General features: G+C 36.6%; 6 protein-coding genes, 1 long non-coding RNA gene and 1 other non-coding gene across 11 annotated transcripts in view; 4 read left to right on the forward strand and 4 right to left on the reverse strand.

Annotated features, from left to right (window-relative positions):
• Window positions 1-2848: 2848 nt before the first annotated feature.
• Window positions 2849-8571, reverse strand: LOC110692147 (pentatricopeptide repeat-containing protein At4g13650-like). The gene is made up of 3 exons (XM_021869148.1): window positions 5919-8571; window positions 3367-5699; window positions 2849-3262 (listed from the first exon to the last, which is right to left on the reverse strand). Exon 1 carries the CDS (start codon window positions 8244-8246, stop codon window positions 6168-6170), a length of 2079 nt encoding a protein of 692 aa, XP_021724840.1. The 5' UTR covers window positions 8247-8571; the 3' UTR covers window positions 2849-3262; window positions 3367-5699; window positions 5919-6167.
• Window positions 8383-8455, forward strand: TRNAE-CUC. The gene has a single exon. It is a non-coding gene; the product is annotated as a tRNA-Glu (tRNA).
• Window positions 8572-13743: 5172 nt separating the features above from the next.
• LOC110692148 (tubby-like protein 8) lies at window positions 13744-17706 on the reverse strand. Its single transcript, XM_021869149.1, has 9 exons — window positions 16434-17706; window positions 16174-16288; window positions 15226-15402; window positions 15038-15093; window positions 14832-14940; window positions 14635-14733; window positions 14446-14538; window positions 14120-14187; window positions 13744-14021 (listed from the first exon to the last, which is right to left on the reverse strand). Exons 1-9 carry the CDS (start codon window positions 16931-16933, stop codon window positions 13946-13948), a joined length of 1293 nt encoding a protein of 430 aa, XP_021724841.1. The 5' UTR covers window positions 16934-17706; the 3' UTR covers window positions 13744-13945.
• A 3354-nt stretch (window positions 17707-21060) lies between these two features.
• On the reverse strand, window positions 21061-23060 carry LOC110692224. The gene is made up of 2 exons (XM_021869221.1): window positions 22515-23060; window positions 21061-22021 (listed from the first exon to the last, which is right to left on the reverse strand). Exons 1-2 carry the CDS (start codon window positions 22728-22730, stop codon window positions 21875-21877), a joined length of 363 nt encoding a protein of 120 aa, XP_021724913.1. The 5' UTR covers window positions 22731-23060; the 3' UTR covers window positions 21061-21874.
• Window positions 23061-26778: 3718 nt separating this feature from the next.
• On the reverse strand, window positions 26779-28833 carry LOC110692149. The gene is made up of 3 exons (XM_021869150.1): window positions 28557-28833; window positions 28332-28475; window positions 26779-28057 (listed from the first exon to the last, which is right to left on the reverse strand). The coding sequence occupies exons 1-3, from the start codon at window positions 28818-28820 to the stop codon at window positions 27647-27649; spliced, it is 819 nt and encodes a 272-aa protein (XP_021724842.1). The 5' UTR covers window positions 28821-28833; the 3' UTR covers window positions 26779-27646.
• A 5578-nt stretch (window positions 28834-34411) lies between these two features.
• LOC110692150 lies at window positions 34412-42505 on the forward strand. Of its 4 annotated transcripts, none has more exons than XR_002505403.1 (4): window positions 34412-34983; window positions 35138-35216; window positions 35312-35479; window positions 41229-42505. It is a non-coding gene; the product is annotated as an uncharacterized LOC110692150 (long non-coding RNA). The 4 variants fall into 4 exon arrangements; XR_002505404.1 differs by having other exon boundaries at window positions 34412-34940; XR_002505401.1 differs by having other exon boundaries at window positions 34434-34983; window positions 35138-35213; window positions 41229-42504.
• A 21144-nt stretch (window positions 42506-63649) lies between these two features.
• Window positions 63650-71670, forward strand: part of LOC110692151 (probable folate-biopterin transporter 3) — a 10722-nt gene continuing 2701 nt past the window's right edge. Inside the window, exons 1-4 of the mRNA XM_021869151.1 lie at window positions 63650-65253; window positions 67094-67353; window positions 68743-68838; window positions 68942-69112. Coding sequence (XP_021724843.1) covers window positions 64878-65253; window positions 67094-67353; window positions 68743-68838; window positions 68942-69112 — 903 coding nt within the window. The 5' untranslated portion in view covers window positions 63650-64877. The remainder of the gene's footprint in view (window positions 65254-67093; window positions 67354-68742; window positions 68839-68941; window positions 69113-71670) is intronic.
• Window positions 63802-64424, forward strand: LOC110692089. The gene is made up of 2 exons (XM_021869073.1): window positions 63802-64013; window positions 64070-64424. The coding sequence occupies exons 1-2, from the start codon at window positions 63802-63804 to the stop codon at window positions 64422-64424; spliced, it is 567 nt and encodes a 188-aa protein (XP_021724765.1).

Genomic DNA, 71670 nt, shown 5'->3' on the forward strand with positions numbered 1-71670 from the left:
CGGTGGGTGTCCACGTGGTCGGAAGCAGCTCTCCACATGGCCGACTTTGAAGACCGATATCGGTAATGTGCCGGTATAAAAGATGATCCAAAAGACAAGATCTGTCCCGGTTTTAACTATTCATATCGGTGTCGGTACCATCCCGTCATCCCATACAACTAGGCCCTAAGTGAGTGCATATGTGCAACTAATGTACTCACTTGAAAATTGTAATTTTGTTTGAACAAAATTATCAATCATTTCAACTTTAGTAGACTATGTTCTCAAAAGTATGCATTAGTATAGTAGTAGGTTTCTCAAAAAACCTTGAAAATCTCTTATTTGCCCTCCAAGTGAGCGTATATGGGAAGCAGATATGCTCAATTGGAAATGTTATGCAGGCCTAAAAATCTCCGATTTGTCCCAAGTGAGCGTATATGGGAAGTTGATATGCTGAATTGGAAAAGTTATGTCGGCTTAAAAATCTCTGATTTGCCTCCCAAGTGAAGCAGATATGCTCAATTAAAAAAATATGCCGACCTAAAAATCTTCGATTTGCCCCCACGTGAGCGTATCTAAAAGTAGATATGCTCAATTGAAAAAGTTATGCCAGCTTAAAAATCTCCGATTAAGTGAGCGTATCAGGGAAGCAGATTTTCTTAATTGGAACAGTTATGTCGGCTTAAAAATCTCCGAATACTTTAACTCAAAAGATCAAGAAAATTTTAGCATATTGTATTTACTTAAATAAATAAACCCCTCCCTTCAAAAAAACAAAATGAATAAATAAACCCCACCAATGAAAATTATAAACCGGATATGATAGAAAGTGAAATAAAAAAATACTCCAAAAATTTTTACAATACTAAGCTACTCCTACGTATGAGGTTACTCTTTGATGGAGGTAGATTGGTAGTGAATTTGTAAAATAGCTATTGTGTTTTTGTGGAAGAAAATCATATAAACAAAAAAAAAAAAAAAAAAAATTGTGGAAGAAAATATTTATTTAAAAAAAAACAAACAAATTACATAAGAGATAAAAATAAACACTAATACTCCTGCGTATGAGATTTCAGAGATTACAAAGGAGAGAGAAGCAAAAAAAAAAAATTGTATGCTGAAGTTGTTTCTAGAATTTATTAAGTCATCAATTAAAAAAATTAAATAAAAGGATACTATATAAAGTAAAGGGGTACAACTGGCAAAAGACATTTATTTCCAAAAAAATTTTCCTTAACAAGAATTGAAACCCTAACTTCCGTCGTGAAACCCATGTATCCTCACCACTGAACCAGGAAAAGGCTTGCAATACTACTTATTCACAATGACCTTTTATTATATTTTGGGGCCCCATTAGTTGGGGGGCCTTGCGCGGTTGCCCAAGTTGTGCCGCACCAGTGCCGCCCATGAGTACTATTGCTATCAATCATTAATTATGTCGATTACTGTTAATGATATTCGATTTAATTACCTAGGATTGTCCGTGAATTTTTTTTTTTTTTTAGATAAATTACTGGATGATAGATAAATTAATGGATGATTGTATAATCATGTCCTAGACACAAATTAAGAGCATAGTATGCAAATGATTAATATGGAAAATGCTTGGACTTAGACGTTAGAATGATACTTCCTCTGTTCTTTTTTACTGACCAGTTTCTTTTATCACACTTGCCAATGCAAAACTTTAACGATCAATAACCTCCATAAGTAAAAATTATAAAAGTTATATATTATGATAATACTTATTGAGACGAATTCAAAAAGATCCCACATAAATATGTATTTCCATAATACTATTCACAAAAGACGGTCAAAGAAAGGGGTGGTGTATAGTGTAAAAGTCAAAGTGGGTCAAGTAAAAAAGAACTGAGGAAGTATTAGATAAAGGATTGTTGAGAAGATTTTATAGTTTTTTAGTTATAAGGTGGAGTTATTCAAAATAGCACGAAGTATAAACCAATTCAACATCTCGTAGTTACTCCCAACTACCTTCACCACAATTACTAACTCAACGTTAATAACAAAGCAAGTGCCAAAGTTATCACATAACAAACGTCCAATTATCACATGCTATAAATCTATGTGGCAACATTTAACACGTTATTTCGCAACTATTACATTAATAACCTAGGTTCAATGATTAGAAAGACGATATTACCCTATAATTGACAAATTTCGTTGATCTAATAGATCAACTTGTATTTGCTCCAAATCATCATTGACTCGTTATTGGATTCGGTATCTTGATAACCAATCGCACTAACAGAAATTTAGGTGCCAAACTAACAAAGCACTGTTCTATTCATCTTATTTTTGCTGAAATGAAATTATTTATACTGAATTTAAACTAACAAGCACTCGTTGTTATTGGTTTCGACGCTCTAAGCTCGGAATCCGACGTGATTGACGTATTAAAGCCTCCGGCTTAATCCGTCGCCTTAGTTTGGTTGCACGCTTGGGTGTGATCCGTTGGGTTCAGTCACAGGAAAGCTGTATTAATCTCACTGATCGGAAATGACCTCTAGCCCGACTTTCCGATCACTTGACTTCACTGAATAATTAACTCCGTAAATAATTCTGAACCCTGTATCGGAATAATACACTTATTCGAAGGACACCATTCCTTTCAAATATAATCAAAGTAGAAAATTATTCTCTTTTTTTGAAGAAAAAAGTAGAAATAATTCTTGTGGATTCATGTTAGAATTGTCTAAATGAATAACTTCATACTTCATACATCAATTTTTCATAGACTAGACTAGTGGAAAATCAAATTAATGATTAAAAACAGGTGTATACAATTAGAAAGGAAGTGTACTGTTATTGACTTAAAACATAGGAAGCAAAAGACATTAAGATTATCATTAAAGAGTTCAGATTTAAAAATAAATGTATAGAATTTCAGTTTAGATTTTGATTTCCATTATAAACACCATAAGGGAAACTATTTTCCACTAAGCTTAGACGCTTAGTACAGTAATTTAAGGCAATAGGATACAGATAATACACGGACTTAAGGCAATATGATAGAGTTGATGAAAGGCAAGGATTTAGCTTTAGATGAACATGGTTAACAGAATAACAGCAAAAACAAGCTTCTGCAAGGGATTTGAACAGATAATACACTAACTTCTCAAAATTACATATTTGCAGGCAAGCCCCAAAATGTAGGAAACAACAGATGAAGAAGCCTTTCATACTATGCAAGTGTGCAGCAAAGTTTTGAATCGATCAAAGCCAAACAGATGCAGAATGCTCGGTATCCAGGGTCAGAAGATGCCTGTTGCATTGAAAATTTCGGCTTCAGTTAACATCTCCTAATATTATAAAAAGGCTAGGTTTCTCAGAATCAACAGACTTTTGAAAGATCAATGAATCCATTACCTATAATCAAGCACAAACTTTTGACTTGCCCAATCTTCCAAGCTGCAGGATAGTTTGTCCTCCATTTCCCGACAAAACAAGTCATAATTTTTAAAAGCAGTGTTAGCATAGCCTTAAGTGATATGTATAAGAAGCTATTATTAAAAATACTAAGCATTTGTTTTCACTAAATTACACATAATTTTGTCATAAACTCTGAAATTAACATTTCAGATTAGAAAATATGTTTGAAGGTTACACATAGCCTCTAAGGGATACGCAGATGCATATTGCAAAACCCATTCTATGACTCGCCTTTAACAAAGGAAAATTGCACATAAACACAACATAAATTTACCTCCATAGTAAGCTGAATGTTCTAATCGAGTTCTGAATTCTAACTAAAGTCCATGACACTCTTCCTGAATTCACCTCCCATCTACTCAGGAAAATCTGTTGAATAATTCATGAATTTTTAACACACAACCTTTAAACCCCTATTCAGGTACACAGTACACTTCAAGCACTATCCTTTCTGCTAAACTTGGCCAAATTCTCTTCAATCACAATTTTATAACCCCAAAATGGCTAAATAGAAAAACTTCATAATTTGTAAACATAATAAAGGACCCAAAAAGGCATACTAAATGATAACACAAACCAACATTTTATCCTACTACGTTATAAGAGCTGGCAAAAAACTACATGACACGATAACCCAACCCGAAGCCGAATACTGAAATACCTCTACAACTCACACTAGGATATAGCATAACAATCACAATTCACAATTTCATTTTATCAAGAAATTAAAATTATTCTGGAAAGTACCATCTTAAATACTTCATCTTGGTTGGCTGAAGTTAAGGAATTCTTGGTTTGGTGTAAAGATTTAGGTGGGTTTTTGGTGGGTTTAGCTATATCAAGAAGAAACCTGAAAATGAAACCAATAACGGCACCTGGGATAAAGTTTTCTGGCCTGAAACTCACTCCTATCCCTTCTCACTCCTCTCTATCATGTTGCTGCTACCATATATTGGAGTTTGTAACTTCTCAATTTACCTCATTGCTGGGAGAACAAAGGAGTTTGATTGTTGGTTATCACTCTTGCATTAGCCAAATGCCAAACAGCCAGCTACAGATGAACTTGCATAACCAGTGACCTGCAGAGATGACAGTATGGTGCTAGGCCCATCCTCGTAGCCTTCATGAGGTATATGTAAACATGTAGTACAGAACAATTCAATGAAAAGGCTAAATTGAGGACGCAACTATCTGTAGCTGAGACTTCAATAGATATGAAGGTTAGATTATAGTATATACATTCTTCAGTTGCCTGAAAAAGACTATTCTCAGCAATGGAATATAGTATACTAAAAGCTACATGTATAGTGATGTTTAGATGTTTACATTTATCCAGAAATTCTAGAATGGGTTCAGGAAAAAAATTTATGTCTTGCAAATTGTACTCTCTTTGGGCATATTACATATGCAATGCATTATGCTCTAGACCATAATCTATTTACGAAACAAATTGGCATTAAACATTAAGAAATCAATTGAAGATGTAGAGAAGAAACCCGTATTAATCCATTTTACTAGGTAAGTTTCCCAATAATACTATCCTAAGTAATTCATCTTTACAACTTGAAAAGATAACAGATATATAAGCATCTAATGATTGTTATTTACTCCAAAATTCATTTTTTTTCTCCAATCAAATCACTATTTATACAATCTAGCAAAATTCAAGCAAACCTATCTGCCAGTATGTTGCTTAGACCATCCATAGTTATAGAAACATCAGATGGAGAGTTGATAGTTGTGCTAATATTCAATAAATTATAACTCAAAGGATGTTGCGAGCTGAGAGAAAGGTCATGAAAGGCTGATCCCAAATGAGCGGGAGAAGACTGGAGAAAATTACCAATCATAATAACTGAGTGCTGGTAGCCTGGCAATCTGGCATCATGCTCCATAGTCCAGAAATGATCAATGGCTTCAGATGTCCAGATAGAAGCCCTTAATAAGCAAGTCAAGTCTAATAATGGCAGATGGTCATGTGTTTTTGTGATGTCCAGAAATGATCAATGGCTTCTTGTTTTAGTATGAAGTACATTTCCCACAAGCAGTAGTCCAAATCCAAACAATTAACAGATGGTCATGTGTTTTTGTGGAAGTCTTCTCATGCATCTTTCACAAACAATAGCACAACTACAATACCTGAAGGAACGGACCAGTTTTGCAGTGAGTATCCTGTCTATACTCTCCAATTGTTGTTGAATTTCATAGTCTTCCTCCCATGAATGCCTCATGAATTACATCCTAGGAGACATGTTCTACTTTTCAACTTTCTGCAACAAATATGTCCTATTCGGATTTAGAGTGACGGAGCAAATGTAAGTCTTTTTTCTGTATATATGATTAAAAAGCTAAATATCTGAAAGGAAGAGCCAGCTATAAAATTGGGGTTCATTCAAAGATATAGTATAGTATAGTTTTGTTTTGTTTGTTATCTCAGGTTAAAAGCAAATGTAAGATCCACTTTCAAAAACTGAAGAATTCATCTTTACCTCTCAGACTACATGGCTTCAGAAATTAATTGCATATTCAGATGTAGCGAAATGCGAATGGGTCATTAAACTCACTGTCGTTTGCTGCACCCTGAAAATGAAGTAAATCATTTGAACCACAATTCCTGCAGAAGCAAAGGAAGTTGATTGCCTCGATCCTTAAACGTCTTGGAAAGCTCAGTGGGACTCCAGGAGACAAAGGAGAATGCATTTAGTCGCCCAATCACAATAAACCACAGCACCTGTCACTTAAATCCAACTATACCCAGGTTCCTTCACAACATCTGCCACCTTCATGGAATCTCTTGTTCTTTCAACTTCTGACCACAACTGCTTAGTGGCATATATGTTGGAGAGAATAGTATAAGTTGAGGAGTCATTGGATTTTAAGTGCAAACAATACTCTGCAACTCGAGCAGCAACATCAAAATCTCTGTGCGCTTCACAAGAAGAGAGGAGAGACTTCCACATTTCATAGTCCCCTTTAAAGGGTGAACTAAGAAGAAACTCTTCCGCCTCCTTAACATAACCAGTATGACCTAGGAGATTCACCATACAGGAGTAGTGTTCTACAGAAGGTGAAACACCATAGTGGCTTTCCATTAGTTGGAGATAGCGTCTACCTTCTTGAACTAATCCTGCATGAAAACAAGCAAGGAGAACTCCAACAAAAGTTCCTGAAGTAGGCAAGACCCTACACCTCACCATTTCATGGAACAGGTGTAATGCTTTATCAGAGTAACCATTATGAGCAAAACCTGCTATCATTGAGTTCCAAGAGACAGCATTTTTCTCAGGCATCTCGGAGAACAGTTTATGAGCATCCTCCACCATTCCACATTTGGAGTACATGTCAATCAGTGCACTTCCAACAAATATATGGTGGCTCAGGCCCACTTTCTGCACATACCCATGGAGGTACCTTCCTTGTGCAACAGCTGCCAGATTAGCTACTGCCTTGATAGCACTAGAGGAAGAAAATTCATCTGCCATTTCCGACAGCCTGTGCATTTCACAGAACACCTCAAGAGCTTTGGTGTGTTCATTGTTTTGGACAAGTCCTGACATAATGGCTGTCCAAGAAACAATTTCACTCCCCTGTGCAGAATCAAATGCTTTTATTGCAGAATTAATAAGCCCACACTTCGAATAAAAGTTTACAATTGAATTCCTAACTAAAACATCTCGGTCCAAGCCAAGCTTTATTGAATCTGAGTGCACTCGTTCCCCCACAACAAAGGCACAAGATGTAGAACAAGATGTGAGAAGACCAATAAAGGTGCACGCATCAGGTTTCATTCCCTGAAGTCTCAGCAGTGTATAACTTTTAACAGCATTTTCATGATCACCAATCAAACCATAGCCAGTAATAAGCGCATTATATGATATTACATTCTTTTTCTCCATCTCAGAGAAAGCTTTTTTAGCATCAGTCATGATCAAAAACTTGGAGTACATATCAACAATTGCAGTACCCAAGTAAACATCAGATAATATACCAAATTTCAATGATTTAGCATGAAGTTTTCTACCAAGTGTCTCATCAGGCATAACAGATGAAGCATCTACAACAGCCGAAAATGTAGTACAATTCGGAGTAAGCCCCCGAATTTCTATCTCAAGGAATAATTCAATCGCTTCTTCTTCATAACCATTTTGAGCATAGCCAGTAATCATAGTATTCCACACTACAACATCCATAGTTCGCAATCGATCAAAAACAGCACGCGCACTACCCAACTCTTCATAACTTGAATACATACCAACAAGAGAACTAACAACAAAAACATTCGAATCGAAACCAATCTTAATCACATAACAATGAACAGACTCACCAAAGCTACAGCTACCCAAATTAGCACAAGCATTAAGAACACTAGCAAGACTAAAATCACTCACAAAACCCCTCCAATGAACACCCCCATTAACCATCCCACAAAACAACCTACAAGCTTCATTACTAAACCCATTTTGCGCATACTTAGAAATCATCAAATTACACACCACTTCATCTCGGTCAGGCATTTCATCAAACACATGGCGGGCATCGACTATTCGACGAAAACTAGTGTACATAGAGATTAACCCACCACAAACAAAGAGCTGATTCTGATACCCTTTCTTGAGAATTAAACTATGCAAGCTTAAACCGAAAGATCTGTGGACTGATTGAGCGCAAGCAGTTAAGGTGGTTGAGAATGTAACTTCATTTGGTTTAACCCCAGCTCTTCGCATATTAAGGAACAAAGAAAGTGCTCTGTTAAACAAACCTTTTTGCGAGTATGATTGGATTTTTGATGTCCATTGCACCACATTTTCGCCAAACATTATAAGTTCTGAGAAATTCTGGGTGTGAGTGAGGAAGATTAAGTGAAGAAAAAACTAAAATTTAGCAAAAACAAAAAAGGAGGGAAAGTAATTTTAAATAGAAATATTTATTAGTTAGGATTGTGGTAACAACGAATCCGTTGTAGTCTAGTTGGTCAGGATACTCGGCTCTCACCCGAGAGACCCGGGTTCAAGTCCCGGCAACGGAAGGGTTTTTTTTATTAGACTTTTTTTTAAAAAAAAAAATTACCGTCTTTTGGGGACAAAATGAAATGAGACGTTGTGAGGATTTGATGTCTCTTCCATCCTTGCACTACTGAGGAATCGGAAATCTCATTACCTGTTAAACGGGTTCGTTTTATGTTCATATAGACTCTAGTTGGGTTGGTTGTGTTCCCTCATGCGATGATGACTAAAAATCTTTTTAGTCTATACGATGTACAAGAGATCTCATGGAACATGTAGCTATCTATACCCGTTAAAGGATGATGAATGGACAAATGTTTTCGATGAAGATTATGAATGTGAAGTTGACTCTATTTTCTTGGATGAAGCATTGCATTGCCTTGTATGCCCCTAATGGATTATTATATTGGATTTGGTTTTAGAAATCTTTAAGAAGGTGCTCTTCTCAATTAAGGCTGATCAAATACCAAAAGATGATCAGCTATCGCTTGGTATCATTGGAGAACATTCCTGAACATGACTGTCTATGTGCTATGTTTGAGTTGTGGACACTAAAAGAGTATGATAATTGGGATTCTTGGGAAAAGCTGTATCGAATTGACTTGCGAGAAAATATTGTCATAAGTTGCATCCAATTTTTAGGGTTTACATGCAGCAGTAATCTTTGCATTCAACAAAAAAATGTTTGTACTTGTGCTAGTTGATACAAATAAAGATCCAACTTCACATATCATAGCTCGGAATCCCTCTTTTGAAAAGGTCTACAAGGTGATGGATTATGTGGAGTCGTGTGTCTCCTAATTCTATTCAGTTAATTAATTTTGGTGGCATTCAAACCATAGGAGCATGATAAAGGACCATGTCAAGGACGCGGACAAGATGGTTAAAAGGATAAGGTTTGGGGATGAAGAATTGAAATTGTGATGCTAATATGCTATTACTACTAGTACGTAGTAAACTAGTAATCATTTTGTTGACAATCGAATGTGTTGAGATATATGTGAATATAGTTTGTTATTGTATTTTAGTTAAGCATATATTTAGAGCAGTGGCGGAGCCACATTAGAACAAGGGGGGACAGTTGTCCCCCCATTTTCGGAAAAAAAGTTTTTTTAAAAAAAAAAAAATCAAGAAAATACAGTAAAAGGCTATAAATAACATATACTTACAGTAGATATCACAATATTGAATATGGTTTGGTGGTTGAGTCCTTAGTAAGGCTGTGTTTTGGTCCTAGGTTCGATTCCCTACTCTACTGTTTTTCAGCTTTTTTGTTTTTTTTTTCCCCTACTTCTTGTTTTTTTTATTACATACTCTAATTTTCAACAACCTTTTTAATTTGATTTTTTATTTCCTATTTCTTGTTTTAGGATTTTTAATGTTATTTCTTATTTCCTACTTCTTGTTTTTAATTATCGCTTAACTAAGTGTGCTCTCAATTTTTTTTTTACATTTCTAATAAATAGATTACTATTAATTAATTGTTTGTAACTGTGTTTTAACGAAATACATATTAATAATATGATTGATTTGAAAAAGTTGAGTTTATTTTTTCGAATGTAACTCAAACCCTGGCCCTTCATATCTACCATCAATTTGTTTTAACGATAATTATTTGACTTTATGATAAGGTAATTAATTCGTATTTATCAATTATGTGATTACATAACAGGATTTACAAATATAAATTTATTCATTTTTGTTGGATAATTTTCTTAATATACAATAAAACTTTTTTACCCCTCTTTTTCCATATAGAAATAATTGGCATATGTGATTTCAAATAAATATTAAACAATTTAGGTTATCAATTTTTTTCTTGAGATTTTTGCCGAAACTTTAACCTCCAAAATTTGTCCCCCCGAATTATAAATCCTGGCTCCGCCACTGATTTAGAGTGATATGCATATAATTAGTTTCCTAAATATATGCCTTGTATTTAGAGCTGTCAATTCGGGTAAACAGGTCGGGTTTGGGTCGGGTCAACTCGGGTCGGGTTATGTCGGGTTAATGTCGTAACCTATACGGGTCGGGTTCGGGTTGGGTCATGCTTGAGTCGGGTAACGTCGGGTCATACATCTTATCGGGTTTGGGTCGGGTTTAGGTCGGGTTAATAACAGGTCGGGTTACATTCGGGTCGGGTAAATAATAGGTCGGGTTTAATTCGGGTTTTCACGGGTTAAAACGGGTTAGGGTCATTCTCGGATACGAGTCGGGTTCGGTTCAAGTCAATAATTTGCGGGTTATAATCAGGTCAGGTCATTCTCGGGTTTGAGTCGGGTTCGATTCAAGTCAATAATTTGCAGGTTATAATCAGGTCGGGTCATTTCCAAGTCGGGTCATTCTCAGGTTCAAGTCGAGTTCGGTTCAAGTCAATTATCTGCGGGTTACAATTAGGTCGGGTCATTTACAAGTCAGGTCATGTTCGGGTTCAAGTCGGGTTTGGTTCAAGTAAAAAAATTGCAGGTTATAATTAGGTCGGATCATTTCCAAGTCAGGTTATGTTCGGGTTCGGGTCTCAAATATTGGGTTAATCTGGATATCGGGTTGATTTCAGGTTGGGTCATATCAGGTTCGGGTACATTTTTTGGGTCGGTTTTTTAACAGTTCACGTAATGACATTCACGTTTAATCATTATCAATTACTTCATTTATTGTAAGAGAAATAATTTCAGATAAGTTTAAATTCGAGGTCATAAGTTCTAATAAGTTTAGATAAGATCTACATAATAAGTTCATATTAATTCCAATAAGATAGGTTTAGTTTAGATTTTTAGAAGATAAGTTCAAACGCTATTCTAATTTATTCACATTGATTCCACTCATTTTAGGGATAACAATTTCAGATAAGTTCATATTCGAGATGACATGTTTAGATAAAATATAATAAGTTCATATAAATTCGGATAAAATAGGTTTAGTTTAGATAAGTTAAAATACAATAATTTTTTTTTCTAAACTTATTTTACTTGAAATTATCTAAACTTGTTTATTTTTTACTAGTTCATATCCTAGTTCACGTTTTTTTTAATGACGTTTTTTTGTAAGCATTTAAATGGCATTATTCAAAACATTTAAATAAGATTAAATAGGCAAATGAATAATAAAATTAGAAAAATAAAAGACCAATAAAAGCCTTTCAACAGCTCTAGTTCGGGTCACCACTTTCTCGAGTCCAGACAAGTCAAGTCATGATCGGGTACAGGTAAATTATTTGGGTCAGATTATCATCGGGTCATTGTCATATACTCATGCTCGCATTCAATCATTATCACGTTCAATTCAATCATTATCCGAAATTATTATTTATTTTAACTTTTTTTTATTTATTTTTTAAAATTTTTTTTTAATAAAATATAAGATAAAACAAACAAGCCTAAGGTCAAATAGTAATTGTAAGCCGTAATTGACTACATTAATGCACATGCACCTACAAAGTAGTAGTATTCGTAAACCATAATTGCTTAATTGAAATATAGAATGAACTTGCACCTAAAAAGTAATAGTATTCTTAAATCGTAATTACTAAATTTAAATAAAGGATGCACATGCATCCAAAAAGTAGTGGTATTCATAATTTTTTATAGGTTTTTTTTAGACATATAAATTGTAATACATTTGATATAGAGAATTTTATTGAAAACATTTGAATAAGCTTAAATAGGAGAATAACTCATAGAATTAGGGGGGGGGGGGGGGAATGACGTAATCCTAGATTGCTAGTTAATTTCGGGTCAATAAGAAGTCAGGTTGATTTCGGGTCGGGTTAGTGACAGGTCGGGTTGAATTTTGGGTCGGGTTAGTAATAGGTCGGGTTAAATTCGGGTCGGGTTAAATTCGGGTTTTTTCGAGTTAAAACGGGTTTGGGTCAATTTCGGTTTGGGTCGGGTTCTGTTCAAGTCAATATTTTACGGGTTATATTCGGGTCGGGTCATCTCCAGATCGGTTCATGTTCGGGTTCGAGTCTCAAATATTCGGGTTAACTCAGGTCTAGGGTTGGTTTCATGTTGGGTCATATCGGGTTCGGGTCATCATTTTTCGAGTTTAGACGGGTCGGTTAATAATCAGGTTCGGGTCGGTATTTCGAGTCGGGTCAGCTTTTGACAGCTCTACTTGTATTATGCCTTGTAAGATATATACAGGAAACTAATTATATGCATATCAATCTAAATATATACTTAACTAAAATACAATAACAAACTATATTCACATATATAATGTTCATTTTGGTTGGATTTTTTTAAAAATAAATTACATAGATTTTTGGTTGGATTGTGGTCAATCTGGTCATGTATTTTGTAGTGGCTTGGATAATTCCTACCATTATGTATTTAGATTTAGTTATGTAGTTTCTGTTATGTTCTATAACTAATGTATTAATCTTCAATGAGTGGCAGTGTGCATTGTGGATTAACAATGGCTTGTGCGGGATCTTTAATATGAAGCTTAGTATTTTAAAGAAGTTCAAAGCCAATATATGTTGCAGAAGCCTTTTCAAATTTTGGTGCTTTGTGAAACCAATAGTTTATTAAATTGTTCATTTTGGACAACACTCTAGGTTTATACTTGATCGAAATACAATTGATAGAAGCATTGAACAAGAGAAAGCATTAACAACTTGTCACTTTAAAAGTTGGGGAAAAAACTGTGCAATTAAAAAATAGATTTATTTATACTGCAATGACCAAGAGTCCACATGGTTATTGTTAATTGTTATACGAAGTATACATACTTGTACGTTGCCAATATACTACAGTATGTCTGTTTATGAAAGATTTTGACACTTTGAAATATTTGTTCAAACTTCAAATTTAGAATACGTTGACAATTAATTCTCACTATTACATATTTTAAAATAAAGTTACGAATCGCGATAGATTCTTGTTTGATCATTTCTTTATCTATATTTCAAAATTAAATTTTTTTAATCCCTACCTTTTAAAATTCTTTCAAAAAAAAAAATCTCTACCTTTCAAAAGGTAGGAGTAAACACTTATAAATCCCTACATTTTAAAAAGTATGAGTGAACACTTATGAATAGGTTGAGGAAAATTATATCCTCAAATGTTTGTTTCCTATATGCCCTTATTGATATGATGTTAATTATCTCTAAGGTTTTATTTGTGTGACTTAATAATTTAACTTATATAAATAGTGTTTTTTTGACAATTATACCCTCTAAAAGTTTATTTACTTATTTGCCCTTAATAATGTGTTTTTTATGACTATTTGCCTCTAGAAGTAATCAATGTTAACGATATGTGAACATTCTGTTACAACAGCAGCATATTTTTCCTGGTAAAGCAGCATGTCTATCATACACTAACTTCTTAAGTATTCGATTTCACGATATGTGAATGTTCTGTTACAGCAGCAACAGATTTTTCCCAGTAAAGCATATCATCTCCCTGATTTTTGAATAATACACATATCATATCCCACTAAAAACTTCTCAAAATTACATATTTGTAGGCAACCCCAAAAATGTAGCAACCAAAAGATGAAGAAGCCTTTCATACTGTACAGCAAAGTTTTGGATCGATCGAAGCCAAACAGATGCAGAATGCTTGGTATCCAGTCAGTGGATGCCTGTTGCATTGAAGATTTCGGCTTCAGTTAACATCTCCTAATAAAAAGGCTATGTTTCTCAGAATCAGCAGACTTAAAAAATTCAATGAATCCATTACCTATAATCAAGCACAAACTTTGACTTGCCCAATCTTCCAAGCTGCAGGATAGTTTGTCCTCCACTCCCCTACAAATTAGTCATTTTTTTTACAAGTGTTAGCATAGCCTTAACTCCTTAAGTGACATTTATAAGAAGCGATAAACAGAAAGACTAAGCATTTGCTTTCACTAATTTACGCGTGATTTTGTCATAGACTCTAAAACTTACATTCCAGATTAGAGAATATATTTAAAGCTTACACATTACTCCTTATGGATACGTAGATAAGTATAGCAAAGCCCATTCTGAAACTCGTAAAAAATTGCACATAAACCATACCCTTACCTCCATAGTAAGTTGGATGTTCTTAACAGAGCTCTGAATTCTAAGGCCAGCTCTGACTTTCTCTCTGAAATCCAACTCGTATTTCTTTGAAATCTAAAGATGCAAACCAGTCAGAAATTTATAGTAAATTACTACACCAAGATGGAGAAAAAAAGTGATACTTAAAATTATAGGAAAAAGCATTCTGACCTTGTTATAATGCGGCACTCTTGATGAAAGGCAATGAACTTGGTCTTGGTCCATCTTCCCCTCCCACCACTGTGAAGGAAGACCCTTCACATTTTGTACCTGTAGATGTCAAAATTTCACTGATTCAGTCACAAGGTCGTTGGAATAAATTTGATGCATTAACCAAAATATCGCGTCTTCATCAATCAAAGATTGACCTGATTATTAGTTGTATTCTTCGACTGCGTGGACTGAGGCTGCTGCTTCGAAATCCATGCTCTAAGACTTCTGTGCCTCCCAGTCCAGGTAGCAATGGTGGGAGCAAACCTGCACCAAAATCGATTTTAATTAGAGATAGTTTTGGTGCCTACATTATGAACTATTGCTCCAGCATTAAGAGAAGGATCATAGGTGCAGCACTTACTCAACAATAGCCTCAAGCAATCTTGATCTTTCAACCCGTGTCCTAGGGGACCGGCCCTGGGATACAAGAATTCACATTTTAATCGCCGAGTTTGGCAAGAAATGAATTATTAGTACTAATCTCATGTCCCATGATTTTAATGATTAGAATTGGAGGTCCTTTGTATCATGATATCAGTATAGTTGTACCTTATTCCAGACATAGTATCTTGAACCCATGAGGTTTGCTGTTACTAGACCAACAAAGCTGTCGTCTGAGGTAGACAATACGCCCTTTGTGTTCTGCGCGATGATGAATACAGACCGTCCACTACGTCGTTTGTGGTAAGCAACAGCCAGTTTTCGGTTTTGTCGGCCTTGACCCTCCTGAAATTAAAAGCTGAGAAAATCACTATTCATGAAAATAACTTATGCTGTTCAAACTATAGCCAGTATCATTCAATCTGTCTACTTGTACTATAGAAATTAACCAACCAAATTTATAACATTGTCTTTTGTTGTCATACAAAAAGACCATTTAATGACCTTTAGCTATGTTTAGAGAAAGCTTACACTGCAGTAATATTACACAACACAACAGCCAGCTAAACTTCATAATTTGAACTAGTATTTTATTTATATATTTTTTTTTCTTATAAATCATAACTTGAACTAATATAAATACTTGTACAACAGAAAGATCACTCTAACGGTCTAACCGGTACAAAAAAAATTGGAAATTAAATAAGCATAAGAAATTATATAGGAGTAGAACAAGTACAAAGATATAATTGAGTCACTGAACTTCTGACATAAGAATACTAAAACGCGCAAGGCAATACATTAGAAACTAATTTTTTCGAACCCAAGTACTCGTGTTAGACATAGGTATGTATCCATGAGCTATAGAAGTATATAATTCCTAATATTTGGTCCGAATTGAAGTGTCAAGAATACATATACTTATGTGGAGCATCATGTGCCAAGTATCCAACACAGGAAATCAAGGTGAAACACAAGTGCCAACAAACATATCCTCAAGAATGAAAAACTGAACTGTTTTCATCTTATCAAGCATCTCAGTATATGTTGCTAATTCAATAATCATAATGAACAGAAAAGTTAAAAGCTAACAAGAAAAGCAAACAAGGAGCATACATTGGTATACAAAGAGTACAACGAACCGCCACGAAATCCTTGAGGTGCAGCTTCCTTGATTATAATACAAGTGCACCTTCCAACATCCATTGGCAGTGGTCTACACAACAAAGCCCTGCATAAAATTTAGTCTAAAAATCATCAGCTGCAAATTTTCACAATTACATTCATCTATGGTCATAAAATACCCTTAAATCATATCATTATTTAGTTACTAATTAACTCTTTAATTATCAAAATTGTACACAGATCAAACCAACCTATTAGGCAATGTAGACCAAGAAGAAGCAGGAGCAGCCTCAGAATCAGAGTAATCCCACATATTCACCGATTTCGCGCTCTCGGTCTCCTCAGCAGCATCCCACACCTTAAAACCAAAACCGAACCCGAAACTCGAGTCGGGTTCATTCATTTGTATACACAATCGAAGAGAAGAAGGCTTCAAAGCTCGTTCTTTACAATTCTGCAATGATTTCCCATCTGGGTATTGTTTCTTGGTACAAAATTCAGTCATTTTAGGCACTAAATTCTCCTTATCATCAGTAAAGTTCGAAACTTTCTTTGATTTTAATATGGGAATATCATTTTCCTTACAATTCATAATGTTTTTGCTGCTGTTTTTGAGAGAAAGGTGGTTTTCAAGAGGAATGACTGCAACTTCTGCTACATTTTCATTGGTTTTTCGGTCAATGAGAGGATTTGTGTAGAGTGAATTATAAGAAGTTTGCCGTAAAATTGACGTTTTCTTCAATCCAGCCATTTTGTTTCTTGTTGGTTTTTTTTGGGGAAAGATTAATAGTTGTTCATGAAGGAAAATTGGTGGAATTTGGGAAAGAACAAAAGATGTGAGGAAAATTGGATTGGTTATAGGATTAGAAAAAAGGGGCCCACAAAAGTGAGTATTGTCTGATTTATCTGGAGAAAATCTTTGAGTTTGTCTTGGGTTTTGTTGTCATTAAGAAGGTGTTGGTGTTTCAAGGAGTTTGAATTTTGAAAGTGGAGAATGATAGTGAAAGGGGAGTTTGAATTTGTAATGGTTACTTCTTTTAGTAACGGTAAAATTTTTTGGAGTGTTTTTTGTTTGTTGAGTATATAGGGCGGTGACTCGGTTTTTTTTTTTTTTTTAATACAAAATCCTGTGTATAACGGGTGTAGATTAATTTATTGTAAAACGGATTAAAGTTATGTTAAAAATACTTAAAGTTATCCTTTATACCGTAAAAGTTATTATTTTTCTATTGATAAATTTTATCTTACAAAAAACTTATAATGTATCACAAAGTCTTATATGTGACAAGCCACATGGTGTGACCACTTCAAAATAAAGCAATTAATTAAGTAATAGGGGGTTACGATGATGAGCAAAGGGGATTACCTTGACACCTTGACGTATGTGAGTTATTTAAATGAAAAAAAGGTTATTCTCTTACAGAAGTGGAATAATTTTTTCATTAATTAAAACAAAAAAATAGGGTTTACTCGAATGAACAAATGGGTTTACTTATTTCTAAATAGTTGATATTACTCATATAATGAATAAGAGTTATTTGACAAAATGAGGTTACTCTTATGAATAAATAGAGTTACTCATATACATAAATAAGGATTATTCTTATTAATCAATGTAGCCACACCGTGTGGCTAGCCACATACAAGACTTACTCATAATGTATTAGATTAATCATATTAGTTTTAATAGTATGTAATCACGTATCTATAAGAAATTACACTTTAAAATAAAATCCAAACCAACGACAAATTAAAAGTTACCCTTTAAGTGGTTAAGATTACCATAAAAGTTAAAGTTACGCTCAAACTGACCGTTTTATAATAAAATTAATATACACCCATTATACACAAGACTTTGTCTTTTTTTTTTTTTTTTGAATTTATTAATAGTGTTTGGACATTTATTCTCCTAAATATATTTTTTTACATATTTTTCCTAATTAATGCTACTAGCAATGCCAAACCGAAAGAACTTCCAAACATGACTAGCTATGACGCGCGTTAGCATCCCTAGCTTAAATAAAAAAGAATAACGACATTCGTTGCAATGTAACCTTTTTGTGATTCTTGCTTGTAAATAAAATCAACTAACATAGCTCTAGGTATCGTGTTGCATATATTATTTGGTAATGAAATTGAGAAAAAGGAAGAGCTAGTTGAGGCCGCACTAGGGCTAAGATTGCGATTCTCAAAAGAACGTTTTCCTAGTACCCTTACTCCCGAACTCATTGCTGGTTTAGTAGACCAATTTGGGCATGGGTAAACTTATAATTCATGCTAATTATCCTTTGAACTCTACTTGGGAGAAAGGTGTGAACAAGGTTTATGAGTTTTTCCAAAACTCATTAGCTACTCTCTATTGGTTTCTTATAAAAACAAGTAATGATTGGCTTATTTCTAATTCAAGGTCTCTCAAACAGTCAAGAATTCAAATCCTAATACAGCCTACAAAGCGTAAAGTCCTAAGCTTTTCAAGGGTCAAGGACAGAGAGGAAATAAGATCTCTAACGACGGGATACATACCTCACACCAGCTACCTACCCCTACTTTCTTCCTCTTTCTTATGGCTACTCTTCCTCACTGACGACTAAAATCACATATGACATTTCATATTAGTTATTTTGTTAGAATTATTCTAATTATATTTTTACAAATATTTAAATATAAACCAAAAGAAAATAACAACAACAACCAAAATGACTTTCCACAGCTCACAAATGAAACCCAAGTTAAACCCTACTGCCCTTTTAATCTTCAACATCAAATATTCACCTTCAACCTTCCTTAAGTTGTGGTTAGCTTGCTTTAGGTCATGCATAAGCCTCATAAGCTCACTTTTCAGCTCCTGCTTCTCCTCCATCAACCCCGGCCCAAAATCACATCAGTCTGCCAAATGGTGGGATCTTCAGCATCAACCCATCTAAAATACTTGCAGCCTGTCCTTTCAGTTTTAGCATTTTAGTCGAGGCATGCGTAAAACCTTTATCTAGGATTATCTTTTGTCCAAGCCCTACGCTTTGACAATAACAAGCCACAGTGACACATCTTACCCCCTATACTCATTCCGGAAGTGCTCCTTGACATTTTTCAGATATACTTCACTATTATTTTGCAAAAAAATTTGTTCTAAAAAATTATTAAGCAATTTTTTTTCCTTGGTTTTTTGTTGCAGATTTGATCTTCAAATGAATTGGAAGCGATGGAGTATATATAGAGTTGTTGCTTGCCTTTTATTTTTGATCAAGTACTGTTTTGTAATGGCTAGTTTTTTTGAAACAAACGAAACAGATTTCTAAATAAGTTTAGGGAGTTCCTGCAATTAATTCAGAAAGTTTAGGGAGTTCTGTTCTCCATGTCAGAAAGTTTAGGGAGCTCAAGCATTTTACCTATTATTGTAGGTCAAAACTCAGTTCAGTAAGTGTTTCGGGTGAAAACAATGGGACCTTGTCGAAGGTCTGATGAAGTGGAGAAGACTAGATTCGATCCAAGTAATGTTGGGCCGAAGGTTTCCTGCACAGTAAACACACGTAAACTAGCCTCGGGGTGTTGCCGAGGAAGGCCCCTCCGATGCTAAAGTCAGTACAGTGCGTAGAAAGAGAACACTATGCAAGAGAATTAGTTGCTTGAGGCTTTGCTTGAATGAATGTACAAATGTAATATTGATGGCTTTTATACCTCTTCATACATGGAGAAGTTGGGCCTTAGCCCAATTGGCTTGCCTTGAGGACTGATCTTTGACTTTAGCACAATTGGAGAGATGAACCTTGACCTTGGGCTTTTAATTGGATCATTTAATGCCTAAGCCCAATTGGACTAAATTGGACCCAAACAGTAAGTAATTTGCAAGTTTTGGAAGTTCAGTGAGTGATCTGCAACTTTGTCTTAAGTTTAGGGAGTAGTTGTGTAGTTTACTCGTTTTTTAAGGGCTTGTAATTCCCAATTTTCCGACGCATTGCATTTCTTCTCATCTTGATATACGTAATGTCATCTTCAAATGGCCGGTTTTATTTCTTTACATGTAGTCTTAATGGAAGGGTAAGGTTGTGGTTGACGGTAGGGTTGGTAATGACAAGCATCCATGTAGGCGGTTTGAGACTCATGACAAAACCTAGGAGATCGAGAGAATGAAAGTTCTAGAAGAGATAGAATATAAAATGAGAAAGAGTGAAACTGGGTACTATTAGAGAAAATTAAATAAAAAGAAAATAGGTCATATTTCACCTTTGTTTTTTAAATATAACATTTATTTTAACAAATAATTTGAGTCGCTCGCGAGCTTTCAAGCCAAGCTAAGCATGACTCGTGTATCGTCTCCTTTAATCTCGAGCCGAATTCGAACTCGAGCCGAGCCCTGCTGAATTGAGCTTTGACCGAGCCGAGCTTGAACAGTTCTCTAAACTTGATAAAAGTAATGTGTTAACTAAAAAATGGAAGAAATGTGACTAACTTTCTGAAAAAACTCCCTCGAAAGAAAGGGCGAACTCTCTAGCGTGCCTAGGGTTTTCCTGCCGGTTTTTAACCAGATTTACTGCTTTGTTTTCCTGTCGACGGAAGGATGGGGGTACCCGCGCCCACTACAACAAAATTAAGATAGGTAACAGTGAAAAACTATTGCCTAATATAAAAAAAAGTGTTGTCTTATAGCTAAGGCAACACATATGAGGCGTAGTTTATGCCCCCGTTGTCTATTCATAAGGCAACACTCTTTTATTCAAAGGCAATAATTTTAAAAGCCAAGGTAAAATGATACCTAAGGTAACACTTTTCCAAAGGCAACAAATGAAAAATGTTGCCACCTAAACAACCTTTTCTATTGTTGTATTTGCTAGTAACGATACAAAAGTGTTGTCAAACATATTAAAGACAACACTCTAAAAACTGGTATATATAGATTGAAAAAACTAAAATGAATCGACTATTTTTTCTATTGTAGTATCATTTATTGTTATACTACGTTAAACATCAAAATGTCGAACATCAAAATATGTTGTAAACATTTAACTAAATGATTCCAAAGTAGTAAAATTTGTAATATATATAAAAAAAAAAAATATATCAACATGTTTTTAATACCATTACATCTCAACAACCTGTTTTGGAGTACATTGCAGGCATACTTTTAGTCTAGCTAATTAATTGAAGAAAAAAAATGTGTTTGAACGATAAGTAACAATGTACAACTTAAAGCAAATTCAGATTGATTGATGACGTCACATTCTTCTTCTCACTTGTTGTCTTCTTCATCTTCTTATTACTCACTTTCCATACTATTCAATCCCTATAAAATAAAAAATAAAAAATAAAAAAGCCTAGAATAAATATATTTCAATGTACCAACATAAATGCATAACTAATGACATAATGAAAAGTACAAAAAAAAAAAAAATAATTTATAAAATAAAAGTTAAAATGGCTTGGATGATTTCATTTGTTACACAAACAATTAAACTTCATATTATCTCTCAAATGCACCAAAAAAAAAAAAAAAAAAAAAAAAAAAAAACCTTTGTCAATATCTACCTCTACTACTTTGCCTAGCATAGAAATCAAGGGGTTTGTACCTTACTTAGATGTAGTAACTAAAGAATGAAGTTAAAGCATGTTTGTCAAATTACCATCCTTCTCGGATTTACTATAAAAAAAATAAAGAGCCGAACATGTCTAGATTAAAAGACATTTGAGGATTTTGTTGCTAAAGTTGAGAAAAGAAGGAGCGAAGACCATTTGTCATATCCCTTCTATCTTGTTGTCTTTTATCCTCGTAATTCCTTTGCATAGCTTCAACCTCCTTATCATGCTTCTTTTCAACTTCCTTCATTAATGCAACAATATAATGTTTCTGCAACAATAAAAAAAAGTATGGTATACAAAAATTTCAACATGATAATGGACCAAACATTCATCAAGTAAGAAAGGTTACATTATTAAGTATTATTTATATAAAACTTTAGAGATGATTTAAGGTTATCACAATGTTCTGACTTCTGAGAAACTTAATTCAATTGAAATTAATGTACTAGGACAATTAGACTACACTACAGTTGATAAATTCCCCTAACACTTATAAAACTATTGAGTGGTTAAATCATTAAATAATATCATAGACATTATTCATTCTAAAAACAAGCACAGATAGGCAAACACAAATAAAAACATGTGGTATGATCTTCTTGCCTGACTTAATCCGGTAACAATAACAAAATAGGAAAAATTAATGATATGGTAACAGAAGGGTCATGCAAAATATGGTAACCATAACAAAATAGGAAAAATTAAGCAATTGTAAAACTTTTTTATCTTATTTATTTGATTGAATAAGCCAAGTAACTCACCAAGACATAATCCCAGAGTTCTTTCTTCTTATTCCTTAGTATGGGCCAATTATTGACAGTCAATGGTAGAATATTTGGTTTTCGAGCTATTGTTCCTGAAAAGCTAGTGAACTCGTTGCATGTTTTGTCATCATGATGACCAACAGGTTGTCCATGCTCATTCAAAGTAATTCCCAAGTGTTTTTCTTTGCTAAGTCCATGGACATTGTAGCACATAGTGAGTCCTCTTCTAGGCTTATCCTTTTCACCTAAACCGAATTCAGAAAAGAAATTCAAAAGTTTTTAAAAAATAATGACCGGTCATGCATGCATATAAATATTTTAAAATACTAAAATAAAAGAGAGCTTGCCATTTTCTTTATCATTTCTTGTTCTGATTTAAGTGTTCGACTTTTATCCTAGCGTTTCAACAAGTTGCTGCGATGTAGATGAGCCACCATGTGAAGAAGTCAAATCAACATTCTGCCGATGTTTTTGAAAAGCCAAAGTTGCTGTCACCACTTTTCGGGTCAGAACCTTCATTTTGCGACTCTGCAAATGTAAGCAACATTAACAAGTGTAAACAGCAAACATGCTTATTGATAAATTTTATATCATAGGAACAACCACCTTCCATGGAATAGTCCTCAACTTGAGATTACTTTTAGAATGTGGAATAAATAACTCTTTGTCAGAGGAGTCAAGCTCATGCTCCATATCAGTATCTTGGTTAGGCCTATAGAGCCCATCTTCAGCAGAAGCGTTATTCATTTTATGCTTACTACAATTGCCTCTACTATTTTGTACTATCGCCAACAATGACATGGCCTTATCCTTCAAACCTAATTCTTGCATTTTTGACATATTTTCTTTAATTATTTCCAATCTAAGCCTCTCATATTCTGTAATTCTTGGTTCATGAGTTTCAAGATGCTGATCACCAGAACCTCCTATAGCTCCAAGCTTACTGGTTTTTTTCTGTGTCATATTTGGAGCTATAAAATGTGAAAATAAATCAATGAAACAAAAGGAAAATAGCCATATATAAGCTATCATAAAAGCAAGCGTGTACAAAATGAAGAGCAATAACAAAGTGGTAATTATATATATTCTGGTTAATAATAAACATCAATTAAATTAAAACTATTATGTGTTGCATATTAGGAACAGTTGCTGGTCCAAACAACTAAAAAGGTCATAACACGGAAGGTTGGCCAAGGTAATTAAGCCAAGTAAAACACATGGTCTATGGTTAGCAAAAATTGTATGTACTGGTATGCTGCAAAAATTACTGAAAATGTAGTAGGAAAAAAAAGGGGCTATGAAATTCACTCGGACTAGGTTTAGTTTAGTTTAATTCAGTTGGCATCATAATCGTACATTAAATTAAAATTTAGTTAATTTTGGTTTGGTTTAAAAGGAGGTTAGGTCACATCCATAATCATATCTTTTGTCAACCAATTTGTTTAATTATAAAAATCAATACAAATCATTCAATTTTAGGTTAGTGACAAACAGATCAAACTAAGGTATCTATAAGACAAAGTAAATAAGCAAATAACTTTTTCCACAAGCTCGGAAGCTGAACTATCAAATACTCCCCAACTTATAGCAAGAACATAATTTACTTTGTAATGCACTCATGATAATTACATAGAAAAGCTACTACTTTGATTTTGGAGCAATGCAAGTTTGATAATAATGAAGATCATGGTGTGAACAAGACTAAAAGAAAGGAATCTTGTACTATGTGCATTTTGTGCCAAATCTAACAACCTCATAATTTTTTTTTATCCTGTCATTCTATTGCTCATTCGTCATGCAAAAATTTTTTGGCCATTTTTTTAGTTTATAGGTTCTTCACTCTTTAGCAGATTCTTTGTTTTGGATTATTCCCGTGGATAAGGGATTATATTATATTCTTTCTTATCCTAGCAATCAATTTAAAATTTTGATGTTTTTGGTTTTTCTTAGATTATCTAATGTTCAAGCACACGTTTTCTTAGCAAGTATATCTAATTTTTAAGCTGGACGCTAAATAAAGAAAACCTAATGATCAGGCTACTACTCATAGTTGACAATTTTGGACTTCTAAAATGAACTTCCCTTCTTTGTACATTTGCGACAAAGCACGTAAGTATTACCACCCTAGTACTAGTCGAAAAACAGCACATTGGATATCAACAACTGTGTGAAGACCAGTCATAAAATGCATATCTTCCTTAGGCCCAACCTCAATATTAATAGCATGCGAAAACAAAAGGCACTACCGTTTCTTCCCCAACAACATTATCACACAAGTTGGACACACTCTCACCACAAACTCTATGAAATCCTCAAACTTTTCACACAACAATTATTGGTAATTTATATCTCAAAATCAAGCATATTTAAAGCATAAACACATTACAAAATCTCTAGAATCAAGCATATATAATCGAGATTTTGAATTACCTTATGTCAGATATTAGTAGGATAAATGTGATCTGTAACGTTTACATTGATACATGTATAGACAAAATCACTTGAATCAAGTAATACTAAGGAAAGACACGCAAGATCTAAAGAGTAAAGATTGGAATATAGCAAGATTATCTATAGAGACTAAAACAACACAAGCAAAGTATCATGTTTAATCAAACCACCACACTCAAAAAACTAAGATGCAATGGGGATTAGAAAGTAGCAAAAATCTCTAAATGCTGCTTAAAACACACCAGAAACAGCAAAAATAGTCCTGAATCATTTGGCATTTTTTGAAATTTTCTGATTCTTATGGGTAACAAGATGGTTTTGAATCTATAGAAGCAAGACAATAATAGAGTATAGACGGTATTGGGAGTAACTATTATAGATTACTTACTTGATGCCTTATTTAAATTATTCAATTTACCATGTTAACAAGTAGAGGAGTTGTTTGAAACGTGTACAAACTTTTTACAATGTTAACAATAGATGAGTTATTTATAGGAAAATTTCACTTTTGCTACCACCAAAACACACGTATTTCACTTTTGCTACCGGTTTAAATTTTTATTTTATTGTACTATCACACAAAAACACCTTTGTTAAAATTTGCTACATATAGGGATCGTCTGTTACTGTAGCCGTTTGGGGGCCCCACTTCAACGGCTCTTTTGTCATTCTCCTCTCTTTAAATAACTGCTTCTAACCTATTTTCTCCAACGTTATACTCTTACAAAAAACATAAACAAAAATCAATCAATTCCCTTTTGACAAAAAACGAATTTTGTTGGAAAATTTGACAAATTCAATCAATTGCGAAGCGATTTAGCTCAGATGGTGGCATTTCGTTCGAAATTTAGGGCTATTAAGGTGAGCACCTTTAATTAAGCCAATTAATTCCTTTATGTGAAACCAATTAGAAGAGTAAATTGCACTTTACCTTCAAATTATTGCTGGCTAATTGTATTTGTGAGTGTTTAGGAATGATACAGAATCTGAATTTAATTTTCAATTGGTTTAATTGGTAGTTAATTTCATTCAATCGAATTAGGGTTCATATCCCAATTGAAATTAGGGGTTTTCAATTGGGATATGCATAGACGAAATTGATGGTGATGTTTGGTAAATAATGAATGTATGAATGTAATTGTTGATAAATTTGGTTGAATTGCAGGCTATAATGTCATTGATTAGGTGTTCTCCCTCCAAACAGAGGAAGTGTGACCGTGGGATTCCTATGGCTAGGCTGACATCATGGACAAGAGAGAAACCTGGAAGGAAGTTCAAAGCTTGCAAATTCTATAATCCCAAAACAGAAAGTAGGGGTTGCAGTGCTTTGAGTGGGTGGATGAGGAAGAAGGCACTGACTGGCAAAGGGATGTAATCAATAAACTTCTAATGGACAAAAAATTGATGAAGGGAGAAATCAACTCACTGCAGAGAGAAGTTGAAGATTTAAGTGGGAAAAGAAGGTGTTTGCTAACTGAGAATGATAACCTGCTAGTGTAGTGCAAAGCTCTAAGTTTTGAGAGGAAGAAATACAACAAGTAAGGGCAACAAATCTATGTTGGTGGATGCACAGCTATCCTAGCAATTACCATTTGTTTTGTATTTCTAATTGTACCTCTTTTAGTTGTATTCAAATGAGATTAGGGTAGTGCAAGTGGGTCAGAGGTAATGATTGTGTATTTAGATGATGTTGGTTTAAGACAACAACAACTTCCATATGTAAGACTTTGAATTATTATGAACGAAAGTTGCAATGTTATTTTGTAGCAATAAAATAGTCTTCCTTTTCATAGCAGTTTAAGCACTAAAGTGATGGAAACCATCAAAGTTTAATTCTGATACTTAGTTGTTACAGACAATTTTTAGTGCCAAATCAAAGTTCACCTAAAAAAGCTAGTAGCATAGTTGCAGAGTACATTAAACACATGGAAAAAAGTCTAGGTACTTAAAAAAACTAGTGCATCCTAATTTTTCTTCTTTTTCCCTTTCCCTTGCTTGGTTGGTGAGTATGTTGCTACTGTTGTTGTTGTTGATGCCTGGGATGCTTGGGTGCAGGCTGTAGGTTCTTGGGATGGTCTCTCTTGAGGGAATTTGTTGTTAGCTATGCTCCATGGACCAGGAGTTCCACCAGTATGTATTAAAAAAAAAGGAAGAAGAAAAACCATCAAAATCTAACAGTTCATGCAAGTTAGTAATACTTGGGCAGGATAATTTATACACCTTCCTAGTAGCCCCTTCCTCCTTCCTCCTTCTTTGTTCCTTCATCCAATCATTTTGCAAAATTGGTTTGCATGCTTTGTTGGCCTCAAGTGGTGCTACAGGAACTTGCATTGGTGCATTCCCACAAGTCTTGGCATAATGACCAAGCTGTCCACAATTGCCACACCTTTTCTGTCTTTTCTGTGCTTTTGGTTGTCTGCCATTGCACTCAGGTGCTCCCTTTCCTCTCTCCAGCTTTCTTTTCTTTAACTTTGGCCTCCCAGGTATAACTCTTACTGCTGGAGGCAGGGGCTATCTGAGATGATGCTTCTCCCAATGCTTGGATCCAGGCATAAGCTTCACAGCTTCCTCATATGCATACATATATGTCTTCCTTGTGTAATACACATCCACAAAGTCTTCTGGGTCCACCCTCTTGTCCAATATTCATGCAAAACCATGTACACATGGAATACCAGTTAACTGCCATGGTAACATGTACAAGTCCTCTTACCATTGAGCTCAACCTCATAGGAATCTCCTCTTGAAACCTGCACTATGCAGTGCCTTACATCCCTCTCAATCCTCTCAAAAAACTTAGTCACATAAGACATCAGCTTCCCATCCATTTTCTTGATAGCCTCCCATTTCTCATTATGCCTCTTCATCATATACCTTCTAATCCACTCCATCTGAGTGAGTATTGGCTTGTCCCTTGCATCTCTTATAACAGCATTGAATGTCTCACAGACATTGTTCAATAGCATATTTGATTTGCAATCAGAAGAAAATGCATGCCTAGACCAGTGCTTAGCAGGAATGTTATCTAGATACACATATGCATCTTCAGACAGGAACTTTATTGATTCCATTGCCACCTCAAAGTCAACCTACCACATCAAACAAAAAACAACAGAACAAAATTAATGTTTCATGTACCAAAACTGACCAATGTGTCCAAATTCAGCCAAATGTAGCAAAATGAATCAAAGCGCATTGAACTCAAGAGACAAGATTGACATTCAAATCAGTCCACAAGGTTGACATCAAAGATTAAGCAAGCAAACATTCAACTCAGTTTTAGCATATTGACATTCAACTCAGTTTAAGCAATCAATTAAAGTTTAAGCATTTCACACATTCAACTCAAGTTTAGTGACTCACCAATGTTGTAGCCCTAGTAGCATTCCAGAAGAGCTCTTTGAAGGTTGATCCACTGAATTGAAGCTTGAGGCTGGCCCAGATATGCCTGACACAGTACCTCTTCTCAACAGTTGGGACTTGCAATTCAAAGGCTTCAAGGAGATCCTGTATTAACAATCACCACATTAGTGCATAACTAGTCATATTAGTTACTATAAATAGTCTAATTAGGGCATATAAGCTCACCTTTTGTCTGTCAGACATGAATGTCCAACCACCACCTTCACACACATCACCAAGGTCCTTTTTCAAACACTCCAAGAACCAACACCATGTGTCCTTATTCTCCACTTCAACTATAGCTCGGGCAATTGGATATATGTTATTGTTTCCATCTTTTCCAAGTCCTGGGTAGGCTCTCTTTAGATGACAACCATCAATACCTATCAGAGGTCTGTATCCTTTTATGAAACCACTTCTCAATGGTTGAAGACAGATGTACATCCTCATAAAAAGTGGTGGTTTAAGGCTGCTTTGTTCCCCTTCTACCACTATGCACACCCCAGAGCCAGGACTGTACTTAATTACAGCTTTGCTATAATCCTAACCCTGGCATATTGCTCTGCAGCTGACCCATAAATCATCAGCTTCGCCTTAGCTCTAGCAAGCCAAGCTTTGGAATACCTTACTGTTATGACCAAGTCACTCAACACCCTAGCCCTATTACTTTTTATTTTCCAACTTGAGTTGTGCCTCCATTCCTCAACATACTTCTCAGCAAGATACTCAGCATTCACCATTGAATTCATCTTACTCCTCATACACCTATGCTTTAGCCTCAAATCTTTTATTTGCCAAGCATAATTGTTGTACAATCTTTGATTAACCTTATCACTACACTTGCAGCTCCCTGGCACTTTGCTTCTTTTGGAATTCCACTCACACCTACACCTTCTCTTACAGAATGTGGTTATCCTATCACCACCATTGTGCAGATAGTAATACTCATATATGTTCTCTATTGCATGTGTCCTCAAGGCTTTCCTTAGAATGGTGCTATTGCTGGACTGCAACTTGTTCACTAGCATAACTACTTTTTTTAAATCAGTTTTTTCATGAAACCAGGGACTATCTTCTTCTTCCTCATCTGACCCATGTAAACTTCTAAGCTCATCTGATTCAGAACCTTCATCATGCACTTCCACTTCCTTACAACCAATGTCCTTAATCACTTGTTTCAGTTTCTCCTCCCTTTCCACAACTACACCCTCTGAAATTTCAGCCCTATGTCTCACAACCTCTAAGCTACTTTCTACTACAGTTAAGATGCCTTCTCTAGTTTTCTTATGCCACTCATCATCATCACCGTTTGCCTCTTCTTCCCCGGGCTCCTAATCAATTTCTAGATCAGTTGCATCTGAGTTTAATGACCTAGATCCTGATTCATCCCCTTCTTCCAACTGCAGAACCCTCCTTGCTTTACTTTTCCTAGTTCCCTTCCCTTTACCCCTGTGCAGCCTCATACCAGCATCACCACCTTTTTCAATCAACTTACCCTTCCCCTTATCTAGGGATCTTGGGCTCCTTCTCACAACAAGTTGATCAGTTTTTTTGTGAATTTTCATGGTTTTGAGGTGGGCTAGAAGTCACAGAGCAGTGTTGTCTTTGGGGTGGATGTGTTTGGATTGGGTTGGATTCAGTTTGAGTATGGTCTGACACATGTGGAGTTGACTTGGATGCAGTTTGCTGTGAGCTGGAATCATGTGGGTTTGAGGTTGGGTAATTATCTGGAACTACAATCTACTTGGGGGTCCTCACTAGGGGTAGGGTCTTCAGAAACTGTGCAAAATACCTCTTAATACCCATCCCTGTGCTTAGCTTCTAGTAACCCTTGTACATCCTCAATAGTTTCTATCTTCCTTTTACCAGTCATCCAAGTCTTACCTTTTTCTTTGTACCACAGTACATATATGTTAGGTACATCCCATCCTATGTCTCTAATCCCTTCAGCACATAAGTATCTTAAATATCCTACAGTTAAGTGAGTCAAAGGGACATCCATTTTCCAATAAGTGAACCCAACTTCATACACTTGGTACTGGATTCCCCTTCTTAAACATAAAACCCCCAAATATTCTGAGCTTAATATCAACATTATCATCACCATCAACCATTTTTTTAATCTACAATTAAATAGCAATAAACAAATCAAACACTATTTAATTCCTAACAGTGACTAAATCTATTCAATTGCTACAAAAAAGGCAATTTCATACACCCATACCCTACCACATGACTATGTAAGCATCAATTTTTAATTAGTCAAACAACATTGCTTAAAATAATCAAAGCTCACTAATCTAGGGTTTATTGCTGATTCTCCCAAAAATACCTCAACTCACATACATTATTGCAAAATTACCCCCATTATTGGACCACTATAAATAGATAGGGTTTCGTACCTTGTAATCAATCGTTGTAAAAAAGAATCTACAGCTTCCAACAATGGAGATGACGACTCCTTCCACCTGGTCGTCCTCCCCTGGTTAGCCGTACCAGTCAAAACCTTCCACGCAAGCTTGTTAAACCTTCAATTAGCAGAAAAGTTGAGATAAAGAAAGATGGAGATGCTGACAGATGAAAGAGAAAGATTCGTGGTTAAAAAAAAAATTACTCAGTTTCAATGGAGTTAAATTTGGGGGTTAAGGGAATTCAATAGAGAGAAAGGGAGTAATTAGGTTGGCGGGGGGTAGATTCGTGGAGAGAGAAGAAGATAAGGGAGGGTAGTTAACTAAGTGGGGCCCCCAAACGCTAACAGTAACGAATTCCGTTAAAAGGTAGCAAATTTCAAAAGCGTTTTTGTGTGGTAGTAAAATAAAATAAAAATCTAAACAGGTAGCAAAAACATAATAACGAATTGTAGTCATCAACCAATTGTAGTCATATAGCGGCTCCTTAGCAAAAGCATAATAACTACAACAACCAGAAATTAGAAAGTTCCCAGTAATTCAATCAAACAATTATAAATAATACAACCCAGAATATATTATATCTTAAAATCAAATCCAACATCAAATTAACCAGCTATAAAGATTAAATTCACTTGAGAGATAAAAGGGGCAACAGTGACTTACAAATAGAATTAAGAAAACAACAAATTATTTGGCGACATCAAACCCCACTAGCCAATCATAAAAGCAAAGGAAGCCGTGTGAGTAGAGAGCAACGAAACTAATTAATTACGAAAGAGATACTTCATACTCTTAGTTAACTCTCACCTGAGTAGAACGAAGGAGGTATATAACCGATTAAGAAGATGAGTGTGCTATATAGTGAGATCAACAACTAGATCGTGGAGTAACTGCTGATTCATAGTGGAAAAAAAATTGGAGAAAAAAAATTTCACCATTTCGCGGGTTTTGGAGAACGAATATGGCGTTAAGTCTTGAGAAGTTGAGGATGATGAATTTTTTTTTTCTAATTTTTTTTTTTTGGATAATTGTGGAGTACTAACTCCCTCCGTTACTTGGGTGGGTGTAAAACAGATGAAACCAAGATACAAAGAAGATTGTCCAAAAAAAAAAAAAAAGATACACAGAAGTTCTACAATGATTTGATAAATAAAGTAGCTATGTAATTATTTTATTTGTTATAAAGTTCACATATTACTTGATTTTATAATTTTTTAATTTTTTTTGTGAGTAATTATAATAATCTATATAATCAAACATTGTATATGATTAAATGATAAAGTTATTCTCTATAAACCGGTAAAAATCAAAGGTTAGTAAGTGAAAGTGATTATAATACCCTAATACTTCCTCCGTGTCTAAATAAGTGAAGTATTCTGACTTTTTGCACTATTCATCTGCTCACTTTGGCTAATGTTTGTGATTTATACATAAAAATAAATATAGTCTTGTGCGTACTTGTTGGAATAGACTTAATGAATAATTTATTAATATCAGTTGTTATAATTTTTACTTATTGATAATTATAGATATTATCAAAGTTTTGCATTGACATATGTGTACAAGAGAAACTTTTTTTTTTATTTAAACACAGAGCCTCCGTTGCACTAGAATGGTAACTGGATCGAGTACGGACACAAAACAGGTACGTAATACAGTTGTTTAGAAAATAGAGGACCTGGTACAGTTAATTAAGAATGGTATAATATACTCTTAAATAAATATTTTATGAAATGTTCAATAGTATATGATAAATTTTACTTTATATATTCTAAGAAAACGAAAAAATCATTCAAAAGTTCATCAACATCTTTGGGTGTTCATTGACATGGTAAAGGTTGATATACTATATTGATCGAATTAAACGGTAATAAGTAGTGATTATACATATATTTCCTAAATGTATCATATTCAAACTTATTATTTGCATCAATCAAACCTTATCTAAACTTATTTATGTGAACTTATTTTTCCTAAAATAAGTTAAATAAAGGTGAATATATAAAGTCCGAGTTAAGATAACAAATAGGGTTCAAATAAGTCAAAACGTAATAAAAAAGACCCAAAGTCATCTAACGCGAAATAGACCTACTCAAACCTGGTTTGAACTTAATACTCTAATTTGAGCATAAAACAATACGAAGTTGATGACTTAATCAAAACTCGACTTGGACCTAATAGTTATTGTCTTGACTCAAAATTGATCTGACCCAAACCAAGGTGAGTCAAAAGGGTAACTTTAACCATTATTACAATTTATAATTTTATACAAATGTGAAAGTCAAATTATTTATTAGATTAAAAATAAAGATAGTGAGTTTTACCATTAATTTTTATACGAATGTGAAAGTCAAATCGATTTATTATGCTTATAAGTCTTATGCTTATATGTCATGATGCTTATAATATAATTACTAATCCATTGTTCTTTACGCATAAGTTAATCAAACTCGTGGCTTTCATGACTCAAACTCAACTCATCATCATCAATACCGATTTTCCCATTTACGAAAGAGTCAACTACTTATATTCACTTTTACTTTTTCAAATTAGATAAACCCATTTTCAAACTTACCGATTCAACCCAAATTGATTATGACTCAAAACGATTACAACCCGACCTGATTAGGACCTGACTGAAATAGTAATCGCAATAAAAAATAACTAAACCGAACTGAATCCGATAATTTTTAAAACCGACCTGCTAATCATTTCAACCCGTTATACACTGATCCATTAAACCCAAAACCGATAAACCCAACCCGAATCCAAACCGTTTACCCGAATTGACACCCCTAGACAACGTGTATCATGTATTTTTTTTTTTTTTTTAAGAAACATTATTATTAATGTCAAAAAAAATAAAATTATTGTTATACCATCACTAATGAGTAATGATTCGACCAATTAGTTATTGATACAGTGGTGATTGGGACTACACTTGGAAGGGAAGATCCGTGTTCAATTCCCCGCAACAATAATTGGAAGGAGAGTGGAAATTAACTACCCTGAACTAATCTCCGAATTCGGATTAACCCAAAGAGTGAACCGGGTGCTAACACCAAAGAGAAACTAATGAGTAATGATTCTCCAAACAAATCGCTGAAGACTGAAAAACTCCAACTAATTCGTTGAGTTCCCACAAAATCAAACCAACCTTTTGAAAAAGAAAAAAGTTCCTAAAAAAAAAATAATAATCAAAAGACTGCCATCTATTATTCCAAACTCGATCTCCTTCAGAATTTCGCTCATCAAATTCGAATTTGATTTCGATTTTTTGATATCAATTTCTATTTTGTTAGTGTAGATTGAAGATAGTGAAGAATTAATAATAGATTGTTTGGTATCATCTTCTAATTATATCTTAATGTAACAAGAAGATAGCAAAGGGTAGGTCGAGGATGAAACAAAGATAAGTCCGAAAAATCTACTCAACTAGCTAATTGTTGTTCGTTAATCTGATATTCTTCATCCAATTTTTAGTACTTGGTTTTATTAAACTTTCTAATTTCATCAAATATTAATGTTATATCAGATTTCTTATCCTTTATACATGGTATTACAATAATATTAGTAAAAAAAATATATAGGTAATTCTGGAAATTTGATAGTATTCGAGCACCTCGTATAGTTTTTAACTGGATTCTGAAAATTTGGTACTGTATTATTCTTCATAATAATGTTAATTTATAACTTTGCAACTAGAAGTGGAAATTTAGTTTGGTAAAAAGAATTATTGGGTTTTTGCAGATTTTATATATCAATCATATAGCAGCATATGCAATTGTTGGCTTTTGAAACTAATTCAATATGAGTTAGAATTGAGAATTGTGTTCTTGTGATAATACATGCAGATTTCTTGTCTTTATAAAGAATTAGATTATAAAATTTCCTAATTTCAAAATTGCTATTATGTCAGGCTAAGTCTTATTGGGGTACAAATATATATATATTGGGGTCGGGATCCGGTGAGAACCACTTCCTATGTGAGAACTCATCCCATATATGAGAACAAATCTCATCCATTAGATTGTATTAATCCAACAACTGAGATTGTTCCACTAATAATGACAATAATGTAATTCTCAAAATAAACAAATCAGCCCCCAAAACCCGTACAATTTTGTATACTCCTCTTCTCTCTCTTCAAAGCTTGAAGGTGGGATTTCTCTCTCCTCTTCTTCACTGCTGCATAATTTCAAGTAGTAATTGTTTTCTCTTATTCGAATTTCTCTTAATTTGATTTTAATTTTGATAATTTCAATTGAATTCCCAAATTTCTTGTTCTGATTTTTGTAATTTTGATAATTTCAAATCATCTTCTTCCAATTTTGATAAGTTCAAAACAACTTGAAGGTGGCATTACGATGGAGATTAAAAATTGAAGATCGACGATTTCTCTCTCCTCTTCTTCACTGCTGCATAGTTTCAAGTAGTAATTTTCAAATTCCTCTTAATCTGATTTTAATTTTCATAATTTCGATTTTACTGCTCTGAAAATTAATTTATGAATTGCTTGATTTGTTGCAGTATTCGAGCTCATTGACGATTGGAGAGATTTTCTGCACTGTTTTACTACCGTTTATTACAATCATTTATAAGCTTAGTAACGCTATTTCTCATTGCTTCGAATTGGATCCTCCAAGTAATCATAAGCAAGTTCACACGACCTTACTTGCCTTGCTCGTGAATCTCAATGTAAGTTTCTGGAATTTGATGAATTTTCATTTAATTTTAATTTTTTGTGGATCTAGTTTTTGAATTTGATTTTGAGCTTACGGTGAATGAAATTGAAGCATTATTTGAGTTATTCAAAGAATTGGGTTGTACAATCATTGACAATGGCTTAATTTTTATTTCGAATTAAATTCAGTACTATATTTATGGTCAGCATATTCATTACAATGTTCTTATTATGTTCTTATTTACGAATGATGTTATTATGCTCCTATGTTATTAAGTTCTTATTTGCAATCAAATTTAAAATGAGCAAATAAATTGAAAATGAGCAAACCTAAATATGTGTAATAATATAGAAAAAATATAATGAGCATGGCTTCTATAAACTTACAAGTTATCAGCCACTTGAAATTCTCATAATAAACCAATTAGAGAGTACTGTAATAAATATTTCTTAGAACATTGTTTAATTTCTTTTTTTTTTTTTTTGTGATATTAGGACAATTGTTGTACTGCTTTTATTCCTCAGAATGTCGATTTATGTGATTTAGAGACTTGTGTAAGAGTGTCATTGTGTTTGTGATTTTGATGGTACATCCTTTTTCTAGATTCATTATGTAAACAGCGTGATATATGGATTCATCAAAGGAACAACTAGCACTACTATGTTTGGTGCTTTATTATAGATATACTACTGTCGGTTTCTATTGCTATGATTTCATATGGATACATTGCAAATACCTATAATCTTTGTTTTTCGCATTCATGTTTAATAGTAGTGATGAAAATTTGTAGTTGATGGAGGTGGTATAGGCACCCTTTGCCTAGCTTGCAAAGTTGCAATGATATTTGATATAGTGATATCATTGTTGCATCTTGTTGTTGTTGCTAGGATAGTTTGTTTTGTTGGGGTTGTGCTTCCGAAATACTTATTTGCTCATTTCACAAATGAGCACTGAGTTATTTGCTCATTTGATAAATGAGCATTCAATTATTTGTTTATTTCCTAAATATGTGAAATAATATAGAAAAAAATATAATGAACAAACATAATTAAAATGAGCAAATACAAAAAAAAAAAAAAAAAAAGAGCAAATACAAAAAAAAAATGAGCAAATATAAAAATGAGCAAATGAGGAAAATAAGCTAGTGATGGTAGGGTGCAGGGAACAGTGGCGGTGGCAGGGAACAGTGGCGGTGGCAGGGGAGTGAGTGACACAGGTTGTGGTGATGCTGCTGGTGGTGGTAGGGTGCAGAGGCAGAAAAAGGAGACAGAGTTTGGTGGTGGTGGTGATGGTATGGTGTAAAGAAGATGGTGAGAAATGACAAAAATCAAATATGACTGAGACATAGTTGCTTGATAATCCTGATACTCAGTTTGAAATGTATTACTTTCTTTCCACATGTTAAATTGGTTCCATATTATCTAGCTGAGTTCAGAGTATGTGTTTTGGAACGTGGTTTCTGTTGCTGTACACGCGGTAAATTACAGGAAATCCATATGGCTTTGCTTTCCTATATAGCAGTTAACATAGTACGACTATACGAGCAATCACTTTTGTTTAAGCTAAAACCCTGAGATTTCCTATTTGCAGTGTAGTTGGATTTTAAATTTGCAACATGTCATATGTGAACCTATTAGCTCAATTGGTATAGCACTATGCAAATGCATAGAGGATGTAGGTTCAATTCCTACATAGGTTATCTCTATAAACAAAATTAATTAAAAAAAAAATCAAATTCGTACTAAATTATATGAGCAAAAAAATGGTTTGAAATGACTTATAACTATAAACTTTGTTACAATTAAACTCTCATACAAACATGTGTCTCCACATTACATAAATGAGCCTACGTGGGATTCGAACCCACATCTTTTGTGCATTTGCACAATGCTCTACCCTTGAGCTAGTAGGCTAACGTATTTAAAACATTCAAACACACTCAAAATGAGCACTAATTTGACAAAATGAACAAGAATAATTTGCTCATTTGAAAAATGAGCATTAAATAGTTTGCTCATTTGAATTTTTTTGCTCATTTAACAAATGAGCAAAAAATAGTTTCTCATTTGACAAATGAAAAAAAAAATTAATTGCTCATTTGACAAATGAGTAAAAAGTTAGTTGCTCATTTGACTAATGAGCAAATAATTAGTTGCTCATTTGTCAAATGAGCAAATAATTAGTTGCTCATTTGTCAAATGAACAAATACTTAGTTGCTAATTTAAAAAATGAGCAAAAACTTAGTTTCTCATTTGTCAAATGAGCAAACTATTTAAAAGGCATGACTTAGCGCACTTTGTCATGATCTGTGCTTCTTGCAAAGAGAAAGGAACAAATCAAAGTCTATAAGGGGCTCATACTTTCACCTGCTTGTATAATCCAGCTAGGATTCTAAAATTTCTGATAATAGAAAAGGCAACCTAGATTAGTTTTCCGGTTAACGTATCACAAAGAGCGCTAAGAAAACTGATGTTTAAACAATAAGCAACCAGGGGCAAGCCAAAAACAAAACGTACCATTTTCTAGACAAAATTTACTAGTATCATGTTTGATTATGTATTGCAGGAGAAATTTTACCTATCATTAATAGCACCAGTTAAAGCACCTGAAATTTTTTATAAAGACTGATATAAAACCCATAACAATACATGCCAATGATAGCTTTTAATATACCAATTTCAAATCATGCTCATGCAAGAAGAATTCTAACTGTTATTACAAAAGGCCAAGGCAACCACCAAAATGTCTGAAATAAAATCAGACTATCTTTAGTTGCATCTGTACAGATATTACACCTCAAATTCTCTTAAAGTTTCATAAGTTTACAGAATATCATATAGATGTTCCTCCGAATACTACAACTCACAAGAAAAGGAAATTTATAACTGATATCATAATGCAGTAATAAAGGACATGTTAAATGTTATGCTTGAATTTAATGGAAAAATTTGCAAGTCTTATTCCTATAAGCAAGTTTGCCCCTGTCGTAATTTTCTTCCATTAAGAATCATACAAAATTAGAATGTTATGTTTAGGCATTTAACTAGACAATGTCGAACAGCGAAAAACAGAAAGAAATTTGGGGTGTGACTGTTCAACATTACAGATTTAGATTCACAAATAACAAAACTAAAAGGGGTACCTTTTCCTGACGATGTTAAATTAACTATTGCCTTCGGAAAAATATGATCTCTGAAAAAGGGAAGCTCTGCCTGATCAGCATTCTCTAATTGGAACTCTGCCAAATCACCGATAAGAAAGACACATTTTCAGAACAAGGGTACTTGCCGCTGTTATCCATGAATGAATTTGATACTCTGAATCTCACTTCTTGATCACTATTTTTTGAGTTATTTCTCTCTTTTACTTCATTCATCTTTCCTTTTAAATTGGGTTGGTAAGGCTGAACATCTTAATATAATCTTTTATCAATCATCAATGCAATGAAACCATGCAAAACATAAAGCAAATTAATCTCAGCGTTGGTAAGGCTGAACATCTTAATTCTACATTAAAACGGATATTATATATAGGACATATAAATGAAACTACCACTAATCCATAATTCCTTACAACTTCTAATATTAAAAACACAGTAAGACTAGTAGTAAACTGGTAATACTCCATTTGAAACTCCAAAAACTGAGTAAATACTACCATTAGAGCAACTCATCGGTACACCTAGCCGTAAAATGTTGCCTGAACCAACTACGATTATTTCCGAGCAAGAGTACACACAAAAGAATAGACTCGTCTAGTCATACTTATTCAAGAACAGTTGAAATCAAACTCATCTTGCAATCCCAATCTCTAACAGCATGACCATCAAAACGAGTACCTCCTTGATATTGTCTATTAAAACCTTTACTCGGATCAAGTAATGCAAGCAGTTTACCATTTAATACCAACCATTTACCAGTCTCAGAAATACACAATAAACACATATCATTGCAATTGAGATCATACATATTCGTCCAAGTCAAGTCATCTTTGTTCAAACTCCAAACTTTACGATGACAAAATGTATACTGTAAACCATTGGTAAACACTTTCCGACCATAATTACCAGTCAAAACATACTTTAGACAATTTTATCTTCAATAATTCCGAAACCATAGATTTCACTATCAAAATTGTTACTAAACTAAAATCGGCACGCTCATTAAATCGATTACAAGGATCAATTTACATTCAAACTAATTGAACGAGTATAAAACATTAAGAAACCAGAAAATGAACAAAATTAAATCAGAATCTCATAAAATTTCTTCGTACTATCATCACATGATACAAACTACTAAAAATCACATAAAAACAAAGTAAAATGCCCAAAATCAATAAATTGATACTTACATCATTCGTTCATATGTAACAATAGATTCGGTTGAATCCATTTAATGAAGAATTCGCGATTTCTAGGGTTTCAACAAAATCACAAAAACCTTATTCAATACCAAAATTTGAACAATTGATGCCAAATATCAAAGGAAGCTTTATACTGGCTTTAACAGTACTCACAACCAAACCAAAACCGCAACATTATCGCAACAAAATCGAGCAAAAATCGCAACAAAACCACAATATAATTTCGCAAATACACAACCAAAACAAGAATACATGTTAAAACCTAAATTCAGGCAAAATAAAACTAAAATCAACTTGATAATTACTCAAAAAAATGAAAATAAAACTAAAATCAACAAAAAAAAAACAAACTAAAACATAATCGACACAAAGTAACCTAAAATTAGTGAGATGAAATCAGCACATATAAAACGAAAATCAAAACGAAGATAAACAATGAATGTAACCTAAAATTAATTGAAAAACAGCAAAAAAATAAACAATAAACTTACATTGACGAACAATTGATGAAGATTGGAAGTTGTGATGAAAATTCAGTGAGAAAGAGAGTAGAAAACCAGATGAAATTGAACGAGGAGAGAGAAATTGCACGTGAAAGAGGAAGGAGGAGAGAGAAAAAACGCAGAAATTGTTTTGAAATAAAATGGTTTTGTTTAAACCGGGATTGTATTGTGACCGTTGGATGTAATTGATCCAATGGTTATAATGAGTCCTCACATATAATAGTGTTCTCACATAAGGGGTGTGGTCTCATATGATCCTATTCCTATATATATATATATATATATATATATATATATATATATATATATATATATATATATATATATATATATGTGTGTGTGTGTGTGTGTGTGTGTGTAGTTTGATCAATGGAGTAATTGAATTGTGATTATGGAAATTTGAGTTTTTTATTTATTTTTGTCATATTAGATGATTATGAGTATGTTGTAATTGGTTTGATGATCTATATTCTTGTTAACAATACGTGGAATCATATTTTAGATAGACTAGCTTTAGTATAATTACTATTTTAATAAGTAGAATATCATACTTCATTTGCATACTATTTTATGTCTTATGATGTCTGGATGATGATATTCGTCTTCCGTCATGAGTTGCATGTTGTTATAAATATTACACTGTGTGTGTGTGTGTGTGTTTTTTTTTCTTCTCAGTTTACCCTCTTGACTAGACATAATTTACGTAAAGTCTAGGCTTTCATTTATGTCAGCTTCATGTTTAATTGGTGGGGAGTATATGACTAGACATATTTTTAGTTTACCCTTCAAGGAATGGCCATATATCCAAGGATTTATGTCATTAGTTGTCTCTTATTAGTTTATTATCTTAGCTATTCACCCTCCTTATAGCTTCTTATGTTATTAAATATTAGGTTATGGCAAATATCAACAAATATTAGATTGATGAACCTCAAACTCTCAAAGTGCCGAAGAATATATCAAAGGAGTTGAAAATTTTCTTGATTTTGCGTTTCAACATTCAACCATGGATGCTGAGGAAGATGATGAACCAGAAATTAGTTAAGTGCCCAAATCAAATAAATATGAAGTTCAGTGGGTCATATCTCATCTTGGCCTAGGTTGCTTGGCTCAAAGCTTCTTGAAGCAATTCATCCAAGTGTGGTTGTACTTTATTTGCTTTTGTAACTTTTTTTCGTGTTTTAATTTAATCTATTTGTGAGTTCTTCTACCTTCAAAGCATTCTCTTACTGGACATATCATATTCTACCTTTTCTTGCATTCTTGACTGACATGTACTTTATATTTCCCCCCTTTTATGGTTCACAGGCTTGCAATCGTTATAGGGTTTCAGAAACTGTTTTTGGTGCTGGTATAACCTCTTGAACTAGCTTCTGACCTTTGCTTGTAGTTATATTAGATCAGGTTACGAATGTTGGAGAAGATGTTAAGAGTTTTCCTACAGCTATCCACCCACAACAGCAGGCAGCCGCCAGCAGCAGGTAGCAGGTAGCAGCCAACTGCCAGTAGCAGCAGGGAGCAACCAGCAATAAGCAGGCAGCAGGCATCCATATGCCACAGGCAACAGCAGGCAGCCACAAGCCACAGGCAACCGCAGGCAGCAGCTTGTAGATATTGGTGTATTATCATATCTTGCTTAGATTAGGTAAAAATGTGCTGAATTTACGTCATGCTTAGTCAAGCATTCTAGCTTTAGCAGTTTTGGTTTGGTTTGATTGCAAAAGTAATGGTTAATTTGTACTTTAGAATAGGAATTTTTTTGAGAAATTTTTTATTTTGGGCGAAATCATGTTGGTAACTAAAATTAGATATGTATGTATTAGAAATTCTCACAAATATATGGTATATATCCCAATTAGACACAAATATTATAAGGTCGTGGGATTTTGTGAGTTGATTGATATCTTTACTGCTGCCATGTCAGATTTAGGAATTATAACTTTTAAGAATTAGATTTTGGGTTGAAACAATGATGTATTTATTTTTTTGTATAAAATTTGTTATATAAACTTGATTTTTGTAAGAAGCATTTCCATGTTCTTTATCAAAGTGAATTGTAAGTGTCAAGTTCCAATTTTCATACTAAAGATTCAACCTGTGTATTTGAGATTTTGAGGTATAATAAAGAATATAACATATGCTCTCTTGTTTGGGCCCTAGTATGTCATGTTTTCAAATTTTTTGGTTTATGTTGCTGTAGCTATTTGGATAACTCAAACAAACAACAAGTACTTTATATATTCGAGGACTACCAGATTGCAAAACAAATTAATATGTAAGGAAAGGATATTTGATTGTCGTGAATAAATGGGGTACAAGACCAGATAAGAACTAGCAAACAACAATGTTGTATGAGCAAGATATTAGACTGAAGATTCAGTCTTCATTAGGCACCCATTTTTTATGCTGCTGCAAAGAAGCTCAGATAGATAGTTCAGGGATGACCACCTATCCATTGAATCTACCTAGCATCCTCTGCTTTCTGTCAGTTCAGTACATAAATAATCAACTTTTGTAATGGTTTGTTTATGATCATATTATGCTGAAGCCTCAGGAGAAGGCTATGCCTCTGCTATAGAGAATATTTTTCTTTTCGTATAACTTGTTCATTGTGCACAAAATTGATTTATGAATTATGTTTTATATTCCGTTAAAAAAAATTATGCTTTTATATTTTCTGGATGCCTTGATCTTAATCTCACACTACACATTGTACAAATCAGCAGAAGAGGTGCTGATATGGGGGTGGCCACTGCAGATCGAGTGATGGGCTTGTAACAACCGAGTTTTCGACCCAATCATTCAAGATTTTGTCTGGCAAAATTTTAGAGTTGATTAAGGTTAAATTAGTGTGTAGATTTATATGGCTGCATTACCTATTTCTATAAACAATCAATTGAGCTAAGGCAGTAATATTTAAATAAGTATTGGTCATTGTACAAAGTAAATTCTATATTACACCTGTAAACTTGTAAAGAGTTGATTTCAATGAATTCAATCAATTTTATAATGTAACAATTGTACCTTTGGTTGAGATTATTCAACTTTTTCATGAGAAACATTGCCTATAATAGATAAAGCTAAGAATCAAAACTGAAATCTCTTTTTGCTATTGTGCTTCTAAGATTGCCGTTGTTTTCTAAAATATATTATGTTTATTAATCAGTGGCCTAAAGGCAAGATCATTTATACTGTTCGGGAGGCGAACACAACATGGGGCTGCTGTTTCTGTCACTTCTGTTGCTTGCTTTAAAATACAAAGGGACGGAGCACCTAAACAAATTCCTTGTGGTTATTGCGGATGTTGCCAACCTCATCTCTTAACAAGAAAGTTGTATGGTCAAGCACATTGGTAGGGAAGCAAACAAGGTAGCCCATGGCTTGGTCAAGATTGGAGTGCTCATGGAAGAGCTGATCTCAAATTTCATGCCCTCATCCCCGCAGATATTGAGGCGGATGTCAACAAAGACATGAAAGATGCTGCTATTGCTATCCCTTAATCCTAATTACAATGTCATGCCTTTTCTTTTTATGTATGAACTTTTTATTTCCCTAACTTAAAGCCCACCAACAAGCTAAGTACTAGTGGCTGGCAGTTTTTTTTTTTTTTTTTTTATTTTTTTTTTTATATATGATATAAGACCTTTTAATTAATTAATTAATTAATTAATTGTATGTCCTATTTTTTTTTATAAATAAAATGTTAATCCATACATTCATTTTAAGTACTCTTTTTGGGTGTATAGGTGCACCTTATACTTGAGTGTATATAAAAAAATTTAGTATTCTAGATAGCAACAATGTCCCAATTTGTTGGGCGATCTGACCCTAAAACCTTTTTTTTATCAGACCATAATCAATCTTTGCTCGAAAAAAGTCCTACAAGCCTGACATTATCTTGTGGGTTATGGCACAAGATTTAATACTGAGCACGGCATAACCTAATATTTAATCACCTTTGTTGTATTTATTCTACCATTTTTGGATCAAAATGATATATGGTGCTATCTACTTATATCTATTATGTAAGTGAAACTAGAATTTAAATTTTTCTTCATTTTCCTTCAAAATTACCTAAACAATTATTAAAAGAAGATACATAAGAAAAATATTGGAGTAACTCCTTTCCTATAAAACATTTAATCAGACAAAACATCATATAGTTGACAACACATCAATTGGTATTGTGTATTCAATGAAATGATGTCATAAATTGTTAGGCTACAACTGTATTGTAATTATCTTATCCAGCAACATTTCCTAAATATGTTTCCTTAGGAAAGAGAAAAGCAACACTATAGGTGATTTTTGCCTTAAATGGTCTATAGCAACACATTTTTAATTGTTGCACAAGGGTCTAGTATTATTATTTTGGTTCATAGTAACATTTTAAAAATCGTTGCCTTAGGTTATCAAGGGTAATAGTTTATTTAGTGTTGTAATTTTAGGTGTTGCCTATTGTCATTATTTTTGTAGTCTTGATTTAGCCTCTCGATATGCAAATTTAACAGTTAATGAAGATGAAGGACCTGTGGTTGATTTAGGCGCTGTGAATTCGTCGGTGGAGACTGAAAAATTCCTCTTTCCTTATTGGGAGAATTGTAACTGACCGCCCGAACAACGTGGAGGCTTTCAAGAGCACAATGACAAAGGTAAGGGCGCTATCTAATAAGGTTTTAATTAGGGTTCTTAGTCCTCATCTCTTTGCTTTTCAATTCTTTCATTGGAGAGACAAAGAGAAAGTGTTGAATGGAAGACCGTGGTGTTTCGATAATATGCTATTGGTGCTTAAGGAGATTGAGGGCGACGAATAACATGAACAAGTTTCGCTTGTGTACTCGCCCTTCTGGGTTCGAATTAAGAATTTGCCTTTTAATTTTCGTATTGATGAGGATGTGAAGGAGATTATTTCGAATATAGGTGACATTGTCGAACTGGAGGAAGATCTTCTGGGTCTTGACCGTTTTCGAAGGATTAAATTGATGCTCAATGTACTTAAACTGCTGCGTAGGTATTAGAAAATTCGTGACAAAGGGGGAAAGAGGTGACTATTGAATTCGCCTATAAGAGACTTCCTTTTTTCTGTTATGCTTGCGGGGTGATTTGGCATTCAGAGAAGGATTGTGTCCAAGTTTCTAAGGACAATAAGAAGAAGAAATTGGGGTGGGGGAGGTGGCTGAAGGCGTCACCAAGAAGAGGGAGATTGAAGGAGGTGGAAGAACTTGATGCGATCTTGGTGGCTCGAAAGAAACTATTCTTTACGATGGAGGAGGAGCGAGGGGATCAAGTTAAGATTGGGGGGTGAGGGAGATGGGGAGCTGGTTATTGAGAAGGAAGGGACTTTGTTGATTGATGTTGGAGATGGTGTGTAGCGTGATATAGTTGCTAATCGATGTTTTGTGCTGAGAGGTCAAGAATTTGGTAGCTGTGATGAAATGAGATCTTTAGTTGGGAAGGATATGTCAGCGGGGAGGGAGAAGGAAAGTGAGGGGAAGCGGCCTGATGAAGGTTTGGAGCATAAAGAACATGTGACTTTAACTGAAAGTGGAGGGATGACTGAGATGAGTGACTTTGGGGGGAAAGACCTGATTTTCATAATAGGGGAAGGGACTAATAATGTGAAGGCTTCAGGGAGGAAGTGGGGTCAGCTGGGGAAAGAAAAGGGGGGCTATGGGGGGAAGTTTAATGGAAATAGATGGGGATAATTTGCTAGGGAAGAAAGGGAGAAATAATATGGATGATGCAGTGGCTTTAGAGCATGGAAGCAAGAAGATGATGCATGCCGATGATATGAATGGATTGCGGTTGGCGGAGTCTGTCGATGAGCAACTCCCCCGAACACAATGAGTATCTTAAATCTTAACTGTAGGGGGTTGGGCAATCCCTCTGCAGTTAATTACCTCCGGAATTTAATTCGGAGGGAAGCCCCGTCTTTGATATTTTTATTAGAGACAAAATTGAGTGGTATTGAATTTCGTAGAGTTAGAGATAGAATTGGTGATTTTGAAGGTGTTGAGGTTGATTCTATGGGTCGGTCTGGCGGCCTTGCTTTGTTATGGAGAAAGGGATTGGATGTAGTGCTGCAATCTATGTCAGTTCATCATATAGATGTGGAGGTTCGTTGTGGATTTGGTGATGTGGTGTGGAGAATGTCGGGATTTTATGGATGGTCGGAGGTTCAAAATCGTAATTTATCTTAGAGTTTGTTTCGTGAGCTTGCTAGTCACTCTAACCTCCCGTGGATGTGTATTGGGGATTTTAATGAAATCCTTTATGATTCGGAAAAATGTGGGAGTAATGAGAGAGCGGAATGGCAAATGTCCAATTTTCGAGATGCTATTAATTTTTGTGGATTTTCATGTATTCCTTTTTCGGGATATGAATTCACTTATGACAAAGGTAGGGAGGAGGGGGAAAATTATCAAAGCAGACTTGATAGGGTTCTTGCTACAATCGATTGGAATGATATTTTTCCTAGTGCTCATGTTGTTCATCTTGATAAGGAGTGGTCGGACCACTCCTCGATTAAGCTCCTTTTGCATAATCGTGATTATAGCTGACTTGGGGATAAGCTGTTTCGTTTTGAGCAGTTTTGGCAGTCTGTGGAAGGGTGTGAGAATGTGGTCGAGGCTGCTTGGGGTTGTGGGGTGGATTTGGAGGCTAAGTTGACTAATTGTGCGAGTGAACTAAAGCAATGGAGTACCTCTAATTTTGGAGCTGTCTTTAGAGAGCTGAGAAAGAAGCGAAAAAAGCTAAAAAAAATTAAATAGAGGGGGGCTTTCGGCTACGCAACTCAATCAGCGTCGTAGTCTCTTGCGGGATATTGCGGGTCTTATAGCTCATGAGGAGATTTATTGGAAGCAAAAGTCCCGCGATTTGTGGCACTCGGAAGGTGACAAAAATACCAAGTTTTTTCATTAAAGGGCGTCGAGCAGGAAGAGAAGGAATTCGATCAAAAAGCTGAAGCTTGATGATGATAGCTTTGTGACGGGTGATGAGCGTATATGGGAGGCGGCAGTGGCTTACTTTCGTGAGCTATTTACTTCCTCCAACCCCTCTATGATTGATCAAGCTCTACATGGTTTCCAGATTAGAGCGACGGATGATATGAATAGTATCTTGAGAGTAAATTATACGGGTGAGGAGGTGAAACAAGCTCTCAGTCAGATGCATCCTATCAAAGCCCTAGGGCCGGATGGTATGTGTCCTTTGTTTTTTTAGTCGTATTGGCATATTGTGCGTCCGTCAGTTACTAGTCTTGTGCTTAATATTTTGCGTGGAGCTCCGATCCCACCCTACTTGAATAGAACATACATTGCCCTTATCCCGAAGAATAATAATGTCAATCATATGGTGGATTTTAGACCTATTTCTCTCTGTAATATGGTCTACAAATTGGTGTCAAAAGTTCTTGCAAACAGGTTATGTAACACCCCAATAATTCTCTCTTTAAAAACCTGTAAATACCTTTAACAATTTGCAAGAGAATTACTGACGTGCTACCGCCACGTGTTCAAACGTTAAGGCTAGTTCAGAATTTAGCAGCGGAAAAACTAACTCAGTTATCAATAAGTTTCAAAACCAAAAATCAAAACCAAATTTAGTCTTACAAGTTGGAACCATTAAGGCCCTTATTCAAAACCCAATAAAAGTAGTAAATAAATCAAACCAAAGTTTAATTAAATCCAAACTTATGAAATGTAATAAACTGTGAGATTAACCAACACTCCACTCAAAATCCCATCACCTTGATGCAAGTTCTGATTAGGTATGACCTGTGATTAATCTGCTCCCCAATATTACAAGTGTAAAAATTGGATCATTACAGGGTCATTGATAGGCGAAGGCCATGACCAAGAAAAGACACACAAAAGCACGCAATTAGCAATGCTGAGTACATACAAGCTACGAAATATAGCAAAGAGCCCTAGCATGTTACTAAAAATCAATCAGCACACACACAATAATCATTGACTCGAACACATGACTCAATTGTTAACATTACTAAGACTTCACTAATTAATAATAAATAATTCATTTCATTTATTGATTGGATTAAGCAATAGACCAGGTTGTCCCCCTATGCTCCATTTCGGAACATTAATAAAAGAAAACCCTATGCATCCTTTCGGAAACATTAATAAACATCCAATGGTAGACGGGTGTGACTCTGTGGCCATAGCTAGTGATTAGGGGGTTTTGCTCCCACCAATCGGAATGCGCCACGTGGACCAATCAGGTCCTGCCAAGTGTCCCCTAGTTGGAACTGTCAGGGCTTGCCACGTGGCACGCGCTTATTCGTCCACCTTGGACCTGTTATGTCACGACATGTGGCATACTCCATGCCTAATGGAGAAACCGGCCACCCAGGCCCAACTTCCGAGGGAAGCCCAATCGGCCCTAGGTTAACCTAAACCTAGGATGGGCACGTTTTCCAAGGTTATAAATACCTCCCTTAATCCTCATTAAGGAAAAACACAGAAACATTACGGGAAAAACACATTAATTACACACAGTAATAACCGGCTGATCTCGCTAACAAAGCAGATTTCCTACGTTAATCACTCTCACCTAGAGAGACCTAATCACTTTAGTTTCCGCATTAATTACTCCTTAATCAGATACTAACTTGACCGTTGGAGGCGGAGCTCACAGGAGTCTCCGTTATTTTGCAGGTACAGGCGTCCGGTTCCAGTCTCGGAATTGTAACTCTCCCGCAGGACATCAGAAAACCCCAAAACATTTGGCGCCGTCTGTGGGGAGAGTACTTCTGAGATGGCATCCAAGTCTGTACCGACTCCTGAAGAGAGGCGTCCCCTAGACGACCCTCAAGTTCAGTCGGACCATGATACCGAAAGTGAATTTGAAGTTGAAGCTCATACAGCTTCAGACGGGACCCTAAGGGCCCGACGTACCCGTCATACCGAAAGGAGGGAACGGGAGCATCTTCAAACAGGAAGCGAGCCAGCAGGCGCACCGCCTGTTCGGCAACAGCCGACTGATGGGTCTGCTCCCATCACAAGGAACGAACTCATGACCTTCATGAGGAACTTCAAGGGAGATATCCAAGAGTTGATCAACAAGAAGCCGCCTGCTTCAGTCAAGGAGCAGTCGGCCAAGAAACCCTCCACTTCACTGAAGAGGAAGCCAGTTCAAGGGCGAGAGGCGACTCCTCATCCTAAATCTAGGAAGCGGGAGCCACCTGCCCTTGATTTCACAAAATTCCGTTATCCTACAGGAAATAGGAAACCTGTTCGTCATATTCAGGCGGACGGGTCGAAGCAAACATTCACAGATGCTCGGCTACTGCTAGAGCAGAAGAAGAGTGACCGATTGTCAGAGTCGGCCTCTACTTCAAACTTTCAAGACAGTTTGCGAAATGCCTCGATGAGGCATACTCAGTCGTATCATGAGAGTCAGTCAGGCGGCACCTCCCGTCAGTCCGGCTTTCATAGCGACCAGGCGGTACCAAACTTACCATTCGTGTCGCAACAACAGTATTTTTTGTAGCCACCTCCGTTTGGTGGACCTGCAGCAAAAAACGTCCAACCTATGGACTGGCAGCTAGGGTTGCTTAGACTTGGTGAACAACCGTCGGCCTTCTCCAAGGAAATTACTGAAGCCGCTCAGCCGGCCAAAGTGAAAAATGTACTAGTAGGCGCCTATGACGGCACTACTAACCCAGAAGACCATCTGATGGCATTCACCAACCTGATGTACCTTCAAGGGTTGGATCATCCCACTTGGTGCAAGTGTTTCCCAGCGACTCTATAAGGAATCGCACAACAATGGTTCGGCAACCTGCCGACTGGTTGTGTAAATAGCTTCAGGACGCTTGCTTACTTATTTGCCTCCAATTTCGCCATGAACATCCCTGCGAAGAAAACGACCCTTGATTTGGGAACAATTCAGCATGGCGAGAAGGAGGGGCTTCGTTCTTACATCAGGCGGTTTAACCTGATGAGAATACAGATTCAAGGGTTACCGGATGAGGTAGCTTATACTGACTTTTTCAGAGGTCTTAAAGACGGGTCTACCTTCAAATTTGATTTGGTTCGAAAAAGGGTGGCGACTCTTCAAGAGGCCTTGATTGAAGCAGAAGCCTATATACAGGCGACTGATCTTTGTACGATAAAACAGCCGGCCCAGAAAAAGAAAAAAGAATTCAAACCATACTCCCTAAAGTATGCGTTTAACAAGGATAACCAGTTTATCCTAAAAGAAATCAAGGGACGGATCTCAATTGAGAAGCCGGTCCCCATGAAGGGTTCTGCAAACAACCGGAACCAAGATAAATTATGTGCTTATCATGATGATGTTGGTCATCACACCAATGACTGCATCAGTCTCATGCGGTATCTAGACCGCCTGGCTGAGCAAGGTGATCTTGACACTTATGTCAAGAAATCTACGGGGAACACTTCCTCAAAAAAGCAGTCGGCCAAAAAGCATCAGCAGGCCGACAACTCTGATACAGATGATGCAGTCGTCTACACCATTGCAGGCGGCTTCTCAGGAGGCGGCCCCACTATTAGGGCAACAAAGATAATATAAGGCGGTTAGATGTAAATTCCGTTCACCAAGAACGGCCGTCCAAATGTACATTTCCTGAGATTGTCATCACTGAAGAAGATCTAGGAGGGGTAAGGGGGTCGCATGACGACCCTCTCGTTATTGAATGTAAAGTGGCCAACCAGAGAGTTGGCCGAATCCTCATAGATACCGGAAGTTCCTCAGATCTCATCAGTAGCAAATGTCTGTCGAAACTGAAATATCAGACTGATTGCATACATCCGACCTCCCACCCTTTAGTAGGGTTTGGAGGAGGAGTCGTCCACCCACTGGGACGAGTAGATTTACCCATTCTCCTGGGCGAAAAAGGGGAAGGACGACACATGGTAGTCCGGTTCCTAGTAGTAGAGGAACTCTCGGCCTACAACATGATTCTGGGTCGACCAACCCTGAATAATTCCAAGGCTGTTATAATCCCGTCTCTTATGTTGCTCAAGTTTGAGAGGGATAATGGAACAGTCGGCTCCCTAAGGGGAGATCAGAGGATGGCCCGAGAGTGCTATCTCTCAGATGTCAAGCCCACTGTTATGGCCACTGGGTCAAGTGGTGAAAAAAACAGACCTTGACAATGTCAAGGAGAGTGCGCCTGTTCAAGAAGCAGGCGGCAAAAAGAGAAAGGCGTCCCAGACAGGGGCCGCAAGAAAAGCAAGAAAATAGCAATCATTGGCAGAGGAGCGGCCGGATGAGTTCCGCCCTCAGCCGGCTGGTGAGCATGCGGACCTGATCTTAGACGACTCACGTCCTGACCGAACAGTCAAAGTTGGGACGACTGCTCTGAGAAACCTTGGTGACGACTTTCACAACCTATTGAAAGAATACAAGGACATCTTTGCATTCGAAGTCCATGAAATGCCAGGCATTAGTCCTGATCTGGCGGTACATAAACTCGCCGTGGATCCAAAAAAGAAGCCGGTACGGCAAAAGAAGCGGAACCATGGCGAAGAAAGAAGTCAGGCGGCAGCCGCCGAAGTTAAAAAATTACTTGATGCAGGGTTCATTCGGCAATGTTACTTCCCAGACTGGGTTGCAAATGTGGTGCTTGTTAAAAAGCCGAATGGCACCTGGCGAATGTGTGTAGACTACACAGACTTAAACAAGGCGTGCCCCAAAGACAGTTACCCTCTGCCTAAAATTGATAACCTGGTCGACTCAACAGCCGGCCATGCCTTGATGAGTTTTATGGACGCCTATTCTTGTTTCCATCAAATTCCTTTATGGAAGAAAGATCAGGAGAAGACGGCCTTCGTCACTGATCAGGGGTTATACTGTTACACGGTCATGCCGTTTGGTCTTAAGAATGCCCCGGCTACCTTCCAACGAATGATAAACACTGTGTTCTTTGATCAGATTGGGAGAAACGTCGAAGCATACATTGATGGTATGATTGTCAAGACTAAACTTCAGAAAGATCATCTGTCGGACCTCCGAGAAACATTCGCCACACTCAGGCGGCACCATGTCATGCTCAATCCCAAGAAATGTGTATTTGGAGTTGAGTTTGGGAAATTTCACGGATTCCTTATCAATCAGAGAGGAATAGAGGCGAACCCTGAGAAGGTGCAGGCGGTCATTGACATGCAGTCGCCTCGTACCATCCGAGAGGTTCAGAAGTTAACAGGTTGTCTGGCGGCCTTGGGAAGATTTCTAAGCCGATCAGGCGACAAATGCCTATACTTTTTCCAGGCAATTAAGAAAAAGGCAAGGTTTGAATGGGGCCGGATGCTGAGGCCGCCTTCCAGAAATTAAAAGTTCACTTGCATTCCTTGCCGAGGCTGGTCAGCCCTTTGCCCAAAGAAGTACTCTACATGTACCTGGCCGTCTCTGATCATGCGTTAAGCGCTGTTCTCCTTGCTGAAAGAGACGGCTGTCAGCTCCCGGTCTACTTTGTCAGTCACGTACTGAAAAATGCCGAGTTGAGGTATCCCCTAGTGGAGAAATTTGGTCTTGCACTCTTCATGGCTGTTAAAAAATTGAAGCCCTAATTTTTGGCACATGCAGTCGTCGTGTATACAGACCAACCTATCAAGCGGCCACTGACCATCATGGAGTCGTCAGGTCGAATGATCAAATGGGCCATAGAAATACAGAGCCTCGAAATTACATTCGAGCCTAGAAAAGCAGTGAAGGGGCAAGCCTTTGCTGACTTTATTGTAGAGATGACTCGTCCTCCTGACTCTCAAGTTCCAGACCAAGTATGGAAGGTATATGTGGACGGAAGCTCTACTTCAAATGGTTGTGGAGCAGGCGTTATATGTCAGTCGCCAGAGGGCGACAGGTACGAGTATGCTCTACGCTTCAGTTTTCAGGCCTCAAACAATGAGGCAGAATATGAAGCTTTACTAGCCGGAATCCGCATGTGCAAGGCGGCAGGGGCAAGAAAAATAGACGCCTGTTCCGATTCACAATTGATAGTGAGTCAGTACAATGGCGAATACGAAGCAACCCATCCGGCCATGATCAAGTATTTACAGGCGGTCCGACAAGCAGTCGGCTCCCTTGAGGATTTCCATCTAATCCAAGTGCCGAGATCAGAAAACAACCAGGCGGATGCACTGTCAAAATTAGCATCATCCGCCTCCTCTGATACTCCTCGAACTGTTTTTTGGGAAGTAATGGAGAAGAGAAGTATCGAGGAAAACCCTATTGGAATCCTAGACAGAAGCTCAACCTGGATGGATTCAATCAGGGCATATCTGACAAACGGTACACTGCCGGATGATCCTCAACAGGCGGCAGCACTGAAAAAACGAGCCACCTGTTTTGTAATGATAAAGGGAGAACTTCACAAGAGGGGGTACCTTCAACCCTTCTTAAAGTATGTTACTCCAGAAAAGGGACGAGAGATACTAGATGATCTTCACTCTGGATACTGTGCTTCTCATATAGGTGGTAGGATGCTTGCTCAAAGGGCAAGGCGGCAGGGCTACTTTTGGCCTACTCTGGAAGCAGATGCAATGGAGATGGTGAAAAAATGTGACAAGTGCCAAAGGTTTGGCAAACTAATTCACCGTCCGGCTACTGACCTCACTACCATTCACAGCCCACTACCGTTTGCTAAGTGGGGCATGGACATTCTGGGTCCATATACGCCTGCTACAGGCGGAAGGAGGTACATACTTGTTGCCGTCGACTACTTCACTAAATGGGTAGAGGCGGAGGCTGTAAAGGGAATCAAGACGAAAGATGTAATTTCATTCATTTGGAAAAATGTCATCACTCGGTTCGGGGTTCCCATGTCTATGGTTTTTGATAATGGTCCCCAATTTGAGACGCCTGTTCTCAAAAGTTGGTTGGGTGATCAAGGAATTGCAAACTACTTTGCATCTGTCGGCCGTCCACAAGCAAACGGCCAGGTAGAAGCCTTTAATAAAATCATCTCAGACGGTCTCAAGAAAAAGATTGAACGAGCAGGCGGCCTATGGGCGGATGAACTACCACATGTTCTCTGGGCCATTAGGACGACTGAAAAAGGGGCAACTGGAGAAACTCCATTCCTCCTAACTTACGGTGCGGAAGCTGTTCTTCCAATAGAACACTACGAGCCGACTCTTCGAGTAATGCTATATGACGAAGAGGCAAACTGGGAAGCCATGCGCCTGGCATTAGACTCACTTCCTGAAAAGAGGGGCAATGCTGTCTTGCGCCATGAGATCTATCGCCTGAGAATGACTAGATCATACAACAAAAAAGTACACAGGCGTCCACTCAAAGTAGGGGACTTTGTACTTAGAAAAATGGAAGCAGTTGGTAGGGTTAATGAGTCTGGCAAACTAACTCCCAACTGGGAAGGACCCTACCGAATCTATGAGGAAGTCAGGGACGGTACCTACCGTCTGGAAACACCAGACGGACAACCGTTGCCTCGAACTTGGAATGTAGATAATCTTAAGAAATATTTCTTTTGAATGATGTAAATAGTCAAGAGCTACTTAATAAAAGTGCACTTACTATTCAATTTTGTACTACGAGGGGCATGCCGTCTGTACCTTTACAGTCGGCTACTCTCCATTGAGTTTTTCACTCTATCTTCAGAGGGGCATGCCGTCTGTACCTTTACAGTCGGCTACTCTCCATTGAGTTTTTCACTCTATCTTCAGAGGGGCATGCCGTCTGTACCTTTACAGTCGGCTACTCTCCATTGAGTATTTCACTCACAATAGGGGCATGTCGTCTGGGCATATAGTCGGCTACTCTCCATAAGAAGATGGCCGACTGGTTCCAAACACATAGCCACCCCCCTAATACTTAGCTAAAATGATTAGGGCCTGGCCGACCCTATGCCTAACAGGCGGCTACCCTCCTTTTACTTAGCACCTACGTTCACCAAGAACTTACCAAGGCCACAGGCCGAATGATCAGACCAGGCGCCAAGCCAACTGATCAAATCTACAAAACTAATACGACCTGTCCCAACATCATAGCAGGCGTCCGACGGCATCCCTCCGGATGAAATTCGTCGCAGAGAGCAGCTCCCTTTTGGGTGGAACATTGTTCTATAAACTAATTACACGGCACCTATACGACTGTCCCCAAGGGCAACCACGTAGCCGTTTTTGAGACAAGGATAACTCTATCACTAACCAAACCAGTGGTAGCAGTTGACATCTTAGTCAGATGACCGCCTGTATTACTTGGGATAAATGCAGGGGGTACCTATTGAGTTAATAGCCAACAAACATTGGCGAATCAAGGGGTCTAGCCGGCCTACGCCGCCTGGTACCTCTACTTCTCAAACAAAAGTGACGGCGACTGAGTAACTCCAACGTTAACTCATAGTCACTCCCTCAAATTTGGTATGGAACCTAAAAGGTTTGAGTCGTCCGCCTGTTTTTAACAAACAGGGGCACTCAAACCCCTATTCCTACTAGGTAACCTATTGAGTTAATAGCCAACAAACATTGGCAAATCAAGGGGATCAGCCGGCCTCCGCCGCCTGGTACCTCTACTACTCAATCTAGATTGTGACGAAGACTAAGTAACTCCTATGTTAACTTAATAGTCACTCAAACTTAGTATGGAGCCTAAAAGGTATGAGTCGTCCGCCTGTTTTTAACAAACAGGGGCTCTCAACCACTACTCTTGCTAGGTTAACAAATTATGAGTTAAAAGCCAACAACATTTGCAATAAAGGGAAACAACCGGTACCCGCCGCTTGTTATCTCTACTACTCAATTCCTTGGCGACTAGGTAATACTTTATTTACTTGGTCAGACCACTTTCCTACTTGGTTAAATTTACAAATGACAGGCCCGCCTGCCTAAAAAGGATCCAGACAAAATAGTTCGAATACCGATTGGATAAATGGCCGACTGATCGTCTATCCTGGAAACAGACAACCAGTCGTCCAGGGGCATAGGCGGCGTACTAACTATCCGTACCTGTCTGCAACGTTCGGCCATGTAAAACAGTTGGTCTAGTAAACAATTGGATATTAGATATGGAACACTTAGACAAATTTGAAGCAAAACAAAAATTCATTAAAAATAAGCCGGTCATTAAAGACCAGCAAAATATTCAAAGCCCCGGCCCCCTGGCCGGGTAAATACAAAGCAAACGGCACGCAGGCCGTGGAAAGAATACATAAAGCTTAAGAAAGGGGCAGTTCAGTATTAGCAGCTGCCGCCTGGTCAGCACTCTTCTTGCTGGACTCGGCTTCAGCTGCATCCTTTTTTGATGCCTTACCCCCAAGCGGCACAAGCGCCACTACCGGCTCCTCCTCCTCCAACGCTTCCGACAACGCCTCTTCTTCAGCAGCCGCCAGGATCTCTTGATTATATGTTTCCGAACACTGGCGGTACGTTCTTTCCCAAGAGGCAAAGTCGGCACTGGGGAAGAGGCGGCCCCAGGTCATGCTCTGGATTTGAGCGGAGTCTTCCATCATCTCCCGGACCAGCTCTTTCTTCTCTTGCTCGGCCTTTTCCGAGAGCTCTTGGGTAAGACTCTTCTCCTGGGTCACCAGGCGTTCCTTTACGCTGGCCAAGGATTTCTCCATGGCTTCGTAAGAGTACATTTTCAGGCGAAGAGGTTTCAGCTCGGCCTTGAGATTTGTGATGGTCGCCTCCAGCTCGTCATTCTTCTTCTGGGCCGCCTCTAACTGAGCCCGAACAGCGGCGGTAGCCTGCGCCTGATAATAAAGAATATCAATGGTCAGTACTTCGTTTTGGGCAATTTGAAACATTGCCTTATCACAGTCAGAGGCGGCCATAGCTTTTGCAGCCTTTACCTCTTTGTTCTTCCGATCAAGCGGCTTGCGAAGGCCGTTAACTCGGAGCAGGGCCTAAGTACAAAAAAAACAGGCGTCAGTTTCCAAACAAAAAAGAAAACAGGCGTCCAGAAATTCAAATACTCAAAAATATGCTAAGTATACCTCAGCAAGGACCCCTGCAATCCCGTCAAGGTCAAGGGTGCCGACACCCCTAACCGCCTCCCTTTCAGCTGGAGGAACTGCCCTGATCATAGACTTGGCCATCTCTACCAAGTCAGGCTCCTGGGGCCGGCTGCATCAAGCATAAACAAACGGATTAGACTTAGTAACAAAGGGAGCAAGTCTAAAATTTACAAGGACAACTTCATACCTCTAGGCGGCCCAGTTGGAGTTTTAGAAGAAGTGGCCGGCTGTTTCTCAGCCGCCACCTGTTTCCTGGCAGAACCAGGAGAGCTCCCAACAGTCGTCTTCCGGGCCTTGGGGTCCGGCTGTTGGGAAGATGAAGCTCTTGGAGCACCCGTCTAAAAAAGAAGAAAAAAGTCAGTATATGCATAAACACTCCAAAAAGAGGGTGAAAGGTTCGGAGCTCACCAAGGGCGCCCCCTTCTTGGGGGAGTCGGTTGAAGCTTGTTGCATAATAGAGGCCCGCAACATGGCCGCCGCAGTCTTGGAGGCGGTGATTTTGCTCATGGCGTCAGCTGCAAAAACAAACAACAAAGTTAATAAAAGATAAACAACAAATGTATGGAACAACAGAGTATTCGACAGGCCGACTACCTCTTGAGCACCGACTGCTGAGGCCGCAGGCGGCCAAAAAGTACTCGTCATAGAGCCACTTGAAGCTCGGGACGCAGTGCAGGGGTACTTGCTCTCGTACCCCTGAAGTAGAGTCGACCCTCGACTCTACTTTAAAGAGTCCTTTATCAAGGATCTCTTTCTTAGCCTTGGGGGAACAGGCGGCATGCTACGGCCGCCTGCAAGAAGGGGCGGATTCATGTTCCACCTATTGAAGCGCTTGTTCTGCTCAATGTCTGAACTCTCAATGATGAGGAAGGTGCTCCGCCAGTCCTTCCACTTGTTTGCTTTACCTCTTGTCATGAGGTAGCCCCTGTGGCTTGTCAATTGATACCAGCCGGTACCGCCTGTCTTAGGGGTCCGGCTGAGATAGTTCATATGGGCGAAAGCCTCGAAGCTCGGCTCCACCCCGTGCAGTTCGCACCCGGCCACATAGCCGAGCACGTTGACCCAGGAGTTTGGGGCTAACTGCCATAACCCCAACTCATACCCATCCAAAATCCGCTGAACAGCCGGATGTAATGGGAAGCGAAGCCCTGCCTTGATGGCCGCCTCGTAGCAGCCAAAGCAGGAGCTTTCATAACTGGAACCAGCCGGCCAGACGACTGTGTCTTCTGGATCCGGCACAAACACTAGAAAATCGGGGCCCATGGTGTGGTTTGCAATAAAGCTCTCCACTTTCTCTTGCATGGCTGTGATTCGGCCCCGAGGTACCGTGCAGTAGTAGGGGGTATTTAGCTCTCGGTAAGAGGCGGATGGTTCCGCCCAATTGTCCCCCTTCTCAACTGCGTGAGAAAGTCTCGCCTCTTGCAGGCGGCTGTTTTTCTCTTCTGTACCCAAAGAAGCCTGGCCAGAGGAGCTTGACTCGGAATCGTCCTCCGACGAGTCTGAAGAGGACGACTCCTCCCCTCTCCCGGAGGGGCCCGCCTCCTCTCTTTGAAAAGGAGCAGATTTGTTAACTGTTAAATGGGAAGGGGTCACTATGACTCCCCCCACAGAATTGCCGGCATCCAGGCCGCCTTGTTTCACTTCCACATCTGGCGCCTGGTCAGATGTTTCACTAATCGGCACCTTGTGGGAGGAGCCGTCTGAATTTGAGATCCTAGCTGTCTTTTTCGTTCTGGCCATCCTGCTCTGCATAGACACAGATACAGTCGGACTTTGTATAAAGGGAAAGATGGGTCCGGAAAAGGGCGGCGGCACTCCTAGTCCTAGATTCAGCCGTCCCCGGTGACCGGCTGATCACTAACCTAGGTCGTGTCGTGTGCTTCCGTGGTGCCATTTCAGAAAATAAAAAGAAAATTAAGAGTAAGAGAACTGAGTTACCTGAACGAGTGACGGTTGATGAAGTTCTGGAAATCCGGTGCAGTCGGCTTGTCAGAACAGGCGGTAGGCAGAAAAGGTCCGAAATGTCAGAGCAAGTTCAGGGGTCCGAATGTTGACAAAAAGTTCTCAAAGTGTGAAAATGACTCAAGACAACTCTCCCTTATATAGGCGAAGTGAGAAGGCGAAGGGTCACTTTCAGAATTCAAAATTTGGGCGGGAAAATCTCTCGTCCTTTCGCCGACTGACACCTGTAGCAGGCCGTCGCCCGTTACAGTGCGACACCTGTCACAGGTAACACGTGACCAATCACGTGCCACCTGTGAGGGGCAAATGATTAGGGGATTTTTCTCCCACCAATCGGAATGCGCCACGTGGACCAATCAGGTCCTGCCAAGTGTCCCCTAGTTGGAACTGTCAGGGCTTGCCACGTGGCACGCGCTTATTCGTCCACCTTGGACCTGTTATGTCACGACATGTGGCATACTCCATGCCTAATGGAGAAACCGGCCACCCAGGCCCAACTTCCGAGGGAAGCCCAATCGGCCCTAGGTTAACCTAAACCTAGGATGGGCACGTTTTCCAAGGTTATAAATACCTCCCTTAATCCTCATTAAGGAAAAACACAGAAACATTACGGGAAAAACACATTAATTACACACAGTAATAACCGGCTGATCTCGCTAACAAAGCAGATTTCCTACGTTAATCACTCTCACCTAGAGAGACCTAATCACTTTAATTTCCGCATTAATTACTCCTTAATCAGATACTAACTTGACCGTTGGAGGCGGAGCTCACAGGAGTCTCCGTTATTTTGCAGGTACAGGAGTCCGGTTCCAGTCTCGGAATTGTAACTCTCCCGCAGGACATCAGAAAACCCCAAAACAGCTAGTATGAGATCTCATCTAACTCATTATAATTTTAAAAGTATTTAAAAACAAGAGACTCGTAGATCAGACGACCTTTGAAAAGTACTCGGCTAATACCCCGTGTACCCCAACCCCTGTTTGTCAATACTCTAGGTGTGCACAAATCCAGAGTTTTATTGCTCATCCATCTTGCACTTTACGTGATTTACCAGTTTAAACTTGGCGATGACTCAAATGCAAAACAATACAACCAATCATACATCCATCATTCAAACAATTCAAATTTCCAATTCAATTCTTGATTTATTAGTGACAAACAATATTTCGTATTGAATCCTTTAACTACCTCGGTGTATAAACACCTTAAGTGCATAAGGCACCTCAATCCTCAACCTCGTCTTATAAGACTTTAAATCTCCCTTTACTTATTCCATTTCATTAATCATGAACGAGTAATACAATAATTCACTCCACATATTCACGTACCTTTGCCTCTAAGCTCATCTTTCATGTTAATGCATAAATAATACTTACAAGATAAATTAATACGCAATTCTCATACATGAAACAAAGCCAATCACCACATTAATCACCAATCAAACTTACTACCATACAATTCCAACCAATCTACAAGTTTCCTAACATGATTCTAAGGTTTTCCAAGTCCTTAAACATGTTTCTAAAGTCAAGGTTTTCATATCCTTGTACGTACCTTGAGGACACGAGCTGGTTGGCCACTTACGGAATTAAAAATCGCCTTCTACAAAGCCCTCTCCTAAACCAAACAATAATAATTCAATCAATACCCAAGCAATATAATTTACAGCAATATTAACTTACTTTAAAACCCCTTAAACCATTGAAGTAATGCTTTTAAATTACTCACAATAGTCAAAGTTAATAATTCAATAGTTCAAGTATAAGTTTATATGTTAAAATCATGAAAATATAGCTTATAACATAAAATTCCAGCAACTTTAAAGTAAGGATTATAATCTGGAAATTTAGTTTAAGATTATAAAACAACCTCATAAACATCTCTTCTTGAAATAATCATCATGTAGTAGGTTAGTATGTTTAAAACCTAAAAATCCATCATAAACCATGATTCAAAACCTTTAAAACCAAGATTAAAAATCTGAAAATTTAATTTAATAGTAGAATGTATGAATACAACAATCTAAACTTGAAATATATAATTAGAATTCAACTAGTTTCATAAAAACTCAATCAAACCTTCAAAATTCAATTAAATAACACTTTAAAACCTTCGTTCTTGCTAGAATTAAAAGCTTATATATTATTCTTAAAATTTCCTACATAAAAACATTAAAATACATACTTATTCATAAAATTACAGCAAGTTTAAAGCTTTATAAAAATCTGAAAATTTATTTTAAACATTAAACCTTCGTTAAAAATCAAAAATTGTCCGAAAACCATATTTAGAGGCTGAACTTGGCCACGAGAGGGTGGTGCTCTCTACCAAAGGTATTGAGTTTTGATTAAAACGTCATTTACACACGAAAAACACTATTTTTTTTGCAAAGATCAGACGAGTCAGAGTTAAAACGTGATTAAGAGAAATTAAGAACGGAAATCATAAATTAACTACGAAAAATTGAAAACTTGCTTTTAAATTAAACATCATCATAATCATAGTAGAATCACAATATAATCATGCTTAAATTGAATAACTTTAGCAACACGTTTTTAAGCCCTAAAACCATGAAAATCAAGTTTTAAACCCTAATTTCTTAACTAAATAAATCTAAAAGTTTGATGCATAATTTAAGCATAATAAAACTTATAAATTTATAATCTTTTATAATTCATATACATAAACAAACCACAATAATAACAATTAAATAACAAAAATTGATAAAGATTTAAACTTGGGTTGAATTAACAAAAGAAGAGAAAACAAGAGGGAGGAAGAAATTTTGACTAAACTTTTTGTGTGGGGGAAAATTTGGGGATTCATGGGGTATTTATAGGAGAGAATTGTAGGGTAGAATTGGGCCTCATGAAAATAATGGGCCAATTAAATAAACAAATGGGTTAGGCTTTGTTTTTATAGTAATGGATTGTAGGATATAGGTACATAAAATAATTTAGCCTAAAATAATTTTTGACCCAAATTAATAATTTGAAAATTAAATTATGGAAAAATACAAATAAATATTATAAATAAAATAAAATTTCATTTATAAAATATTTAAAAATACGGGGGATTACAGGTTAAAAGTCTTCCTTGATAATATAATTGCAGTGAACCAGAGTGCTTTCACTCCGGGTTGTTTGATTACGGATAATATTCTAGTTGCTTTTGAACTTCCACTATATGAAAAATTTGCCAAATAAGGGAGGTTGTATGGCTATGAAGCTGGATATGTTGAAGGCCTATGATCGAATTGAATGGGATTTTCTTGATGCAATTTTGGAGAAATTTGGTTTTGATTTTGGCTTGCGACTGTGTGTGATGGGATGTGTTCGATCAGTTTCTTTTTCCGTCTTAATTAATGGACGGCCGTCGGATGAGTTTGTGCCTAATAGGGTCATCCATCAAGCTAAGGGATCTGATCTCACCGTATCTGTTTATTTTGTGTGTAGAGGTATTCTCTCATTTGCTTCAAAGTGCGGAGGAATGAGGTAGTCTTCATGGTGTTCGTATTGCGCCAACGACCCCTTCTATTAATCATTTGTTGTTTGCGGATGATTGCATTATTTTTTCGAGGGCCTCGTTGGGAGATGTGGAGGTGGTACAGGAAGTGCTTGAGACCTATGAGTTTTCGTCGGACCAAGAACTAAATTTTGACAAGCTAAGACAACTATCTCCTTTAGTAAGGGTGTTTCGGATAATAGATGGGTGGAGGTGGCAAACAAATTAGGGGTCCGTATGGTGGATATTCATGATCGATACTTGGGGCTCCCTACGGTGGTTGGTAGGTCAAAGAAGGTTATTACTAAAGGAGTGAAAGATAAACTTTGGAAGAAACTCCAAGGTTGGAAGGGGATGGTATTATCCAAGGCGGGTAGGGAGGTTATGATAAAGGCGGTGGCCTAATCTCTCCCTACCTACGCAATAGTGTTTTTAAATTACCATCTTCTTTTTGTGATGAATTGAAGTCTCTTGTTGCTCAATTTTGGTGGGGTCAGAAGCAAGGGGAAAGGAAGATACATTGGCTCTCTTGGAAAAAACTATGTAAACCAAAAAATGAAGGTGGTTTGGGTTTGCGTGATCCCAAACTCTTTAATTGGGCTCTTCTCGGGAAGCAAGCTTGGAGGTTGGTTTTGAAGTCGGGTACTCTAATTGAACAGGTTTTAAAGGGTCGATATTACCCGAATTCTTCATTTATGGAGGCAAATGTGGGTGTTAATCCTAGCTATAAATGGTGTGGCATTGCGGAGACTCGGTGGGTAGTAAGGAGAGTGATGAGATGGAGGATTGGGGATGGGGAGAGTGTTCGGGTGTGGACTAACCAGTGGCTTGAGGTGCTTCCTAGAGTTAACGTTTTTGCGTGGAGAGCTTGTCAAAATGCCTTGCCGACTCGTTGTGGTATTCAAACTCAAATCTATGACTATAACCCTGAGTGTGTGATCTACAATAGAGGCTTTGAGTCCACTATACATGCTCTCAAAGATTGTAGGGGAGCGAAGGCTATTTAGGATGTGACTGATTATAGTTTCGTTGCGGAGATGAGAGTGTACAATATTCTAGATTGGTGGGAGTCGTGCTTTCTTGAGCTTAGTGAGAATGAAGTGGCTGAGGTTATTACTTTGTGTTGGGCCATTTGGGGTGCTAGAAATTCGCTTGTGGTGGAGGGTGAACTGAAGGAACCAGGTGCGGTGGTGCGTTATGTGAGAAAAATTGGTGAAGAAACTCTAGAAGCTAAAGCTAGTGGATTGTGGCGAGTGGGGGTTCTGCTGCTTCAAATAATTTTCCCTCGGTGTGGGCTCCTCCTAGGGTGGGTGTTATGAAGGTTAATGTTGATGCGAGTTTTATTGGGGAGTTAGGTTGTGGGCTGAGGGCAGTGGTGAGGGATGCTGGGGGGGACTTGATTGCAGTTGGGGTCTCGCAGAACAAAGAAAAGTGGGATGTGAAGGTGGCTGAAGTGAGGGATGTGCTTGGGCTTTGCGTGTGGTTGCGGAGAAGGGGGGTACGTAGCATTGGGGTGGAAGGTGATTGCCTTCAGGTGGTCCAAGCATTGAAGCAGAAAGACCATGGTTTCAGTGAGTTTCATCTGATGTTAGAGGATATTTTTCATCTTTGTAGAGATTTTGATTGTGTTTCTTGGTCTTTTGTGAAGAGGAGGGAATAGAGTGGCACATGAGTTGGCTCGGTTTCAACCGTGGAAGTATGGCCAACGTGTGTGGCTTGATGTAATCCCGATTTGTATCCTCAATGTAGCTTTGCTTGATTTATAATATTAGTCCCAAGTTGTGGGTTTTTTCAAAAAAAAAAAAAAAAAAAAAAAAAGAAAAATAAATTAAAAAATAAATAAATAAATAAAAATGGAAGAAATAATTTGGAGAGAGTAGTGGGATTAGGTACTTATAGCCTTATAGGTAGTGTTTTATACCAAACCCGTTACATACTCAGATCAGTCATCTTCCTCTTGCCTCCAACAATCAACATTGCACTTCAATTTAACATCTAATGACAAAATTACTACATACCCAATGCACAAAACTCTAATTCCTCAACTGAGTACCACCTTTCTTCCCCAAATTTCACCCTCAAAAATCTAAGATCAATCAATTCAATTCAATCCATGGAAGAAGGAGATGAAGGAGTGAGTTACCCACTTGAAAACGAACAAACCCAGAAAAATAAGAGCAAAAAAAGAGGAATTTGGGGCATAATAATGTCAGCTATAAATTGGGTGATCATGTTATGTGATGAATTACACTGGAGTTTTGTGATGGGTGTGATTGCAGTTTATGGAATTAGTCAAGGGTTAAGTATGGGTTTAAGCCGTGTTACTATGCAGTATTATATGAAAGATGAACAAAAGATTCAACCATCTGAAGCTCAGATTTCAATGGGGGTTATCAGATTTCCTTGGGTTGTTAAGCCTTTGTGGGGTCTTCTTACTGATGTTGTTCCTCTTTCTGGGTATAGAAGAAGGCCATACTTTATATTTGCTGGTATGATTCCCTCTCTTTTTTCATTTCGGTTTTAATTTTCGCAAAATGGTGTTTTGTGTTATAATTTAGGAATGTATGACAAAATCACGTGTTGATATGGTACTTGAAGTGTTATTGGTGTTTGTTAATTGTTGTAAAGTTGCATACATGGAGTATCATTTTTGTTTATTTGGTGGGTCAGTGGGTGTGCAATTCTTGTAATTTCATAGTAATGTAATCTCAACTCAATCATGTTTGACTGTGATGAATGTCTAATTATGACAACTGCTGTTGTGCAAAATTACGAGGAGATTAGATTATTTCAATTGCTGAATTGGAAATTGTTGCTCAGTATAGTAATTAAATGAAGCAAATCAATTCTATTGATGAACAAGATGATAAAGATTATTCAAAGTTATTTGCTGAGGAAATTTTGTAACAACTATCATTTAAATGATCATTTTTTAAAACAACTACCTTTTTGTTTTTTTTTTTTGGAAAATTACCACAAAAACTTTGAGTAGTACTATCACATTTAATTTTTCGTTTAGAATCTCCGGTTGAGGGAGCATACTTTATAAAATATCAATCAATTGTGATCAAGAAATTAAAGGAGTTCGGTAGTCGAACACGATATAGGTGAATATTCTTTAATTTTGCATTGTAGTTGATTTAATTTCTCAATTTAATATCAAAATTAGGGTTTTTGGTAAAAAAAAATGAATTTAGAGTTTTACGAAATTGGAGAATTTGGGGAAATTGAAGTGTATTACATAATTTAGGGTTAATATAGAACAATGTTGTCATTTAATATGGGTTTTTTTGAAGGGAAGTTTTACAAAATAGGCCCCAAAACGGAGATTCTTGCTGGTAAAACTAAATGTGGTAGTGCTACTTAAAGTTTTTGTATTTTTATGGGAGTTTTTTCAAAATTATTTTTTAAAAGGTAGTTGTTTTCAAAAGTGATCATCTAAATGGTAGTTATTGACAAAATTTCCAAAAATTTATGTATGATTTTGATTACTGGGGTTTTTGGGCTGTATGCAAGGATTTTTGTCGATGATCCATTAGTTGCTCCTCAACATAGAAATGGATAAATTTTTGCATGGTCTTTTGTTAGACTTTTTTTTTTTATTTTTTTTTTGAAAGAGTCTTTTGTTAGACTTGGTAAAACAATGCAAGTACAAAGTACGAATTCTTGTGAAATACAATGTAGAATATTGTAAGCTCTATTCACAACTTACTACAAATTGTAGGAGTATATATCTTAACCCCACAAAAACCAAGTAAAAACATTACGGAGTATTTCAATAGGAAGTTCAATTTCCTGTAGTCAAGATCTCAAGAAAACAAGTTTAATGATTTCTTGGATGTGCAATTAAAGGTCAATTCTGATGAAAACATATGAATGGTGTAATCAAGAGATGGTGAAAGAGAGGGGGTGGGGTGGGTGGGGGAAGTGCTAAAATAACTAATATATTCGGTGTCTTTAACTCTGAAAACATACATTAGGAAATAAAGGAGTATATGCATTCTAGGGGTTCTCGGAGGTAAGTGCCCAATGAAGAAACTAACTATTAAAATTATTTGCAGCTGTTAGAAAGCATCAACCAATTTTATAAGATGCAAAATTAATAATAACCAAGGTAACAAAATATAGTACTGTGTTAAAAATGAAATAGCATATCTCAATAAAAATTATTCAGTAAATACAATTTTATGCTTCCAAGTTCCAATTAGAGGACATCCAAGTTTTATTATCATATTGCACTGGTAGCAGAACATTCATGCTATCATATTCCCCTGGTGGCCAAAAATTTGTACAATCATTTAGTACTGGATTTAATCTTTGACCTTCCAGGGTTTCTTGGAGTTACGTCAATGCTTGTCCTGTCTATTGTTGATGGTCTGCATCTGGTGCCTGCTGTTCTGTCTCTCATGGCTGGAAGTGCTGGGGTAGCAATAGCAGATGTGACAATAGATGCTTGTATCACTGAGAATAGTAGCACTCATCCTACACTTGCTAGTGACATGCAAAGTTTGTCTGGATTAAGCTCTTCAATTGGAGCTCTAGCAGGGTTCATAATAAGTGGATTTCTTGTTCATCTAGTTGGGTCCAAGGTTTGTTTCTTCTTATATACGGTACTGATGTGTACTACTCTAAAGATAGGTGAAAGATCATCATTGAAACCTCATATTATATGCGTACAGTGTACACGTGAGTTCATCCACGCTGGAAAAGAGGAGAGTGTTTGACTACTTTGTTAGCTTAGGAGGTTACTCTTTCCATTGCCAATTGGTTTTGGATGGAACTCCACTTGAACTCATAAGCTTTCCAAACTATGCAACATAGTAATAAGAGACCAGACCCCATTTTCCAAATATAAAAAAGTTATAGGTGTCAAAGCCAAGGCTGGTCTCTTTAAGGGTTTTTCGTATCTCTTGTGTATGAATCCCTGAGATGATAAAAACATATGTTTTCTCACATATTATTTTTATTTTTTTTTTTTTTGGGTGGGGGGGGGGGGGGGGAGGGGGGGTTGGTATTGGAACCCCATGTTTTATGTATATTTATTTGTGTATGCATTTGTGAATTGTCTCACATTGGAAAAGAGATTAGGGCATAATCATTTTTTGGGATTCAAACCTCACTTGAGCTAGTGGTTTGAAACTCTTCTCTTTTTCCCCCTCATTTATGGGCAGCCAAGGCTAATTTTACAATTATTGAAAAGTTCACAGCCACTTCATGGACTGCAAAGAAGTTTAGATTGTCCAAATCATTTTTCAGCAACTAAACTTCTTTTATTCTTTTTTTAAAACAAAAATGCCTTAAATAAGTTAAATGGAAGTTAAGTCTGATGGATCACAATGCAGTTTCTTAATTTGAGATGTATGAGAGAAGTTATAGGTTTCTGTTTCATTCTTATTAAAAAGCTGTGAATTATTTGGAAACATTGCCCTTTTTAATTTATTGTTATACATGCACTTAAAATAACCGTGTAGTTTAGGACTTAAGGCTGGAAACTTTCATTGGCCTAGAGAATTTAGCAGTTCTATGAAAATTTTAGTCACGGAAAAGCTCAGGAGTAGTAGAGTGTGGTAGGTGAATCTTTTCAAGTGTGAGAAAGTCAGTTGTCACTGATTGTGTGAGCTATGAAGTCATCAAATGTTTACTATTTTTCTCATATTATTCTTGTTCAAGTCAAAAAGGAAAGTTATTTAATTCTATATTTTCTTCACCAAACCAATATTATTTGCTGGCTCCTTTGTGTTTGTTTGGTTTTATTTTTTTTATTTTTATTTTTTATATTTATCCCTATATCATGTTTGTTGTATGCTGCACTACTATGTTTCTTTATATTACCTTTGTTTATTCAATTTCCTCTTTTTATTCTATGAATCAATACCATCTCTCTCGTCCCTAGAAGTTTAATACTTCTAATATTAGATTATTGCTCTCCATAATGTGGTTGTAATAGCAGGAGTTTTCTAATTTTCTTTCACTCATAGGGTGTGTTTGGCCTGCTGACACTTCCGCCTGCACTGGTTGTTTTGGTTGGATTGACAATTAAGGACGCTCCTGTGCGAAATCACTCCTATAGTAGGGTAATTCTCTAGGTCATTCTCCTTGAGCTTGGAAGATAACCTCTCCCTTTCTAAGAGTTTTGTTGTATTGATCAAATTTTTATATGACTAATGATTTAAACAGGTAAATGAGAAGTTCGGTGATGCTGTAAGAGCTATGTGGACCACATTAAAGTCCCAGCATGTCTGGAAGCCATCTCTTTATATGTTTTCGTCACTTGCTCTTAACATAAACATCCATGAGGGACTGTTTTATTGGTATACAGATGGGAAGGGAGGTCCATTATTCTCAAAGGTAATGCCTTTCTCAAAGTATATGTGTGCTATATTTTAGCTATATCTGCTTGGCTATGTTGCTGCAGTGTGGCTGTCTTATATTGTGCCTTTAGTTGTTAACATTCCCTTTAGATGCATACAATAATTATAAACTACTACAAATTGACACCTGTGCCACAGTATTTTGCTTGTCAAAATAATGTTTACCTGAGGGAATAATTCATGGCAAATTGTTTGCCACGAATTTTTTTTACTTGCATAAATTTTTGTGGTCTGTTTGTTTTTGTGTTGGAAACTCCTTTTCACATGGCAGTTTCACAAAATTGGAATTCTGTGGCATAATTCGTGGTACAGGTGATTATTATTCTCATTGAATGGTACTCCCTCCGTATTTTATTATCTGCTCCATTTCTCCATGCGCAGGGGTTTTAGGAGGAATAGTAGAAAGTAATAAAATATGATGAAAGTGGGGTTGACTGAAGAATTAAAAAATCTAAAAAAAAAGGCAAAATTGGGTGTATAAGTGGGGAGGAAATAGAATATGAAAAATATTAAAATATGATATGAGGGGACCACTAGTGGGGAGGAAAGTAGTAAAAATTGTTAAAAGTTTCCAAAAAAGAAAATGGAGCAAGTAATAAAAAACGGGCGCAAAAAGATAGTGGAGCAAGTAATAAAATACGGAGGGAGAATATCATTAGCCCAAGTATCCCCTTAAACACTTCTTAAGACTTTTTCATTAGGCCTATGTTGTCTCATTGAGTCTTGAACGGAATTCTTAGCTTTATACACAGTATGTAATTTTGTTGCTATTAAATCTAAAGCTCTCACAGATTTTAATCATAAGACTTTTTTTAGCTGCTATAGAACCTCAAGTAGTGAAAACTAAGGGGTGATGTTGTAAAAAATTAGTATAATATTGCAAAAGTGTGAGATAGTAATTTATTGTTTTCTGAAAATTATTTGAGCCTGTCATAGCTGTCTTTTAAGCTTTATCAATACTGAAACTTGTAAGCTTTTTTAATGGGTATTATGGCGAATGATTGATTTGCTTGCAATTTAAGTTCCCTTTAAGCATGCTTATTGGTGATAAAGAACTTAGAGGATTTTGGATAATAGAAAATTTGACATTATGAAGATGGTACTATTCTATTCAAATTCAGTTGTGAATCCTTGTGATAAAACTTTGCTGACAGACCCACCAATTCATAATATTATTTGCGAACTAATCCATCTAATGAAGAAATACTATTTATCCAAAGATTTTAATCTGTTCTTTTCTGATAATATTACCCGTTATGATGATATGATACTCAAGTCTTTCTTATACAAGCTTAGCTAATGACTGTATGTGTGTGTGCGCGCGCGCTCAAAATCTTTTGTTGGAATAACAGATTTTGCGGTACCTTAGCAAAATCTTGAAACAGAGGCATGTTTAAAGGTTATGCAGTAGGCTACAGAAGAAAGAAAAGATCTTTATACTCTCTAGATAATACCTTCCTCTTCCTTTTAGCTGGCCTTCTTAACCCAAATCCAATAATTGTCTCTGAATTTTATACTTTTCTGCCAACAATATGTTAAAATCACGGATGATTTTACAATAGCCTAGCCTTATTATGTGCATGATTTGATTGGATGTACTTTGCCATGTAATCTTTGACTTTTCAAAGCATATTTTAATTAAATTCTTATTTGTTATTTCTGAAATCTTTTTTTTTTTTTTTTTTCAAAAATTATACTACCTCCGTATTTTTTTAGTTGACACGTTTTGACTTTAGCACTATTCACTCACTCCCCTTTGACCGTATTTTGTGCTTTATACGTAATGAAAAATATAGTCATGAGGGATCTTGTTAGATTCGTCACGGTATATATTTTCAAAATATCAACTTTTTATAATTTTTATTTATAGGTAATTAAAGATATTAATGGTTGAAGTTGTGCATTGACAAACGTAACTAAAGAAACGTGTCACTAAAAAGAAACAGAGAAACTATTTTATAATTTCTGAATTCTTTTTTTTTTTTTTTTAATTTCTTAATTAATTTCAGAAAATCAAAATTAAATTAAAAATCAAATTTAAAAAATTAAAAATCAAATTTAAAAAATTAAAATTAAAAAAAAAATTGTTCATCTTGCTCTTCATTAATCTTCATCCAAAATCATAATTTTTCGAAGATTTGTTAATGATTCAATGTTAGGCTCGATCTATCCATGTCGTTCATCAATTCATGTGGCAACGTTTCGTTTTTTTTTTTTTTTTTTTTTTTTTTTTTTTTTTTTTCCAGTTTTTGATTATTAGGTTTTGGTTCTTAAAAAGTCTAACAACAATTGCATTTTTAAGTATTTGTTAAGAAAGAATTACCCGCATAGGTGTTTGGCAATATCGCGGTGGCATAGTGATTTAGGCTGAATGATTGGTGTTCTTCCAACTGTGTAATCGAAGAAGACGTTTGTTATTTTATCTTTCCGTCCTAGTTTGATCCGTAAATATGTTATTAATTTTTCGCGAACTTGTTTGTACCTAAGGTAATAACCTAAACTATCTTAGGTAATGACCTTAAGTAGTTTAGGTCA

Source organism: Chenopodium quinoa, unplaced genomic scaffold (assembly GCF_001683475.1).
Source record: "Chenopodium quinoa cultivar QQ74 unplaced genomic scaffold, ASM168347v1, whole genome shotgun sequence".
NCBI lineage: Eukaryota > Viridiplantae > Streptophyta > Magnoliopsida > Caryophyllales > Amaranthaceae > Chenopodium > Chenopodium quinoa.

Bases quoted from the DNA above. Each gene is read 5' to 3' on its own strand.
- LOC110692147 (XM_021869148.1), bottom strand. From the start codon at position 8,246: ATGTTTGGCGAAAATGTGGTGCAATGGACATCAAAAATCCAATCATAC.
- LOC110692148 (XM_021869149.1), bottom strand. From the start codon at position 16,933: ATGGCTGGATTGAAGAAAACGTCAATTTTACGGCAAACTTCTTATAAT. The intron at 16,289-16,433 runs GTTGGTTTGATC...AATTTTATGCAG, and splicing joins TGGTCTACATTGCCTAATAG to GGCTTTGTTGTGTAGACCAC. The intron at 14,734-14,831 runs GTCAATCTTTGA...TGACATCTACAG, and splicing joins AGAATACAACTAATAATCAG to GTACAAAATGTGAAGGGTCT.
- LOC110692224 (XM_021869221.1), bottom strand. From the start codon at position 22,730: ATGTGCTACAATGTCCATGGACTTAGCAAAGAAAAACACTTGGGAATT. The intron at 22,022-22,514 runs GTGAGTTACTTG...TTATTGTTGCAG, and splicing joins AACTCTGGGATTATGTCTTG to AAACATTATATTGTTGCATT.
- LOC110692149 (XM_021869150.1), bottom strand. From the start codon at position 28,820: ATGAGGATGTACATCTGTCTTCAACCATTGAGAAGTGGTTTCATAAAA. The intron at 28,476-28,556 runs GTGAGCTTATAT...TTGTTAATACAG, and splicing joins TCATGTCTGACAGACAAAAG to GATCTCCTTGAAGCCTTTGA. The intron at 28,058-28,331 runs GTGAGTCACTAA...TTGATGTGGTAG, and splicing joins CTACTAGGGCTACAACATTG to GTTGACTTTGAGGTGGCAAT.
- LOC110692089 (XM_021869073.1), top strand. From the start codon at position 63,802: ATGAGAGTGTACAATATTCTAGATTGGTGGGAGTCGTGCTTTCTTGAG. The intron at 64,014-64,069 runs GCGAGTGGGGGT...GGCTCCTCCTAG, and splicing joins GCTAAAGCTAGTGGATTGTG to GGTGGGTGTTATGAAGGTTA.